Here is a 72,089-nt window from a genome sequence, read left to right as displayed (position 1 = left end):
TCATCTCACACCGGTCAGAATGGCTGTCATAAAAAAATCTAGAAACAGTAATTGCTGGAGAGAGTGTGGAGGAAAGGGAACACTTTTGCACTGCTGGTGGGAATGTAAATTGATACAGCCACTATGGAAAACAGTATGGAGGTTCCTTAAAAAACTACAAATAGAACTACCATACGACCCAGCAATCTAACTACTGAGCATATTCCCTGAGAAAACCATAATTCAAAAGGAGTCATGTAGCTGGACGGAGGAAGATGGTGGAGGAGTAAGACGCGGAGATCAACTTGCTCCCCACAGATACACCAGAAATTCATCTACACGTGGAACAACTCCTACAGAACACCTACTGAACGCTGACAGAAGACCTCAGACCCCCCAAAAGGCAAGAAACTCCCCACATACCTGGGTAGGGCAAAAGAAAAAAGAATACACAGAGACAAAAGGATAGGGATGGGACCTGCACCAGAGGGAGGGAGCCGTGAAGCAGGAAAGGTTTCCATACACTAGAAGCCCCTTTGCGGGCGGAAACTGCAGGTGGCAGAGGGTGAAAGCTTCGGAGTAGCGGAGGAGAGCACAGCAACAGGGGTGTGGAGGGCAACGGGGAGAGATTCCCGCACAGAGGAGCGGTGCCCTCAGGCACACAGCAGCCCGAGAGGCTTGTCTGCTCGGCTGCCGGGGCAGACGGGGCTGGGAGCTGAGGCTCGGGTATCGGTTTCAGTCGGAGCGCAGGGAGAGGACTGAGGCTGGCTGCAGGAAGAGAGCCTGAAGGTGTTAGAGCACCACGGCTAGCCTGGAGGGAGTCCGGGGGAAAAGTCTGGAGCTGCCAAAGAGGCAAGAGACTCTTTCTTCCCTTTTGTTTCCTGGTGCGCGAGGAGAGGGTATTAAGAGCCCTGCTTAAAGAAGCTCCAGAGATGGGCGTGAGCCGTGGCTAAAGGCGCCGAGCCCAGAGACAGGCGTGGGACTCTGGGGATGCTGCTGCCGCCGCCACAAGGCCTGTGTGCAAGCACAGGTCACTGTCCACCCCTCCTTCTGGGGAGCCTGTGCAGCCTGCCACTGACGGGGTCCCGGGACCCAGGGACGGCTTCCCCGGGAAAGTGCACGGAGCACCTCAGGCTGGTGCAACGTCACGCCGGCCTCTGCTGCCACAGGCCCGCCCTGCACTGCATGCCCCTCCCTCCCCTCGGCCTGAGTGAGCCAGAGCCCCCGAATCAGCGGCTCCTTTAAACCCATCCTGTCGGAGCGAAGAACGCACGCCCTCCAGCGACCTACGCGCAGAGGCGGGGCCGGTCCAAGGCTGAGGCCCGAGAGATGTGAGAGCAGAGAAGAGACAGGGAAATCTCTCTGTGCAGCCCCAGAGGCAGCGGATTAAAGCTCCACGGTCCGCTTGATGTGCCCTGCGTCTGTGGAGTCCATGAATGGACAGCGAATCATCCCAAATTGAGGAGGTGGACTTTGAGGACAAGATTTAAGATTTTTTCCCCTTTTCCTCTTTTTACAGCAAATTATCCCAAATTAAGGAGGTGGACTTTGAGAGCAAGATTTCAGACTTTTTCCCCTTTTCCTCTTTTTACAACGAATTATCCCAAATTGAGGAGCTGGACTTTGAGAGCAAGATTTTCGATTTTTTCCCCATTCTCTTTTTGTGAATGTATATGTGTATGCTCCTGTGTGAGATTTTCTCTGTATAGCTTTGCTTCCACCATAGGTCCCAGGGTTCTATCCGTCCGTATTTTTTTCAATAATTGCTTTTTTAATTTTAATAACGCTACTATATTTTATACTTTATTCTATTTTACTTTATCTTCTCTCTTTCTTTTTTTCCTACCTTCCCTTCCTCCATCCCTCCCTCCGCCCCTTTCTTTCTTTCTTTCCTTCCTCCCTCCCTCCTTTCTTTCTTTCTTTCTTTCTGTCCTTCCTTCCTCCCTCCCTCCCTCCCTTCCTCCTTTCACTCTTTCTTTTTCTTTCCTTCCTCCCTCACTCCCTCCTTTCTGTCTTTCTCTCTTTCTTTCCTTCCTCCCTCCCTCCTTTCTTTCTTTCTTTTTTCTTTCCTCCCTCCCTCCCTTCTTTCTTCCTTTCACTCTTTCTTTTTCTTTCCTTCCTCCCTGCCTTGCTCCTTTCTTTCTTTCTTTCTTTCTGTCCTTCGTCCCTCCCTCCCTCTTTTCTTTATTTCTTCCTTCCTTCCTTCCTGCCTTTCTTTCCTTCTTCCTTTCTTTCTCTATCTCTTTCTTTCTTCTACTAAATCTTTCTTTCTAATTTTTATCCATTTTAATCTGAGCCGGGTAGATGAAAGGCTCTTGGTGCTGCAGCCAGGAGTCAGTGCTGTGCCTCTGAAGTGGGAGAGCCAACTTCAGGACATGGGTCCACAAGAGACCTCCCAGCTCCACATAATATCTAGCGGTGAAAATCTCCCAGAGATCTCAATCTCAACACCAGCACTCAGCTTCAGTCAACGACCAGCAAGCTACAGTGCTGGTCACCCTATGCCAAGCAACTAGCAAGACAGGAACACAACACCACCCATTAGCAGAGAGGCTGCCTAAAAACATAATAAGGCCACAGGCACCCCAAAACACACCACCAGACCTGGACCTGTCCACCAGAAAGACAAGATCGAGCCTCAACCACCAGAACAAAAGCACTAATCCCCCCCACCAGGAAGCCTACACAACCTACTGAAACAACCTTAGCCACTGGGGACAGACACCAAAAACAACGGGAATTACGAGTTTGCAGCCTGCAAAAAGGAGACCCCAAACACAGTAAGATAAGCAAAATGAGAAGACAGAAAAACACACAGCAGGTGAAGGAGCAAGATAAAAACCTACCAGACCTAACAAATGACGACGTAATAGGCAGTCTACATGAAACGGAATTCAGAATAATGATAGTAAAGATGATCCAAGATTCTATTTCCAAGATCCAAAATCTTGGAAATAGAATAGACAAAATGCAAGAAACAGTTAAAAAGGACGTAGAGGAAAAAAGATGAATCAAGCATCAATTAAAAACACAATAAATGAAATGAAAAATACTCCAGTGGAATCAATAGCAGAATAACTGAGGCAGAAGAACGGATAAGTGAGGTGGAAGATAAAATAGTGGAAATAACTGATGCAGAGCAAAATAAAGAAAAAAGAATGAAAAGAACAGAGGACAGTCTCAGAGACCTCTGGGACAACATTAAACGCACCAACATTCGAATTATAGGGGTTCCAGAAGAAGAAGAGAAAAAGAAAGGGACTGAGAAAATATTTGAAGAGATTATAGTTGAAAACTTCCCTAATATGGGAAAGGAAATAGTTAATCAAGTCCAGGAGGCACATACAGAATAAATCCAAGGAGAAATACGCCAAGACACATGTTAATCAAACTGTCAAAAATTAAACACAGAGAAATCATATTAAAAGCAGCAAGGGAAAAAAAAACAAATAACACACAAGGGAATACCCATCAGATTAACAGCTGATCTCACAGCAGAAACTCTACAAGCCAGAAGGGAGTGGTAGAACATAATTAAAGTGATGAAGGAGAAAAACCTGCAACCAAGATTACTGTACAAAGTAAGGATCTCATTCATTTTGATGGAGAAATTAAAACGTTTACAGACAAGCAAAAGCTGAGAGAGTTCAGCACCACCAAACCAGCTTTACAACAAATTCTAAAAGAACTTCTCTAGGCAAGAAACCCAACAGAAGGAAAATACCTACAATAACGAATGCAAAACAATTAAGGAAATGGGAATAGGAACATACATATCAATAATTACCTTAGATGTAAATGGACTAAATGCTCCCACCAAAAGACACAGATTGGCTCAATGGATACAAAAAAAAGACCTATATACATGCTGTCTACAAGAGACCCACTTCTGACCTAGAGACACATAGAGATTGAAAGTAAGGGGATGGAAAAAAATATTCCATGCAAATGGATATCAAAAGAAAGCTGGAGCAGCAAATCTTATATCAGGCAAAATAGACTTTAAAATAAAGACTATTAGAAGAGACAAAGAAGGACACTACATAATGATAAACGGTTCGATCCAAGAAGAAGATATAACAATTGTAAATATTTATGTACCCAACATAGGAGCACCTCAATACATAAGGCAAATACTAACAGCCATAAAAGGGGAAATTGACAGTCACACAGTCATAGTAGGGGACTTTAACACCCCACTTTCACCAATGGACAGATCATCCAAAATGAAAATAAATAAGGAAACACAAGCTTTAAATGATACATTAAACAAGATGGACTTAATTGATATTTATAGGACATTCCATCCAAAAACAACAGAATACACATTTTTCTCAAGTGCTCATGGAACATTCTCCAGGATAGATCATATCTTTGGGTCACAAATCAAGCCTTGGTAAATTTAAGAAAATTGAAATTGTATCAAGTATCTTTTCTGACCACAATGCTATGAGACTAGACATCAATTACAGGAAAAGATCTGTAAAAAATACAAACACATGGAGGTTAAACAATACACTACGCAATAACGAAGTGATCACTGAAGAAATCAAAGAGGAAATTAAAAAATACCTAGAAACAAATGACAATGGAGACACGATGACTCAAAACCTATGGGACGCAGCAAAAGCAGTTTTAAGGGGAAAGTTTATAGCAATACAATCCTACCTTAAGAAACAGGAAACATCTCGAGTAAACAACCTGATCCTGCACCTAAATGAATTAGAGAAAGAAGAACAAAAAAACCCCAAAGTTAGCAGAAGGAAAGAAATCATAAAGATCAGATCAGAAATAAATGAAAAAGAAATGAAGGAAACGATAGCAAAGATCAATAAAACTAAAAGCTGGTACTTTGGCAAGATAAACAAAATTGATAAACCATTAGCCAGACTCATCAAGAAAAAAAGGGAGAAGACTCAAATCAATAGAATTAGAAATGAAAAAGGAGAAGTAACAACTGACACTGCAGAAATACAAGGGATCATGAGAGATTACTACAAGCAACTCTATGCCAGTAAAATTGACAACCTGGAAGAAATGGACAAATTCTTAGCAATGCACAACCTGCCAAGACTGAATAAGGAAGAAATAGAAAATATGAATAGACCAATCACAAGCATTGAAATTGAAACTGTGATTAAAAATCTTCCAACAAACAAAAGACCAGGACCAGATGACTTCACAGGCGAATTCTATCAAGCATTTAGAGAAGAGCTAACACCTATCCTTCTCAAACTCGTCCAAAATATAGCAGAGAGAGGAGCACTCCCAAACTCATTCTATGAGGCCACCATCACCTTTATACCAAAACCAGACAAGGATGTCACAAAGAAAGAAAACTACAGGCCAATATCACGGATGAACATAGATGCGAAAATCCTCAACAGAATACTAGCAAACAGAATCCAACAGCACATTAAAAGGATCATACACCATAATCAAGTGTGTTTTATTCCAGGAATGCAAGGATTCTTCAGTATACGCAAATCAATCAATGTGATACACCATATTAACAAATTGAAGGAGAAAAACCATATGATAATCTCAATAGATGCAGAGAAAGCTTTCGACAAAATTCAACACCCATTTATAATAAATTCCCTGCAGAAAGTAGGCATAGAGGGAACTTTCCTCAACATAATAAAGGCCATATATGACAAACCCACAGCTAACATCGTCCTCAATGGTGAGAAGCTGAAACCATTTCCACTAAGATCAGGAAAAAAACAAGGCTGCCTACTCTCACCACGCTTATTCAACTTAGTTTTGGATGTTTTAGCCACAGCAATCAGAGAAGAAAAGGAAATAAAAGGAATCCAAATCAGAAAAGAAGAAGTAAAGCTGTCACTGTTTGCAGATGACATGAGACTATACATAGAGATTCCTAAAGATGCTACCAGAAAGCTACTAGAGCTAATCAATGAATTTGGTAAAGTAGCAGGATACAAAATTAATGCACAGAAATCTCTGGCATTCCTGTACACTAATGATGAAAAATCTGAAAGTGAAATCAAGAAAACACTCCCATTTACCTTTGCAACAAAAAGAATAAAATATCTAGGAATAAACCTACCTAAGGAGTCAAAAGACCTGTATGCAGAAAATTATAAGACACTGATGAAAGAAATTAAAGATGACACAAATAGATGGAGAGATATACCATGCTCCTGGATTGGAAGAATCAATATTGTGAAAATGACTCTACTACCCAAAGCAAACTACAGATTCAATGCAATCCCTATGAAACTACAAGTGGCATTTTTCACAGAGCTAGAACAAAAAATTTCAAAATTTGTTTGGAAAAACAAAAGACCCCGAATAGCCAAAGCAATCTTGAGAACGAAAAATGGAGTTGGAGGAATCAGGCTCCCTGACTTCAGACTATACTACAAAGCTACAGTAATCAAGAGAGTGTGGTACTGGCACAAAAACAGAAAGATAGATCAATGGAACAGGATAGAAAGCCCAGAGATAAACCCACGCACATATGGTCACCTATTCTTTGATAAAGGAGGCAGGAATGTACAGTGGAGAAAGGACAGCCTCTTCAGAAAGTGTTGCTGGGAAAACTGGACAGGGACATGTAAAAGTATGAGACTAGATCATTCCCTAACACCATACACAAAATTAAGCTCAAAATGGCTTAAAGCCCTAAATGTAAAAAAAAAAAAAAAAAAAAAAAAAAGGACCTAAATGTAAGGCCAGAAACTATCAAACTCTTAGAGGAAAACATAGGCAGAACACTCTATGACATAAATCACAGCAAGATCCTTTTGGGCTCACCTCCTAGAGAAATGGAAATAAAAACAAAGATAAACAAATGGGACCTAATGAAACTTCACAGCTTTTGCACAGCAAAGGAAACAATAAACAAGACCAAAAGACAACCCTCAGAATGGGAGAAAATATTTGCAAGTGAAGCAACTGACAAAGGATTAATCTCCAAAATTTATAAACAGCTCATGCAGCTCAATAGCTAAAAAACAAACAACCCAATCCAAAAATGGGCTGAATACTTAAATGGGCATTTCTCCAAAGAAGATATACAGACTGTTAACAAACACATGAAAGAATGCTCAACATCATTAATCATTAGAGAAATGCAAATCAAAACTACAATGAGATATCATCTCACACCAGTCAGAATGGCCATCATCAAGAAATCTAGAAACAATAAATGCTGGAGGTGGTGTGGAGAAAAGTGAACACTCTTGCACTGCTGGTGGGAATGTGAATTGGTACAGCCACTATGGAGAACAGTATGGAGGTTCCTTAGAAAACTAAAAATAGAACTACCATATGACCCAGCAATCCCACTACTAGGCATATACCCTGAGAAAACCATAATTCAAAAAGAGACATGTACCAAAATGTTCATTGCAGCTCTATTCACAATAGCCCAGAGATGGAAACAACCCAAGTGTCCATCATCGGATGAATGGATAAAGAAGATGTGGCACATATATACAATGGAATATTACTCAGCCATAAAAAGAAACGAAACTGAGCTATTTGTAATGAGGTGGATAGACCTAGAGTCTGTCATACAGAGTGAAGTAAGTCAGAAAGAGAAAGACAAATACCGTATGCTAACACATATATATGGAATTTAAGATAAAAATTGTCATGAAGAACCTAGGCGTAAAACAGGAATAAAGACACAGACCTACTTGAGAATGGACTTGAGGATTCGGGGTGGGGGAAGGGTAAGCTGTGACAAAACGAAAGAGAGGCATGGACATATATACACTACCAAACGTAAGGTAGATAGATAGTGGGAAGCAGCCGCATAGCACAGGGAGATCAGCTCGGTGCTTTGTGACCGCCTGGAGGGGTGGGATAGGGAGGGTGGGAGGGAGGGAGATGCAAGAGGGAAGGGATGTGGGAACAGATGTATATGTGTGCCTGATTCACTTTGTTATAAAGCAGAAATTAAAAAAATAAAAGTCATGTACCAAAATGTTCATTGCAGCTCTATTTACAATAGCCAGGAGATGGAAGCAACCTAAGTGTCCATCATTGGATGAATGGATAAAGAAGATGTGGCACATATATACAATGGAATATTACTCGGCCATAAAAAGGAAACAAAATTGAGTTATTTGTAGTGAGATGGATGGACCTAGAGTCTGTCATACAGAGTGAAGTAAGTCAGAAAGAGAAAAACAAATACCATATGCTAACACATATATATGGAATCTAAGGGGAAAAAAAAGGTCATGAAAAACCTAGGGGTAAGATGGGAATAAAGACACAGACCTACTAGAGAATGGACTTGAGGATATGGGGAGGGAGAAGGGTAAGCTGTGACAAAGTGAGAGAGTGGCATGGACATATATACACTACCAAACGTAAAATAGATAGCTAGTGGGCAGAAGCCGCATGGCACAGGAAGATCAGCTCAGTGCTTTGTTACCACCTAGAGGGGTGGGATATGGAGGGTGGGAGGGAGGGAGATTCAAGAGGGAAGAGATATGGGAACATATGTATATGTATAACTGATTCAGTTTGCTATAAAGCAGAAACTAACACACCATTGTAAAGCAATTATACTCCAATAAAGATGTTAAAAAAAGAGAAAAGAATAGAACTCTGTGTCATGCCATCAGTCCCCTCACTACATATATATATATACATATATATATTTATAATATATATAAACAAACAAAAGAACACAAGATAAAATAAAAACAGTGGCATTTATCTACTAGTCTACATTCTTTTTATTTAATTAAAACTTTATCAATTTGTTCAATGTCCTCTTTTCTATATCTTACACTAAAAGATATCTTTATACACTATCACATCAAATGTTTTCTTGACATTTAGAGATATTATAGCCAAGGGGATTCTCTGATTTATTATCAGTCTAATGACCTTATTTTTCAATGAGTTTGGTAAGGTATGTGGCTTTGGTTTCTAAACTCATGTCAGCTTTGAGTGATTATCTCTGTCTTTGCTACTACACAAGAGCCATCCATTTGAAAATATTTTTCTGGGATTGATGTCAAGTTCACTCATTTATAGTTTCTCTTCTTCCTTGTCCTTTCTTTTGGTATTAATCTTATTCTCTAGGATTCTTCTAAGATCATGTATATCAAATAAACAATCTCACCTCTAAATCATTGTAGTGTTCAGGGATCTAAAAAAATTCATCAAGCTAGGAATGTTAACATTATTTAGAGCTGTAAGAAATTTCATTTCTTTAATTCCTTCATATTAAAATTTTTCCTTTTCCTGCCAATAATGATCACTGATGGATACATAAAAAGAACTGAGTAGCTAGAACATTTCTGCTTCCTAATTCATTCATTCATCTAATACATATTTATTTAATACCTAGTATGTGCTATGCACTCTTTTAAATGCTGAAGGTACTTCAGTGAACCAAATAAGCCTTCCTGCCTAATATGATAATTTATTCACATTAAATTCACATTAAATTCCACCTCAATCAGCATCTCTATATTGTTTCATTTTTTCATCGCAAAAATAAAAATATTTTATTTTGGTTTTTCAAAATGTTTAGCCATGTGGAGTTTTGCCTTTATCAGACCCTTCTATGGGTTTGCTCTACTTTCTTGTATTTGTGCTTGTTTGTGTGTCTCTCCACCCATCCCTTGTACATGCATTTTAAATATATTGGCTCCTGTGCAAGCTATCCTGGTCTCTTTCTTCCTAATCAACATAATTTGCTTCTGCTCCTAATGAATCTCCTGTAATCTTTTGAGGAACATTAAATGAAAATTTCCATGACTAGGTTTCTGTCTTTGCTCTTTCTCTTGGAAAGCATTTTGTTTAAGTTACAGTTGAGTCCAAGGCCAAGTACATGTTTTGGCTCTTCTAGGTATTTTACAATGTGGTTCTCATACAATATGAGTGTAGTAAGTTGATATTTTAAAAGAGCATTCTGCTTTATACTTATAAGAAAAAGAAAGAGTAAGGCAGGAATTGTAAAGTATATAATGAACAAAGCATATAGATCTAACCCCTTCTCAGTAACAATCCAGAAAACAGGATTTTATATAATGACAGCTGCTCTTACAAATGAAATCAGTGGGAAAAACTCATTAGGAAAATTTGATGGAATATTTAGATCTTATGTGGCTAGGTTGTGCACATTTACAATCCACATGCAAATGGTCACCATAAAATGTTTTTAGCTGACTATTGTATGAATAAAGGATTACAGTGGGTAGTTGAGCTATCTAATTGGACAGATTCTAAGGAAGACATGTAAGACAATGAACAGAAAAGCAGAACTTTAGTTATTAGAGAAGAGGTTGTTGCAAATGTAATCATGAAAGGCAATTTAGGAGATAGGGATCATGAAATAGTAGGAAAACAGATTTTAAGCAAATAATAAAGAAGAGTACAGGGAGGAAAAAAAATAAGCCAAATAACTCATTTTAAAATAGTCTTTGTTGAGAAACATAACATGGATTGTAAATCTAGCAGGGAATGTCTGGCTACGTATATTCTCTTATAGCTAGCTATATGTAAAATGTGATGGGAAAAGTTTAAAAGACATAATTTATAATAAAACAATGCCAAAATTGGATGCTGAAAAGATCATTTTAGTGAATATAAAATAATGATGAAAAGGTAGACTAAAATCTCCTTTTAGAGAAATATTTACAATCTATACACATAATCATTTTTATGGTGTGTTACATAAAGCCTGGTGTGAGAATGAACTAATATTTTAAAAATATTTGCTCAGATTAGGGAGAGGATGACACTGAAGAAGCTGGGTATCCACAAGAAAAAATGAAATTAAAACTCAACTTATACTATACATAACAGTAAATAGCATATGGTTTAAAGATTTACATTCAAAAAAGAAAAGTCAAATAGTTTTAGGGAAAAAAGCTGGGTATGTTTATGGTCTCAAGATAGGGAAGAATGTATTAAATATGACATAAAAATACTTATATTTGACTACTTTTTAAAAATAGCTGTCATTTACAAAACCACTGTTAAAAGACTCACTAAAAATGAGTCATAGACTGAGAAAATGCATTTCAATGAAATATAATGAAGGAAGGATTAGTATCTAGTATATATAAAGGACTTATAAATCAGTAAAGAAACAAAAAGAATTCAGTAGAAAAATGGTCAAGTTTAAGTAGGTATTTCACAGAAGAGGAAATCTAAATAGTCAATTAATATATGAAAATATACTCAGCCTCATTAATAATCAAGAAAACATAATTTAAACTGTATTGAGATATTGTTACAAACCAAGCAATTTGGAAAAAGTTTCTGGCAAAAAGAAATCAGGCAAGAATGCAAAAATATTGCAATTTTCCGGCATGGCTATCAGACATATATGTGCACTATTTAGAACAAATTTGCAACACCTGGTAAATTTGAAGGTGCTCTCACCATTCAACCCAGCATTTCTATTTCTAAATATATTCTATGTAGCACTACTTGTAGTTTTGTAGTGGTACATTATCTGAAATGACAAATGCCTACATTAGGAAAATACACTGTATTATATTCATACTGTGGAACTATAAGAGAAGTTATGATGACAAACTAGAGCTGCATATACACACGTGGCTAAAACATTAAAATGTAAGTTTCAGCAAAAATAAATGATATATAGAGTATCATGATATTAATATAAATGTTTCTCTTGTTTATTGCACATTTGGGTCTTGCTTATTAACTTAATTGATACTCTTTCTTTTAATGAGTAAGTTAATCTCATTCATGTATACTGATGTGAGTGATATGATTAGTTTCAATTTTGTTATATTATTTTTGCTATATTTATTTATTCAGGTTTTCTCTTTTTCTCTTTAGGGTAGCTAAAGATTTGTCACTTCCGTTTACCTTTTTAACAAAACTATCTCTTAGTTTCATAGATATCTCTACATATATTTTGTATTCTGTATTTCATTTATTTCTTCTTTGATCTTTGCTATTTCCTTCCTTCTATTAACTTTTGCCTTAGTTTTTTTTTTTTTTTTTTCTACTTCCTTGAGGTGAAATCTTAGATTGCTTAATCTGAGATATTTCCTTTTTCTTAATGTAACTTTGGTATGTTGTGTTTCCATTTTCATTTGTTTCAAAGTATTTTTTTTTTACTTCACTTTTGATTTCTTCTTTGACCCGCTAATTGGGAACCAGAGGCCACTGGGGTTTCCTGGGTTTACGTGAGCCAGTAAGCACTGGAATGTGCAGGAAGTCTGGGTTCATGGGAGCTCGCAGGGCACTGTGTGTCACGGGAGCCATTCAGCACCAGTGTGAACTTGGAGTCTGGATTTGAAGGAGCTCACCATGAGCCTGGGTTCCCAGGAGTCCCCTGGGTCAAGGGAGCCAGCCAACTCTGAGGTGGGCTTGGAGCCTGGGTTTGCTGGAGGGTTTGCTGGAGTCTAACTGGAGCCAGTGCCACCTGTGGCCACTGGAACCAGCTGGTGCTGAGGTGTACTGAAAGCTTGAGTTCATGGGAGGCCCCAGAAGCCTCGTGCCACAGAAGCTGCCTGAGGTTGCAGGAGCCTCCTGGGGCTGCAATAGCTGCATGTGGCTAATAGAGCCAGCAGGCACCTGGATGAGTTGGGGACCTAAGTTTTCAGGAGCCTTCTGGGAGCCTGGAACCACAGGAGTCACCCAGGGCTATGAAAGCCAGCCAATGCTGGGGTGAGCTGTGAGCCTGGGTTTGCTGGAGTCCACTTGGAGCTTGCTGTGATGGGTGCCACCTGAGACCATGGGAAGCAGCTGGTGCTGGCATGGACTGAGAGCCTGGGTTCATGGAAGCATTCAAGGAGCCTGGTGCCACAGAAGCTGCCTGGAGCCAAGCACCTGGGTGAGCATGGGACTTGGGTTCACAGGAGCCTGCCAGGAGCCTGGTGCTGGGGGTTCCTCCTGGGGTCGTTGAAGTTGGCAGGCACTAGGTTTGGTTGATGGCCTAGGTTCATGGGAGCTTGCTGAAACCAACTAAGGCCATGATATTTGGCCTAGTGCTGAGGCAGGAAACCACTGGGATCTACAGTGAAGTCAGGTGCTCACTTCACTCTTCTCCCATGGGGAAAGTGCCTCTCTCCACATTGGTACACCTAGTCTTGGGTGAGGGATGATAGAGGCAATGTGAGTATACCTTTCTTATTTTCCTCAATGTATCTTTTCTTATTTCTGTGCTTCACCCATGTACTATAATCTCTCACCTGAAATCCTTGGATCTTGTGAAATAATTTTTGTACATGGATGGGAGTTCAAGTTGATGTTTCTGAGAGGGGATGGGAGCTAGAAATTTCTATACCATCGTTTTGCTGATGTCATTCCTATAAAATGCATAAAACAAGGAAACAATTACATATTTTAACTGATACATAAGTATTAATAGTATAAGAACATGTCTCGGAATGATAAACAATGAATAAGGGATAGTAGTTACCATTGGTGAGGGAGAGATGGAATAGGCCAGTGAAGATTGCACAGCCTGCTTCAGTGTATTTGTAATACATATTTACTAAAAACACATGTGAAGAAAATATAGCAAAATATTCAGAGTTGATAAAGCTGGGTAGTGGGTAAGTAGTTTTTTTTTTATTTAAATTAATCTCTATACTTTATGTGTAATTGAAGTATATTAAATAAGAAGGATTAAGTTATATCAGTTAAGATCTTCTGGAGCTTGGATCTTTAAACAATTGTTAATTTATAAGGACACAAAAGAGTAGGGTATTATATATGGTTCTGAGCGAAGCTAGCACTATTTGTTACATTACAGACTTCTCCCTAAATCATTCATTGTAGCAATTGGTCTGCTAGAAATCTTACTATTAAAAACTTAGAAATAATAGATAAGACATATTTACAGGTTTTAAATTGCTTACTGCAAAAACAAACCTTCTCAGAAAAGTTGAAAAACTGTAACATATATAGGAAAGTTTGAGATTGGTTGGATTATAAATTTTTACAGATTTTAAGGTGCAGAATTTGTTGTCAGTGTTGTTGGATAAGTAATGTTTGGGTCCTTTTTGAAATCCGCCTTTAGTTTCCTGTGACTACTTGGAAATTTTTTTTGTCGTTTTGCTCTATTTTTAAATAAGATACCAGAATCCAAATGAAATAACGGCCCCTGCTATAATTTTTATTTTGTTGTTCCTAATATGAAGCAAAATTCTCATACTTGTGAGCTCATTATTCAATTGATTCCTCAAAGATAAGCCTTTTCTTCTTTTTGTTAAGATAAACGTTTTGCTATTGTTGCAAGTGAATGTCCTTGGATATAAACAACTAACATTATACACACATAAATGCACATGGTCATGTGCACAACTAACTTTCTCTTAATACAGAAAGAAAAATGAATAGTATTACTATTTTAGCATAAATTGTTATTCAATGGAAATGGTCAGAAATAAAGTAAACAGAAATAGCAAAAAATATTTTCTTAACTTTTCCAACAAAGAAACTTCTGGTCATTTTTCCCCCAGGATCTGAATGTCTTTGTATGATGCTGTCCTCTGTGGATCAATGCTAGAAAAGAGTTGACAAACCCTTTTTAATTGTTTACTATAGTATATGAGTCAACCTTTCTTTCCAGTGGATGTCAGTATCACTATTTTTTTAAGGTAAATCACCATTACAAGAGAGGTAATGATTTATGGTGTTACTGCACAGGTGTTGTTGAAACAAATAGCAAATAAGAACTTCATATTTATTTTGAATGTGAGATGGAGGACAGATTTAGAGGGACTTGGAGAAGTTGGGACTTATGTAACTCTTTTTTATTACTACCAAAAATTATTGGCAGCTTAGTAATAATGATGTCCACTTTGTTCTATTTTTAGCATAGTTTGGTTGGTAACTCATTATAATGTTAAATAAGGCTTTTTCTTGTCATTTGTGTTTTTACTTAATGAAAGAGAAAAAAATGACAAATTTCCTTGGTGTTCTTTGGAATTATGGATCAACAAGTGAGAATAAAATAGAAATTGATTTACCATGAGCCTTGTATAAAGCTATACTTGATTTTGAAACTAAACTTGAAGTCAATATTGAACTGTCCCTGCCTTGATGCTTCAGGACACATATAACCTACACAGAACAGTTTGGCATATGGATATATATGATGTAGCACCTTTACTGACTCTTTCACTTAGCTCTCCAACAAGACTACAAGTGCCTTGTGAATAGGAATAAATGCTATATATTTCTTTTCTATTCTCACATTGTTTACTTCAAAATTCTGCACAAATTACATGCTCAATAAACACACATTGAGTTATTTATGATCTTGTCCATCCTTTTTCCCTGTCACTCTGGTTCTTCTTTTCCAAATATGAGTAAATGATTAAAAACCCATTCTTTTTTATTTCTAAGTTTCTGTGTAATTTCCTACACAGAATTTTAAGTAATTTTATTTATTTATTTTCAAGTAAATTAGAGAAAGTTTCAGATATAGAGAATCTTTTGGCAACTAGTTGGAATGCAACTTATTTATGATACAATAGAGCAGGACTCAATAGTCACAAATAACCACACATATCAACCATCTTCACATAAGCTGACATCTGGACAACAAGCTCTTTCCTGGTCTTGTCAGCCTCCTGGGAAGTGAGTGTGTCATCTCTGTGATCTGTAAATATAACCATTTCTTGCTAACTGCCATGCCAAGCACTTTGTGCATGCTCAGGCAAACAGCTTTCAAACTGAAGTGAAGAACTGGGGAGGAAGAAAGGAAAATATTGGAAAATGATTAATCTCTTGAAATTAGTCAGTCAATTAGGTGAAGGAGTTTGTTTATGAAAACTTGGAAAGCTGTATGTTTTCTGAACCTTTCCTTAATCAACTTCACTCTCCCAATTCCACAGTACAACTTCAGGTCAACATTTCTTTTCCTCTTTGTCATGTAGAAAAGTAACAATTTTGAAGACTATATTTCCAAAATTCAGTATTTTGAGCAAATATTGCTTGATTTATTGACCAAAATTCTTGGGTTTGCCTTGCATGTTTTATTACTTTTCCAGAACAGCTGGTAGATAAATGGTTTCATTCATGTATTTATACTTTATTCAATGGGCATTTTGCATAAAACACACTCAAATTATATGTTGAATGCATGAATTATTTTATGACCATTCTGTACTAGACATTTTCCCTAGATTTTGTCATTTTATCCTCTTCTATTCACACACACACACACACACGAACAAAATGCCATTTTAAAAGTTAATTGCAGGGCTTCCCTGGTGGCGCAGTGGTTGAGAGTCCGCCTGCCGATGCAGGGGACATGGGTTCGTGCCCCGGTCTGGGAACATCCCACATGCCGTGGAGCGTCTAGGCCCGTGAGCCATGGCCGCTGAGCCTGTGCGTCCGGAGCCAAAAAAAGTTAATTGCAATTTCCAAGCTCTGACTTTAAACATCCCAAACTTTTAATGTGACCCTGCAAGTATATTGTGTTCTTCAACTTCCTCAAGGCATACTTAATAGACGAACTTTCTTTTTCTTTATAGAATTCTACTTATGCAAATTGATTTATAATACATAACAGAAAAATAAATACAAAATAGTTGAAAATTTAAGTCATATCTAAATAACAGAATAAAATTTAGATTTTCTATCGGCAAGGGATTTTGATAAGGCAGAGTGTGACATGTAAGGAATCTGTAAAACAGATGATGTGGTTAAAAGGTGAGATAAGAGGTGTATTGTAAGTTTATATCCAGTTCAGAAAGATTGTTATACAAATGAACATGCTTTTTATTTATTTATTTTTCAAACATGCTTTTTAGAAAAAGAAAGATTGCCAATAACTTTGGTAAGAATTTTATAATTTTGCTAACATTATTTTATAAAAATTCAATAAAGTGTTTGAATATGTATATAAAATAATAAGTTTATATTTATTTGAATGCTTACTCTCTGGGCCAGGTTCCATTCTAAGAACTTTACGTACATTAACTCATGTAATGCTCCCAACGAGTCTGTGAGGTAAAATACTTTTATTATCCCCATTTTATATATGAAAAAGTGATACCATCAAAGAGATAAATAATTTGCTCAAAATTATGTAGCTAGTAAGTAATAGAACTGGGATTTATGCCAGGGAGTCTGGCTTCAGAATCTGTGCTCTTAACCACTTTGCTTAACCATCTACCATAATAACTAAACCATTTCTTATAGCTACATCAAATTCTTTCTGTATAGCAAAGCACTTTAAAAATATTTGGTAGAAATACTTTTTAAAAATATGTATTTTTTAATTAGTAAACTTCATTTTTTAGAGTAGTTCTAGATTCATAGCAAAACTGAGCAAAAAGTACAGAAAGTACTCATTTACCCACAGACAACCTGCCCCACTATCAACAACCCACATTAGTGGTAAAGTTGTAAAGCTGGTGAAACTACATTGACACAAGAGTAGCCAAAGTCTATAGTTTATTGGTGTTTACAACCTATGGATTTTGACAAATATATGACATATATCCACTATGAGACTATTATGCTGTATGGTTTTGCTGCCCTTAAAATTCTTCTTTGCTTTGCCTATCCATCTCTCCCTCTTCTTATACCCAAGCAATCACAGATATTTTTACTGTCTCCATATTTTTGCCTTTTCCAGAATACCATACAGTTGGAATCATACAGTTTGTAGCCTCTTCATTGTCTTCTTTCATTTATTAAGATGAATTTAAAGTTCCTCGATGTCTTTTCATGGCTTGATAGCTCATTTCTTTTTGCCAATGAATAATATTCCATTATCTGGATGTAGCACAGTTTATTTCATTTGTCCACTCACCTACTGAAGGACACATTGGTTACTTCCAGGTTTTGCCAATTATGAATAAAGTTTCTATAAACATCCATGTGCAGGTTTTTGTGTGACTATAAGTGTTCACTTCATTTGAATAAATACCAAGGAGTGTGATTGCTGGATCATTTGTTGAGAGTATGATTAGTTTTGTAAACTCCTGCCAAAATGTCTTCCAAAGTGGCTTTACCACTTTGCATTCCCACCAGGAATGAATGAACGTTACTGTTGTTCCACATCCTCATCAACGATGGTGTAAAAGTTTTGGATTTTTGCAACTATGATAAGTATGTAGTAGTATCTCATTGTTACTTTAATTTTCAATATCCTACTGACATATGATGTTGAACATTTTTTCATATGCTCACTTGCCATCCATATGTCTTCTTTGGAGAGGTGACTGTTCAGATCTTTGACCCATTTTTTAATCATGTTTATTTTCTTATTATTGAGTTTTAAGGTTTCTTTGTATATTTGAGATGAGTCCCCTATCAGATGTATCCTTTGCAAATATTTTCTCTCAGTCTGTGAATTTTCTTCTCATTCTCTTGACATTGTTTTTGACAGAGAAGAAGTTTTTAATTTTAATGAAGTCCAGCTTATCAACTGTTTCTTTCATACATGGGGCGTTTGGTGTTGTACCTAAAAAGTCATCACCATACCTAAGGTCGTCTAGATTTTTTTCCTATGTTTTCTTGGAGTTTTATAGTTTCATATTTTACATTTACGTCTATGATCCACTCTGAGTTAATTTCTGTGAAGGGTGTAAAGTCTGTCTCTAGATTCTTTTTTTTTTTTTTTTTGCATGTGAATGTCTAGTTGCCCCAGCACAATTTGTTGAAAAAAGTATCTTCGCTCCACTGTATTGCCTTTGCTCCTTTGTCAACAGTAAGTTGACTGTATTTATGTGGCTCTCTATTTTGTTTCAGTGATCTATTTATTTATTCTTTCTCCAATATCACACTGTCTTAATTACTAAAGCTTTATAGTAAATCTTGAAGTTGGGTAGTGTCTGTCCTCTAACTTCATTCTTATCTTTCAATACTTAGTTGGTTATTCTGGTCTTTCACTTCTCCTTTTAAATGTTATAATCAGTTTGTCAATATCCACAAAATGGTTTTGATTGGTTTTGACTGGGATCGTACTGAATCTATAAATCAAATTGGGAAGAAGTGGCATCTTGACAATAGTGTTTTCCTATCCATGAACATAGAATGTCTCACCATTTATTTAGTTCTTTGATTTCTTTCATCAGAGTTTTGTAGTTTTCCTCATATAAATCTTATACATTTTATTAGAGTTTTCATATTTGGGGTTCTAATGTAAATGAATGTGTTTTTAACTTCAAATTCCACTTGTTAATTGCTGGTATGTAGGAAAGTGATTGACTTTTGTATACTAATCTTCTAACCTGCTACCTTGGTATAGAGTTGGCCCTCCATATCTGTGGATTCCACAACTGCAGATTCAACCATAGGTGAAATATATATATATATATATATATATATATATATATATATGTGTGTGTGTGTGTGTGTGTGTGTGTGTGTGTGTGTGTGTGTGTGTGTGTTTAATTCCAGAAGTTCCATAAAGCAAAATTTGAATTTGCCATGCACCAGCATCTATTTACATAGCATTTACATTGTATTAGGTATTATAAGTAATCTAGAGATGATTTAAAGTACACAAGAGGATGTCCATAGGTTACATGCAAATGCTACACCATTTTCTAAAAGGGACTTGCACATCCACAGATATTGGTATTCATAAGGATTCCTGAAACCAATCCACCATGGATACTGAGGGATGATTGTAATTGCTTATTAGTTCTAGGAGTTTTTTCTGTCAATTCTTTCAGATTTTGTACATAGGCAATCATGTTATCTGCAAACCAAGCCAGTTTTATTTCTTGCTTCCCAATGTATATACCTGTTTTTTTCATCTTCTTGTCTTGTTGCATTAGTTAGTACTTCCAGTACCATGTCAAAGAACAGTGATGAGAGAGGACATCTATACCTAGTTCCTGAATTTATTAGGAAAGCATTGAGTTTCTCACTGTTAAGTATGATGCTAGCATTAGGAATTTTTGTTGTTGTTGTTGATCTTTTGTTTTTTTTTACCAAATTGAGGAATTTCCCTCTTATTCCTAGTTTGTTGAGAGGTTTTTCTTTTCTTTAATCATGAATGAGTGCTGGGTGTTTTAAATGCTTTTTGGCATTGATATGATCATGTGCTTTTCTTCTTTAACCGGTTGATGTAGTGGATTATTTCAATTGGTTTTGGAATGCTTAACCAAACTTGCATAATTGGGATAAATCCCACTCCATCATGGTGTTTACTTTTTTTATACATTATTGTTGGAATTGATTTACTAAATTTTTGAGGATTTTTTTCATTAGTGTTCATTCTAGATATTGGTCTGTAGTTTTATTTTTATTTATTTATTTATTTTTGTATTGTCTTTAGTTTGAGTATTAGACTACTGTTGGACTTAAAGATTTTGAGTGTATGCCCTCTGATTTGATTTTCTATAAGAGATTATAGAGAATTTGTATAATTTTTTCCTTAAATGTTTGGTAGAATTTAGTAGTGAACGCATCTGGGCCTAGTGTTCTCTTTTGAAAGGTATTTTTTTTTTTTATTTTTTTTTTATTCAAACAGAAAGTCAGAAAAATTATAATAATCCTCATCAGTTCACACAGTACCATGTAATTATTTTTTTTTCATCATGATCTTTTGTTAGTACTTTTATGAATCCATCAGTTTTCCATTAGAGTTCTGAAAATGCTTATTCATTCAGTTCAGCAGTATAGTCAGTTACCAGAAACCTGTACTTGTCAGAGTCTTTTCCATGAATTCCTTGAAGATGAAACCCTTTCATAGGAACATTTTGTAAAAGCATCAGAGTACACCCAGAACTCTCTGTAAATGACAAAAAACAAAGAAATGACTGCGGTTAAAGATTTGATGAAAGTCCATAATAATGCAATTGACAAGGAAATTTAGTTATTTCTGAGATATACACTTTAAAGTAATAATGAGAATTATGACTTATTATACCAAAACATATAAGATTTTTAGAAATTTCATGTAATGTCTGAAACATTTATATTAACATATTTCCATACAAATAACCCAAAGAAAGTTTAGTATTAGTTGTTTTTTTGTTTGTTTGTTTGTTTATACTGCAGGTTCTTATTAGTCATCAATTTTATAAACATCAGTGTACACATGTCAATCCCAATCGCCCAATTCAGCACACCACCATCCCCACCCCACTGTGGTTTTGCCCCTTTGGGGTCCATACATTTGTTCTCTACATCTGTGTCTCAACTTCTGCCCTGCAAACTGGTTCATCTGTACCATTTTTCTAGGTTCCACATACATGCGTTAATATATGATATTTGTTTTTCTCTTTCTGACTTACTTCACTCTGTATGACAGTCTCTAGATCCATCCATGTCTCAAGAAATGACTCAATTTCATTCCTTTTTATGGTTGAGTAATATTCCATTGTACATATGTACCACAACTCCTTTATCCATTCATCTGTTGATGGGCATTTAGGTTGTTTCCATGACCTGGCTATTGTAAATAGTGCTGCAATGAACATTGGGGTGCATGTGTCTTTTTGAATTATGGTTTTCTCTGTATACATGCCCAGTAGTGGGATTGCTGGATCATATGGTAATTCTACTTTTAGTTTTTTAAGGAACCTCCATACTGTTCTCCATAGTGACTGTATCAATTTACATTCCCACCAACAGTGCAAGAGAGTTCCCTTTTCTCCACAGCCTCTCCAGCATTTGTTATTTGTACATTTTCTGATGATGCCCATTCTAATTGGTGTGAGGCGATACCTCATTGTAGTTTTGATTTGCATTTCTCTAATGATTAGTGATGTTGAGCCGCTTTCCATGTGCTTCTTGGCCATCTGTATGTCTTCTTTGGAGAAATGTCTATTTAGGTCTTCTGCCCATGTTTGGATTGGGTTGTTTGTTTCTTTAATATTGAGCTGCATGAGCTGTTTATATATTTTGAGATAAATCCTTTGTCCGTTGATTCATTTGCAAATATTTTCTCCCATTCTGAGGGTTGTCTTTTCGTCTTGTTTATGGTTTCCTTTGCTGTGCAAAAGCTCTGAAGTTTCATTAGGTCCCATTTGTTTATTTTTGTTTGTATTTCCATTACTCTGGAGGTGGATCAAAAAAGATCTTGCTATGATTTATGTCAAAGAGTGTTCTTCCTATGTTTTCCTCTAAGAGTTTTATAGTGTCCGGTCTTACATTTAGGTCTCAAATCCATTTAGAGTTTATTTTTTTTGTTTGGTGTTAGGGAGTGTTCTAATTTCATTCTTTTACATGTAGCTGTCCAGTTTTCCCAACACCACTTACTGAAGAGACTGTCTTTTCTCCATTGTATATCTTTGCCTTCTTTGTCATAGATTAGTTGACAATAGCTGCATGGGTTTATCTCCAGGCTTTCTATATTTTTCCATTAATCTATGTTTCTGTTTCTGTGCCAGTACGATATTGTCCTGATTACTGTAGATTTGTAGAATAGTCTGAAGTCAGGGAGTCTGGTTCCTCCAGCTCCGTTTTTTTTCCCTCAAGCCTTCTTTGGCTAATCGGGGTCTTTTGTGTCTCCATACAAATTTTAAGATGATTTGTTCTAGTTCCATAAAAAAGTGCCATTGGTAATTTGATAGGGATTGCATTGAATCTGTAGATTGCTTTGGGTAGTATAGTCATTTTCACAAAATGACTCCCTCTGTTGGTATCATCTTTAATTTTTTTCATAAGTGTCTTATAGTTTTCCACAAACAGGTCTTTTGTCTCCCTAGGTAGGTTTATTCTTAGTTATTTTATTCTTTTTGTTGCAATGGTAAGTGGGAGAGTTTCCATAATTTCTCTTTCAGATTTTTCATCATTAGTATATAGGAATGCAAGAGATTTCTGTGCATTAATTTTGTATCCTGAAACTTTACCAAATTCATTGATTAGCTCTGGTAGTTTTCTGGTGGCATTTTAAGGATTCTTTATGTAGAGTATCATGTCATCTGCAAACACTGACAGTTTTACTTCTTCTTTTCCAATTTGTATTCCTTTTATTTCTTTTTCTTCTCTGATTGCCGTGGCTAGGACTTCCAAAACTATGTTGAATAATAGTGGTGATAGTGGACATCCTCGTCTCGTTCCTGATCTTAGAGGAAATATTTTCAGTTTTTCACCATGGAGAATGATGTTTGCTGTGGGTTTGTTTTATATGGCCTTTATTATGTTGAACTAGGTTCCCTCTATGCCCAGTTTCTGGAGAGTTTTTATCATAAATGGGTGTTGAATTTTGTCAAAAGCTTTTTCTGTATCTATTGAGATGATCATACAGTTTTTATTCTTCAATTTGTTAATATGGTGTATCACATTGATTGATTTGCATATATTGAAAAATCCTTGCATCTCTGGGATAAATCCCACTTGATTGTGGTGTATGATCCTTTTAATGTGCTGTTGGATTCTGTTTCCTAGTATTTTGTTGAGGATTTTTGCATCTATATTCATCAGTGATATTGGCCTGTAATTTTCTTTTTTTGTAGTATCTTTGTCTGGTTTTGGTATTAGGGGGATGGTGGCCTCATAGAATGAGTTTGGGATTCTTCATTCCTCTGCAAATTTTTGGAAGAGTTTAAGAAGGATGGGTGTTAGCTGTTCTCTAAAAGTTTGATGGGATTCACCTGTGAAGCCGTCTGGTCCTGGACTTTTGTTTTCTTGGAAGATTTTTAATCACAGTTTCAATTTCATTACTTTTGATTGGTCTGTTCATATTTTCTATTTCTTCCTGGTTCAGTCTTGGAACGTCATACCTTTCTAAGAATTTGTCCATTTCTTCTATGTTGTCCATTTTATTGGCATAAAGTTGCTTGTAGTAGTCTCTTAGGATGCTTTGTATTTCTGTAGTGTCTGTTGCAACTTCTCCTTTTTCATTTCTAACTTTATAGATTTGAGTCCTCTCCCTCTTTTTCTTGATGAGTCTGGCTAATGGTTTATCAATTTTGTTTATCTTCTCAAAGAACCAGCTTTTAGTTTAATTGATCTTTGCTATTGTTTTCTTTGCTTCTATTTCATTTATTTCTGCTCTGATTTTTATGATTTCTTTCCTTCTGCTAACTTTGGGTTTTGTTTGTTCTTCTTTCTCTAGTTCCTTTAGGTGTAAGGTTAGATTGTTTACTTGAGATTTTTCTTGTTTCTTGATGTACGCTTGTATAGCTATAAACTTCCCTGTTAGAACTGCTTTTGCAGTCCTAATTTCTGATATTAGTAATTTGGGTCTCCTCTCTTTTTCTTAGTTAGCTTGAATAGAGGTGTATCAACTTTACTGATATTTCAAAGAACCAGCTTTGGGTTTGTTGATTTTCTCTATTGATTTACTGCTTTTAATTTCATTTATTTCTACTCTAGTTATGAATTGTTGTTTCTTTCTCTCTACTTTGGATTTAATTTGCTCTTATTTTCCTAGTTTGCTAAGGTTGAAGCTTAGGTTATTGCTTTAGGTACTTTTTGTTTTCTAATATATGCATTCAATGCTATAAGATTCCCTCTAAGCATTTCTTCTGATGCATTCTACAATTTTTTGTAAGTTGTGTTTTCACTTTCATTTAGTTCAAGATATGTTTTTTCAATTTCTCTTGAAATTTCTTTTTTGACACTTTTATAACTGTGTTTTTTGTGGTTTTCCAACCTCCTTTCTGTTGTTGATTTCTAGTTCAATCCCTCTGTGGTCTGAGAACAGACATTATATGTGTTCTATTTTTTTAATTTCTTAAGGTGTGTTTTATTACCCATGATGTTTTCTATCTTGATGAATGGTTCATGTGAGCTTGAGAATAATGTATATTTTGCTGTTGTTGGATGAAATAATCTATAGTTGTCAACTACATGTTGTTGTTTGCTGGTACTATGAGTTCAACTCTGTCTTACTGAAGTTCTTCCTGCTGGTTATGTCCATTTCTGATAAAAGCGAGATCAAGTCTCTACCTATAACAATGGATATATCAATTTCTTCTTGCAGTTCTGTTGGTTTTTTTCTCTCATATTTTGATGCTCTGTTGTTAGGCACATATATTAAGGATAGTTATGTCATTTTGGGATACTGACTCCTTTATTATTTATGTTGTCCCTCTTTATCCCTAATATTTTTTCTTGCTCCAAAGTCTACTCTGTCTGAAATTAATATAGCTACTCCTGCTTTCTTTTGGTTAGTGTTAGCATAGTATACCTCTCTCCGTTCCTTTACTCTTAGTGTATATGTGTTTATATTTAAAGTGGATTTCTTGCAGACAACATATAATTAGGTCTTGTTTTTTGATCCACTCTGACAGTCTCTGTCTTCTACTTGGTGTATTTAGACCGTTGATGACTGATATAGCTGGATTAATATCTAGAATATTTGTTACTGTTTTCTATTTGTTGCACTTTTTCTTTGCTCCTGCTTTTGTCTTCCAGAAGTTTTCTGCTTTTTGTTGTTTTACTTGGGCATTTTATATGATTTCACTTTTTCTCCTTTCTTGGTATATCAAGTTATTTTTTTTTGTTACTTTTTATTAATGGTTTCTCTAGAGTTTTCAGTATACATTTACAACTAGTATAAGTCCACTTTTAAACAACACTATACCACTTCACAGGTAGTGCAACTACCTTAATAATAACAAAAGAGTCTTAATTTTTCAATCCTGTCCCTTTTATCATTGCTGTCATTCATTTCCTTTATACATAAACATATATATATATATATATATATATATATATATATATATATATATATATATATTCAAATACATTTGTAGCTCTTACTAACTGTTATCTGTTAGATTAATTTTAAAAAGAAAAATGAAAACTATTTGATTTATTTCAATTATGCTTTGTCCAGTGATTTTTCCTTTCTTCGTAATCTAGATCCAAGTTTCTGAACTATATTATTTTACTTCTCTGAAGATCTCCTTTGATTAGTTCTTGCAATATATGTCTATTGATAACAAATTCTCTCTATTTTTGTTTGTTTGAGTCATTCTTTGTTTCTCTAGCCCTTAGTTTATTAATCATAGATTTTTTTTAATTTTCTGGTATGATAATTCCAACATTCCTGTCATATATGACTCTGATCTTGATGGTTGTTCTGTGGCTTCAATTTTTTTTTTGTATGCCTTGTAATTTGTTTTTTGAATGGTAGACATAATGTACAGGGAAAAAGAAACTACAGTAAATAGACCTTTAGTAATGCAGTGCAAAATTTTTTATCCACATTGAGCCTCCAGTGATTTATCAATTACAGTTTGTTTTTTCCTACCCTGGTACAGGTCCTTTCAGAGATTTCTGCTTGTGGGTTTCTGTTCAGGTAAGTTGCAATTCCCCGTATCTACCTGTCTGTATCTACAATTTGGGGGCAGAAGTTTGCTTTGTAACTTCACTTTCCTGACAGACCTAAGAAGAGTTGTTGATTTTTCAATTTGTTCAACATTTTATTTGTTAGGAGACAGTTAATACATTCAAGATCTTTACAAGCCATCCAGAAGTCTTACTTTTTTAAAATACTATTTTAGATGATAGTAGTCTTAGTTGTATTCTCAAAGTAACTCTCAGTATGATATTTAAGAAATTCAAGGAACATAAATGAAGAAGTCAACATTCCTTATTCAATTTAAATTTTTTTCTTTTCCATGATTGAAGCTCTATGCTTAGAATTACATATTGTGATAATTGAATAGGACTTCTTTTTGTTAATATGTTCCATTAATTTTACCATAATAGTCATAATATATATAGATTTATTAGCAACAAATAACATGAAGATGGAAAATCATTAATGATAAAACTTTCTAGACTTTGCTTTTATAATAGTATACAAATCCTGTACAATAACAGCACGGCATTGTTTTCTGGCACACCATGCAAGTATTCCCCATTCTACTTTGCAATTTTATATGTCCACATAGGCAAACATAAAGAAGTGTTTGCCTAAGTGTCCATCGACAGATGAATGGATAAAGAAGATGTGGCACATATATAAAATGGAATATCATTCAGCCATGAAAAGAAACAAAATTGAGTTATTTGTAGTGAGGTGGATTGACATAGAGTCTGTCATACAGAGTGATGTAAGTCAGAAAGAGAAAAACAAATACCATATGCTAATGCATATATATGGAATCTAAATAAAATAAAATGGTTCTGATGAATCTAGGGGCAGGGCAGACGTAGAGATTGGGCTTGAGGACACAGGGAGGGGGAAGTGTAAGCTGGGACGAAGTGAGAGAGTAGCATTGACATATATACACTATAAAATGTAAAATAGATAGCTAGTGGGAAGCAGCTGCATCACACTGGGAGATCAGCTCAGTGCTGTGTGACCACCCAGAGGGGTGGGATAGGGAGTGTGGGAGGGAGGTGCAAGAGGAGGGGGATATGGTGATATATGTATACATATAGCTGATTCCTTTGTTATACAGCAGAAACTAACACACCACTGTAAAGCAATTATACTCCAATAAAGATGTTAAAAAAATAAAGAAGTGTTTGCATATAAATAGGTTTGGGAACAATATGGTGAAACTATTTTTAATCAAATCCTAAACATAGAATATAATATAACATAATGGAATGAATGAATGTAGATTATGTAACCAGAATAACATAGGTTCAAATCTTAGATTCAGCCTTCTTCTAGCTTTGTAACTGCAGGCAAGTTATATGGATTTTCTGTTTCTCAGTTTTTAAAATCAAGATATTTTGTTTATTTCTGTCTTTCTTTGAGTTCCCACAAAGTAGTCCTTGAGACAATATCTGGGGTACAGGTATTTATTTAGAAGATGATTCCAGGAAGCACAAGAGAGAGTAGAGAAAGTGAGAGAAGGAAGGAAGTCAATAGGGGCATGTTGATGTGCAGATTGCTAATGTGGACAACTGATGCCCAGTCCTGCTGGTCAGCCTCTGAGATACTGTGCAGAACATGCCTCTGAAATGTCTTGCTGAAGGACAAAAATGCTGGGGTCTTCATTCACTTATTCCCATCTTTCATTGCTGAGGATTTTTTCTGTGAGAATTAAATCCCCTGTCCTTGGAGCTGCCCTGCCTTCATGCTGAGCAAGCTCCTGCCCTGCAGGAGAAAGCTCTCAGGCAGAGAAGAAGAGGTCTGCATGTGTTTGAAGAAGGAAGTTGATACTATCAGTGCAGGAGAGCTTAAAGATGTGCAGAGTGTATACAGAATGAGGCTACACTATTTAATATTGTATATAGAAAAACCTAAGATCATCTATCACATAACAGATATTACATAAATGTAGCTATTATTTATTTTTATTTTTAATTAATTCAGAAAATAACTGGGAAAGTATAATACCTACCTCAAAAATCATTTATGAAATTGAATATCATGGAATCTTTCAAATAGCACTATTTTCCTTGCAAGCACAGTAAGCTTCCTTTGCTGAAGAGAAGATGGCAGCTATATACCTAGGGATAAAAGTAAAAAAGAACATCTTTACTCCATTCTTGTATAATCAGATTAGACTGTGCTGACTTTTTGCCAGTATGGGACAGTTTTTACCACATTACCAGCAATGCCCACTGTACATCATAGGTAGATTTAGAGTTTAAAATGACACTGGAAACATATCCTGTCTTAATTTGATCCTACTTAGGTCCAATATGAGACCTAAAGAAGAAATCTAAGCTGATAGTAACATTAACATTACTTTCATGAGCATAAGAAACTACAGCTAAATTCTCAGTCTCTTTGACGGTATAATATACTTCAATCAGGATTTTAGATTTGATTCTTTTATCTATTTTAAGTGAATTAGGCACTCAGTTGACATCAGTAGAAATTGAAGTTCTCTGTAACTGTTCCAGATATCACGAATTCTTCCACGTAAACTTTACAAAGGTATCCTATAACCCTAATCTGAATAGATCGCTTCTGGCAGTGGCGCTACATTGCCCTTCACTAGTCCTTTCTAATCAGTAAGCGTCTGTTTTTTTTAGAACCGATGACTAGGAAAAGATACACTGCCACTATTTAAGGCCTAAGTGAATCTTGGTGATATATATATATATATATATATATATATATATATATATATATATAACATGGAAGTTAAAATGGGCCAGATCTATTCAAACTCTTTAATGCTACCCTGTTCTAACTGCTTTGAATTTGAACATAGATATAAAGTAATGGCTTCCATATTACCATGGGTGACTTTGATGACTTGATTAGGAAATAAAAATTTTCTGACTATCAAAGCCCTCTGTTACCAATACTAGGAATCTAATTACTTTATCTTCTTTGTGGATTTCTGTTTTAACCATCAGTGCTTACATTATGAAACAAAATTATTTATTAATTTGTGCTCTAAAGGTCCACTTCATAAAACTCCTGGATGACGAGGACATCTAGAACCTGTGCTTGGATCATGGAGTCATTGTGTTCATTGTGTTTACATGTTTACTACATTACTTCCCAGTAACATAATTACTTACGAGATTCTGGACATATTTGTTTGTTTAATAAAAGGTTCCCATTTAATAAATGATGAGACTATCATACTGCACTGTTGGAATAACTGTCTACAATCAGTGATTTGATAAAATTACAAAGTAATTTCTATATATGTTTTAATATATTATAGGAGAGGAGCTAATTATTTGCACCCAAGACCTGATACTGTATTTTCAAATAATATATTATTTTTCTAGATTTTAGAGTTCTTTTGTAAATGTTTTAAGAACTGAAAGTCCAACAATTATGTTGCAAGATTATTGGCTAGAATGAATCTGGGTGGTACATTATACTCGAATACACTTTTGTTTGTTTTTAACACATTTATTTTTCATTATAACATATATAAAGAAACTGCATAAAATATTCGGATAGCTTAACATTTTATTACAAAGTGAACATCTTGTAACCACCACTCAGGTCAATAAATAGAGCACCTTCTTGATCACAAAGTTTTCTCTCTCCCTTAGAGATAAACGTTACCATAGTTTTTTTTGTGAAAATCACTTGTTTTCTTTATAGTTTTGCTACCTACTCACATTTTCCTGAATACTATAGTTATTATCACCTGTCTTTGTACTTTATAAACTTTTGAATATATGCGTTCTCTTGAGTCTGACCTCTTTTTTATAATATCATGTTTATAAGATTAGTTCTTATTGGGTGTGATTGTAGTTCCTTCATTTTCATTGCTTCATAGTGTGGTGCTTCTACGAATATATCATAATTCTATGACTGTACACTTTTTGATGAATATTTGGCTTCTTTCCTGTTGGGGCTATTATGAAGAGTGCTATATACTGGTGGACATGTGTATGCATTTCCTCATATATAATGAGGAATGGAATTGCTAGGTCATAAGGTATGAGTGTCTTCAGTTTTATAAGGTATACACAAACTATTCTCAAAAGTGGTTTTAGGAACTTACACCCTAACCAGCATAATACAAAGTTCCACATCTTAAAGTGGTAGCTTTCAATGTTTCACCATTAAGAATGACATTTTTCTAGCTTTTAAAAAAGATATTCCTTGAGTCTTATGACCTGTCCAGAAGTGATCATTATAAAAGAATAGCTAACATTAATTATGGAATAATAACCACTAACCGGAGTACTTACTATGAATAAGGTAATACCATTCTAAGCATACTACCTGTACTATGTTAAACTTCACAAAACCTCTTTAAGATAGGTATGATTGTTTTTTAATTTTTAGTTGATTTCATTGCAGTATGGTTGATTTACAATGTTGTGTTAGTTTCTGGTGTATAGCAAAGTGATTCAGTTTACATGTATATATATAGTAGTTTGCATTTGCTAATCTCAAACTCCCAACCCATCCCTCCCCACCGGCCCTGCCACCTCGGTACCACAAGTCTCTTCTCTATGTTTGAGAGTTTGTTTCTATTTTGTAGATTGTTCATTTGTGTCATATTTTAGATTCCACATATAAGTGATATCATATGGCATTTGTCTTTGTCTGACGTCATTTAGTATGATTAAAAAAAAAGATATTCCTTATTGGATTAAAGAAATTCCCTTCTGTTAATAATGTCCTAAATGTTTTAATCTAAAATGGATTTAAGCATCCAAAATAACCATTAGTAAATTTAGATATTTTAAATTTTATCACTATTGGATGTGCAGTGGTTTCTCAGTGTGATGTTAATTTGTATTTTTTTGATTAATGTGGTTGAACAACTTTTCATATGGTTATTGTCCATTTTGATTTTCTTCTTGTGAAGTTCCATTCAAATCTACTGAACATTTTTTTAATCAGCATTGTTTATTCTGTGTTTTTTCTAATAGGTAGACGTTTACTATATATTCTGAGAACTTGTTTACTATTGGTTACATGCACTGTGACTGTCTACTACCACTCTATGGCTTATATTTTAATGCTTTTTTTGATGTCCTTTGATGAATATGTTTTAAAATTTAATATATTTTAATTTATCAAATGTTCCTTTTCTGTTCTAAAGATATTCTCTAACATTGTACTTTAAAAATCTTTGTTGTTTTGTCTTACAAATGTAGGTATTTAATCTACTTGGAATTGATATTTGGGTATGGTGAATGGTGTCCAATTATTTTTTCACATATATATTGTTCCAGAACCATTGGTTTAATAAAAAAAATGATAAATAGATAAATATGTCTTATCATATCATCAGTGCAACCTCTGGTTATAAATCAAGTGTCTTTCCCTAAGTGTGTGAAAACACCTTTCTTGGCTTTCTATTCTGTTAATCTATCAGGCTTAACAATTGCCTCACCATCTTAATTATTAAAACTTTACAATAGTCGTTATTGCAAGTTTATATAGTATTGGAATCTGATAGAGCTATTTTTCCCACCATATTATTTTTAACATTACCCTGACTCTTCTTGGCCCTTAGAATTTCTATGCAAATTTTAGAATCAGCTTATCAAGTTTAACACAAGAAATCCGTTGGAAATTTGACTGTGATCGCATTTAATCCATAAACCAATTTTGTATGGTTAATCTTTTTTAAGATACTAGGTCTCCTAATTTTTGAACATTGTGTATCTCATTTATTTAGGTATCCTTTAATGTCTCACAATGAAGTTTTCTGATTTTTCTAATTTTCCATTGGCTATTTTCTACTTATTTGATATTTTTGGTATGTTTGACATAAAATGGTATCCTTTCAAATTTCTAATTTTAGCTTGCATATAGAAAGACAAATATTTTTTGCTTGTATATAGAAAGGCATAATATTTTATTGATCTTATATCCAGTACACAACAGAAATCTAGTTTTCATGTTAATAGTTTATTCACAGATTTATTTGGATTTCCAAAATACAAAACTCCATCTTCTGTAAATAATAATAGTATTTATTTTTAGTAATTTTCCTTTTATTTATTTATATATGTAATCATTTATCTATTTATTTATAGCTTACTGTATTGCCTAAAACATATGGTACACTGTTAAATATAAATTGTTATAGCAGTGTTCTTGACTTCTGCTGCTGCTGTTAACTCCAGATTTAAAAAAACAATGAACACCTTTAAAACCATTAACAGCTCATGCAGCTCAGTATCAATAAAAAACAACCCAATCCAAAAATGGGCAGAAGACCTAAATAGACATTTCTCCAAAGAAGATACACAGACTGCCAACAAACACATGAAAGAAAGCTCAACATCATTAATCATTAGAGAAATGCAAATCAGAACTACAATGAGATATCATCTCACACCAGTCAGAATGGCCAACATCAAAAAATCTAGAAACAATAAATGGTGGAGAGGGTGTGGAGAAAAGGGAACCCTCTTGCACTGTTGGTGGGAATGTAAATTCATACAGCCACTATGCAGAACAGTATGGAGGTTCACTAAAAAACTAAAAATAGAACTACCATACGACCCAGGAATCCCACTACTAGGATATACCCTGAGAAAACCATAATTCAAAAAGAGCCATGTACCACAATGTTTATTGCAGCTCTATTTACAATAGCCAGGACATGGAAACAACCTAAGTGCCCATTGACAGATGAATGGATAAAGAAGATGTGGCACATATATACAATGGAATATTACTCAGCCATAAAAAGAAACAAAATTGAGTTATTTGTAGTGAGGTGGATGGACCTAGAGTCTGTCATACAGAGTGAAGTAAGTCAGAAAGAGAAAAACAAATACTGTATGCTAACACATATACATGGAATCTAAAACAAAAATGGTTCTGAAGAACTTAGGGGCAGGACAGGATTAAAGATGCAGACATTGAGAATGGACTTGAGGACATGGGGAGGGGGAAGGGTAAGCTGTGAGAAAGTGAGAGAGTGGCATGGATATATATACACTACCAAATGTAAAATACATAGCTAGTGGAAAGCAGCCACATAGCATAGGGAGATCAGCTTAGTGCTCTGTGACCACCTAGAGGGGTGGGATAGGGAGGGTGGGAGGGAGATGCAAGAGGGAGGAGATCTGGGGATATATGTATATATATAGCTGATTCACTTTGTTGTACAGCAGAAACTAACACACCATTGTAAAGCAATTATACTCCAATAAAGATGTTAAAAAAATTAAAATTGACTTGGAATGCAGTGATTCACAAAGTAAATAAGTTACTGAAACAGTCTATGTTTGAAAGCATCAAGTATATGACTTATTTCATTACTTATGGACTCTTTACTAATTCAGAAGTGTTTTTACTATTAACTTTATTTTGACTGTTTTGAATTAGCCTTTTCTCAGTTTTACTGTGTATGCCATATTTGCTTAATTTTAGATAGCTGATCCTTTTCAAAAAGAATCTGGCTTCTTCATATTTGTACATTTCCATGAAGTCCACTTAGTGGTCTCTGTAGATATCTTTGGAGGCAAACAGGAATATAGCTACATAGTAACCTCAGGCTGCCCTGGGCTTCCTTAGCCATACAGAATGATTCAGTGTTATGGGGGAAGCTGAAAATATGTAGCCATTAAGGACAGGGTTTACAAATTCCTTCAGGATGAAATGGTGGTAGTCACAAATTATTTTCTGGTCTGGGTACCAATCCAACACTAATAGGTGCAGGAAAAGAAAATGTTACTGTATAAGGATTTAATTTCAGGGAGGATGATAGTACTTTTAGAAAGGCATATATATTTAAAAATTGATTTGAATATATATGCAAATTATTTTACAAAGTTGCTCATCTTCTCCCTATCAGAACAATTTTAAAGCAGTGGAGCTTTCTAACCCATACTTATGTTGGGAAACTGAAGATTATATAACATGTACCAAAGACATCATGTTCACAGATGTAGGCTTAATCTTGGGGAAGATATATATATATATATATATATATATATATATATATATATATATATATATATATATATTTTTTTTTTTTTTTGTGGATACTGTTCCTCACTTGCTAAAGGGTGGTAATTATCTCCCCATCCCCTAAGTGATCCAAATCTTTTCTTCATAGATAAGGGAAAGTGTAACAGTTTAGAGAAGTTCAAGGAGTTAAAAGCACTGTGACTGACACCTCAGGTTACAACTTAACACAAAATCTGAGTTTAATTATACACTGTGTTTGTTGTCAAACATACTGGCAGATAAGAGAGAATGAATGACCTGGAAGGCAAGATTACGTATGCTATCATGGTTGGTGGTAAGAACAACAACTATTACAGCTAAAGTTTTTATTTATTTATTTATTTATTTATTTATTTTTAATATAAAGGGAAACGTGTTTCTCAAAATTAAAGAAAAAAAGATTGCCAATACTATATAGTTTAGAAATATATATTAAGAAAAAGAAACACTAGATTCCATTTTAAATAGCTAATAAACTTTTATTTAAATAGATGAAGAAAATTGCCAAATAGTTTGCTTAATTTGCAGCAAATCTAACCATTTGTCTCAGTTCTTGTCATTCCTAAAATTAGATAAACGACATGCTTGCTTTTTTTTTTAAATCTAGCAATAGTTGCTGTTGTTAAACAATTCACTTTACAAGTGACTACAGATACCTATTGAGGCTGAAACCTACATCATCACCATTCCTAAGTAACTCTATACTATTTATTTTTCTGGGGGAATTATATAGAATAGTATGTTTCCTTCTGTAACTGGTAAGACACAAATATTTCTTTCAATAATGGTCTTTCCTTTTTTTTTTTTTTTTTTGCGGTATGCAGGCCTCTCACTGTTGTGGCCTCTCCCATTGCAGAGCACAGGCTCCGGACATGCAGGCTTAGCGGCCATGGCTCACGGGCCCAGCTGTGCCGTGGCATGTGGTATCTTCCCGGACCCCGGGCACGAACCCGTGTCCCCTGCATCGGCAGGCGGACTCGCAACCACTGTGCCACCAGGGAATCTCCCAAATTTTCATTTTTATGCTCTTACAGTTCTGAGTTAATAAATACTGAAGCTGTATAAAAAAATTAGAAAATATTGGAGACTATCTCTACCCTTATAACTGGTTCAATTATTTTAATTACTTTAACTGGAAAACTCTGATAATTCTTCCTCTCCCCAAACACACAAACACATAAAAACAAGCACATACACACACACAGACACACAAGTGTGGGAAAGTTTGCTTATTTAGCCTAAATTATCAAATCGATATTTGTGTAATTTGGTGTTCGTTTGCACCCTGCAAGCCTGCAAGCCCTGTACTTGCCCAGCCTCAAGAATGAAGAAGAGCCTGGAGTCAGCCCTGACAGAGACATCAATGGTTTAATGGATAGGGAAATTTTACACATCTGAAGCAATGTCCTGGAGCAACACCAGCGCCACTGCCACCATGTGTGGCAGACGGCAGGCAGTGCATGGGGTGGAGGGTGGGGGGCAGATTACCAGTTATAGTGGATTATAGGTTGGTTCATTGGTTACCAGGGAAACCGACAAATGAACAAGCACCTCACCGCCCTTTGATAAGCTATGGTAATAGAAATGTTCTGGCCTGAAGGTTAGAACAACCACTAGCTGGGGCCTGGGGCAAGTATGTAGGCATTTACTGATTAGGCTCTGTAATTGAGAGGGAATGTCAGTCTTGTGAGTAGGGTGTAGGTGAATCAGGGACTGGTCAAGCAAGGGATGTACAGAGAGCAAGAGAACAGCCATGTTGGGTGGATTGAGCGTATCTTTGGACACGACCATAAAAGAGTAAGATCAACGTAAATTTGTGAGTTCTGATTTGGCAGAGGCTAATTTCATTTGAGTCTCTCCCTTCTTTCTGGATTTTATCCTTCATTCATAACAATAGAAAACAAACCATTTCATGGTCGGAAGAGATCAGAATGTGTGTTTTCTACAACTCGATTTACAAATAGGTACTGCCCACCTTCTATTATCTCAGCTCTGTGGTAGATGTAGCTATTTGAGAAAAGCAGATAGAAAAGAGGGAGCCGTATTTGAAGAAAAGTGAGTTTTTCTGGCATACAGTAGTTAACCTTGCCAACATAATGCACATTTTTTTCTTGGAGATTATGTTGTGTTGTGAGGGTGGGGTGTTGTTAAGGCCATAGGAGAGTGATAAGGCATGATGATTACTACAGAGATATTTATTGAGGGTTTGAAAATGGAATTTTCCATTCTAATGGAGAACTGTACATATATGGGTTTTAAGATAGTAATCACTTGTGTCCAAAGCTATGAACAACTTTAGGGACATTAAAGCAGATTGCCAAAATAATTTCAAAAGAATACTAAACAGTTGAACCTTGATCAGCAATAGTTGATCAAGTGCATGTTTTAACTACAAGTTCACCAACATTGACTAAGTTTTTAAGTTTTACAATTTGATAGGTGAAAATGTTGTCTCATTAAATTTGCATTTTCTTGGCTAGTTACCTTGGACATTATATGTTTGTTATCCAGTCGTTATTTCTTTTTATTTTTTTAATAGTTGCCTGTTGATATATTTCTTCTGCAAACTACTTTTGTACTGATTTCTGTGATCTCTTTATATAAAAATTAAAAAATGTAACCATTGATCTGGCACAACTGGTGTGAATAATTTCCAGTTTCTAGTTGCCTTTAGATTTTCATTCCATTAAGAGAAATATAGGTGGAAAATGTTAATCCAGACAAAGTTATTGAGCTTTAATTTTTATTTATTCCATTATATTTTAAGAATTTTTTAAAGTTCATCAATTTTATTCATTATAAAATCATACCCATTCATTAAATAAAATTTGAAATATCCAAAAAAAAATACAAAACTAAAAAAATAAAAAAAAAAATTACACATCATCTCACTTTTCAGGGAGCCTCATATCTACTATAAATATTTTGTTGAATTTCCTTTCAGTATCCTTTATGTCCTCCATGGGAAGGTTTTATGTTGCTGTTATTGTTTCCTTATTAGCAAAATGCATACTGCTTCATTTTATGATAAGATATGATATCATAATATTATATAATAATCTCTCCTGTCATGTTACATTTCATCATGTCATGCAATTTATCTTTTTTTTTTTTTTGGCTGTGCTACGCAGCCTGCGGGATCTTAGTTCCCCAAGCAGGGTTTGAATCTGGGCCCCCAGCAGTGGAAGCGTGGAGTCCTAACCACTGGACTGCCAGGGAATTCCCTTATTTATTAAATAAACATTTATTTACCATCATTACCTATCAGTCACTCTTCTAGGCACTGGGAAAGCAATGAACAAAATCCCTGCTTACATGGAGAAAACATTGTAGTGGTAGTGGGGTGGGGGACAATAATGCAAATAAGCATAAAATATGTCAGGTATTTTTAAATGCTATGAAGAAAAATAAGTTCTGTTAAGTAAGAGGAATAAAGAGTTCTAGAATGGAGTAAGATTTGCAATTTTATATAGAAGGGTGAGGAAAAGTCTTTTTTATTTGGTGACATTTTAGCTGAGACCTGATTGAATGAGTAGAATGAACCATGCATATACCTGGGTAAAGACAGTTCCAGACAAAGAGACAGAGCAGGACCAGAGGAACTGACATGGGAATGTGCTTGATATTTCTGATAATATTGAAGTGATATTGTGGTGGGAGTGACATGAGAGAGGGGAAGAGGAACAAAAGATTCAATCAGTGATGTAAGGTTGTGGTAAAGACTTTGAGCTTCACTGAGTGTGAGATGGACCGCTATTGGACATTGAGAGCAGGGAAATTACATGATCTGACTTATTTTTGTAAGGAATAATCCTGCCAGCTGTGTGAAGAATAGAGTGTAGGAAGAAAAAGGTGAGATCAGGGAGCTCAATTAAGAGTCTGCTGAAGTAATCTGATTGAGAGATGATGGTGGTTTGGACTGGCTTGTTGGCAATAGAGGTGATAATGTCATAGACTTTGAATATACCTTCAAGGTTTAGCTATCACAATTTCCTGACTGGATGTGAGATGTGATAAAAATAAAGGAGTCAAGAACAATTCCAAGGTTTCTAGCCTAAAAACTGCAAGAAAGGTGATGCCATTTACTGAGATGGAGAAGATACAAGGAGGAGTAGACTTGGGGGTTGAGGAGATAAATGTTTAGCTATTATGAAATATTTGTAATTATATTTTTAAAACCATTTTTCTTTATTAAAGACATTCTACATTTTAGTTATAAACTACTTAGAAAAAAATAATAAGAAGAAAACAATAATCACCTATAATTTTATAACCAAAGAAAATTACTCAGTGTTTTGATGTAATTGTATAGTCTTTACACACACACACACACACACACACACATACATAGTATGAACACATACATGTACACACAGTATATACTGTACATACTGTATATAACATTTTTCCTACTCAAATGGGATGATTTTTTATAACGGGATTGTTTTGGATACTTTCATTTACCATTTGTTGATAAATGTTTCCCTATCCGGAAATTTGGAAAAAAAATAATCACTTCTACTGTGTTCTAGTACTTTTATGGATTATTATTCTTGTTTTTATTTTTAACTTTATTTCATCTTTAATTTATTTTATTGAATGATATAAGTTGATAAGTTTTTTTTTCAATTATCTTAATTTGCTAACCTCGGGAAATATTTTCTAGGCTAATATCTCTAGACCAGTGTTTCTAGATCAGGGGTTCGAAAATTATAACTTGCAGGCCATATTTGGGCCGCCACTTGTTTTTGTATGGCCTATAAGTTAAAAGGGTTTTTATAGATGAACACATTTACAGTTGATTTGACTATTGAGAAAACCAAATTTGAACCCTAATTTAGCAAAGTGTAACCCCCCAAATTCTTCTCATTAGAAGTGTATCACAAAAATACTATTTTATTATCATTATCATCACTATATTTTGAATTTTTTCAATTTTAAAATGTGTAGAAATTTGATTTTTCTTGTTGTATAGGTGCCTGCATAATATCCTTGATGTTACTTCTTATCCCACAATGGCAAAAATTATTATCTGGTCCTTTACAGAAAAAGTTTGCTGACTCTTGTTCTAGATCTTTGTAAGTGTGCATAGGAATCACCTGGAAGCTATGAGAAAAATGTAGATTTCTGTTGTTCACCCCACCTTCATCACTGCTATATCAGTTTTGATTCAGTAAGCCAAGGGCAAGTCCCAGGAACCTCAATTTTAACAAACACCCCAGGTGGTTCTGAGATGCTCTGGAGCAAATTTTGAGAAACACAGAATGCCAACTTGCACTTAGCAAGTTTCAATACTGAATTTTTAACTACATGTGGGCCAGTACTTCACCACCAACGTTCTGGTAAATATCAGTTCATTATAAAAATCTCACTGGAGTGAATTGCCACAAGGACTAAACCTGCCTATGGCTCTTTCCACCCGTCATCATTTGTCCTATCACCTTTCCTTGGAACACAGCATTGCTTGGGAATCAAAGCATTGTTTTTGGTGTAGGAGGTCTGTGGTTCTGAATTTGAACCCATATGACAGAGGATACATCATTATTCCTGGGTTTCATGCATTTGTTCTTACCTCTCTTTTTATCCCCTCTTTATTATTGTTTATGCATATATTTATGTATGTATGCACATATTCATTCATCTATCCATCCATCAGTGCATCCAATTTCCCTATGAACAACAAGATTTTAACTTTACTAGAATTAGTACTGCCTCCCTGCCCCATCACCAAGCAAACCTTGAATTTTTGATACAAATGATCTACCATTTGTGTCATAGTAAATTTATAAATTTACCAGTGCATGTTGGAAAGCGTAAATCTTGGGACAGCTAACTGAGTTCAAACACTAAAACATAGGGAGCTTAAAAAAATCAAAACACTATAGCACATTTCAGAGTCATTGTTGTTGGAAGTTAGAAATTATTGCTGGAATATCTTAATGAGAATTCCAGGAAGTCCTGAGATTTTAAGTAATGTATGTGAGATTAAGAAAAGAAGAAATAATTTATCTCTTGAGAGAATTTTAAACATTAAATCCTGACTTTTCTTAATGAAGTTTCCATGGGGCACTACAAGTTCGTATTTCTAAAGGCCAAATCTTTCCTCTTTTCTCCACCTTCTCTATATTTCTGTTGCTCCTTTGGGCCTCAGCTGATGGGTCACCAGAGAAATGTGGCTCCTCTCTCTGAGTAGTTGTGAAAGATTTCCATGATGTTTTTTTTGCCCTTTTGTATCCAATCTTTACTTTTAAATATTTTTGTGGGAACTCTATCCCTGAGAACAATGTATTCACTAGTATTAATTCATTTTTTTTTTGTATTTCAAAATATGTGTTCTCAATTTATCTGAAATTTCCCTTTTACTGATGAATTCCTAATACTGACTAAAATCATTTAATATAGTGTTCTTAGTTATTCAATGAGCCCTAATTCTGATTTTAGAGACAGATTCTATATTGTTTCAAATACTTGATAATATTTTCTATTTTACCCAGAAACTTGAAAAGTTCTACCAAACAGTACTCTAAAAAAGTATGCTCCAAGACCAATTAAAACACATTTCTCACAGCCCTAAATTCTTGGCCCCAGATTAGAGATAAAATTTCAAGCATGCAATTACTTATATCAGAAATCCAGCTTAAATGATCTGTATGGTGAAACTTGCTGTTGAGGAAAGATTGTGACACCATTTTCTGGTTTATATATTATCTTAAAAATAGACTATATTGAGGAAATACATTTGTCTTTGAGCAATAAAATAGATTACATAACTGCATCACTCACAATCTAAAGATGAAAAACAGTTAAAATGACCAATTGATCTAAGAAAATCATTCTCCTTAAAGTGAAACTTTTTCTCTTGGAGACTAAAGTAAGAGACATACTTAGTTCATATTTTTTTTTCATTCTTTCACAGTTTGTTTCACTTACATCAAAATATAATAGAAGTTTCAGAAAACTGTATCTTCCTATATATTACTCTTTGACGGAGAGAGTTCACATTATTGTGGTGTGTCTCCACATAACAACTAAATGCTGCATAGAGATAATAGTCATTGCCTATGCTGCCTGTTCAGAAACGTTGGACAGTTTCTCTTAGCATTATCTCATGTTATGCTTGGAATGTTGCTTTCATATCTCAAAATTTGTCCCACATTAGCAATATGTATTACTCAGTCTTTGGTAATCAGATGCTCCAGCCCATGTATACATTATGAAACCACAATTCCAAACAGACCCCACAGCTTTGTTGTTGTTTTAATTAACATCGTTCTAATATTTACATTATTTTAAAAAGAATATCTTCAGCTAGATACATTCATCCATATATAAACAGTAGATGTTTTCCACTATCTACTGTGGCTTGACATGCAAGTTCTGAAACTTTATCTCAAAAAAATGGTACAACATCACATACATGCACATCTAACAGAAGTGTTTGAGGTGATGTTTTGACAAACTATGTAAACCAGAAATACTTTATATAAACTTGAGTGTTCTACGAAGGACGAAGCTGAGATTAGGTGATGGGGGTAAGAGAATAGAGAGGAGAAGACCAGCACCTATAATTATTTAAGAAATTCACTTAGAAATGAAATATTCCAAAGTTTACTGTTACTGTAGTAGTCAAATAAGTGTTAAGAATACCCATACACAGTGAACGAAAACAATTCATGAAGCTTCACCCTAAAGTAGATATCAAACTAGGTAGAATTTTACTGTCTTTATAGTATTTATTTAGGTTTATAACATTTAAATTACTCTGTTTCTCTATGTTCCTTCTTTTAATTATTCAACAAATCCCCCTTTTTAAAAAATTCCTCAGTGAACAGGGAAATGCATTCTTCATCTTGACTTGCATTGTTTTGTTACCATTCTTGCCATAATGTAATAAAGCTGTCCTTCATCACAAAAAAGTAAGGTATTTATTCCTTTATTTAGGGACATTAACGTATAATATTTTTTTTTTTTTTGTACAATGAAACCAATTAGGTATATATGCTGGGCTTCCTGAAACTCTGAAAAAGAGCTTGCAAATTCCTCTCTGCATTTGTTCTTTACAGGAATTTAGTCTGCCTCAAATACTGAGTGGCGACTTAAGGAAGAGTTGCTTGCCATTCTGTGTAAATTAGTTTAAAATTACTTTTTAAATGCCCCCCAAATATTGATTTTAGAAGTCCTTGATTTTTCAGAAGCATAATTTACCCTTTTGGAAGTTTCAAATCAATCTCAAAAAATGTAAAATTTTTTATTATACATTATAGAAGTCTTATTATACAAAAGATGACAACATCTGGTGTTTTCCTTACTATTAGTTCTAAAACAAAGAAACTAATTTACTCTGATGACTGAGACAGTGATGCCATACAATATCAGCACTCATCCTTTTTCTTGCAGTCTCTTTAAAGCACTAAATATTTTTTGAAATTAAATAAACTATGAAGGCCTCAAATTTTGATGAGAAATTTAGTGAGAACATTGATCTTTTATTTGTTCCAAATGGGAGACCTTTTAAAACTGACTCTGACTTTTGAGGGTGAAAGTACTTGGAGTTGGTTTTTAAAAGTTTCATAGGGTAGAAACTAGCACAACATTGTAAAGCAGCTATACTCCAATAATAATAATAATAATAAAAAGTTTCATGAGAATTACATCCTCAGTATTTGTATGTTGAGTTAGGCCGCTGTCTTTTCAGATATCCAGTGGTAGCTAGATTACTTCTAACTACTGACCATGATCCCCTGGAGCCAAGTGGGATACATTAGCTTTCTTAAGGCTCCAGGAGACCATTTGTTAGGTTATAATTCATGGGAAGTAAATAACACCCTGAAATATGTAAGAATTAATTCATTTCACATGCACAAGCAGTAGTGTCTCAGGGATGATCATCATTGCTTGGTTTAATATAGGAGCAAGATCTTGTGGAATAGTCTTGGTCTTGAAGCACCATCCCAATAATTTATTTAAAAAGTGTTACTCTACAAATAGACTTTTATCTAAGTTATGCCAATTATTAGAAGTGCTGTCTAAGGTAGGCCCATCAATCAAGTGTTGAACTTTGAGAAAAAAGAGAGCATAAGTGTAAAAGCACTGATAACACCTTAACAATATAAGCATGAGTCTGTGTCATCAGTAACACTATTAAAAGCACCAATCTATGTAACCAATCTGTTCTTAATTATTTCTTCATAGGATGAGATTTAATAAAAATGGCTTATTCTGTAATAACTCATTTCTCTTGTAAATACTGAAAAGATAATTGGAAAGCAAACAAGTGGAGAGATATAATCCATAGGTTATGAACTCATTAATTCTGCAAGTAATCATGAAATGCTAATTATATTCCAAGTATTGTCATAGGTGCTGGGAACACCTGTATCATCTATAATCAGTCATTTATTGATACATTTCTAACTATTCCCTTAAATTAGGCTATTTATTTATAGGTAAGATGGTATTCACTCCATACCTAAATATTCCCTTAAAGAAAAAAGTAATTCTTACTTTTTTCACTCTGCTAAAAATATCACTTACACATGTAACATCTTATTTTTCCCCTTAACTATAGATTCAACCAGAAAAGCACCAGGATGCTTGAAACTTCCTATACAGAAAATCCTCCCCTAATAACCTTTTCTATGATGCTTGCAATCACACACACACAAAAATGTTCTTAATTTTCTTCTCCCTGGGCACATTTGAAACTTGTACAAGTAACTATCTTGAAAAGCTGAAAAAAAGAGTATGAAAAACAAAAAAAACAAAACCTTAGTACTAAACACTCCACTATTAAGTTGATCATTGATAGTATAGTTTTACTAATCATCTAGAAAGTGAATAATAACCTATTTTAATGCTTTGTCACTGATTTAAGCTGTTCAAATGTTTTGCTCCCCCTTGGAAGCCTTAATTATTAGAAGTGTATTAAATGTAGCTAAAAATGAAAAGTACAAGATTGAAAAACTACCCAAGTGTTTGTGTTTAAATAGAGATTACCTTTCCTTTATATTTTCCCCCTGCTTATATTTATATTTTCCACCTGAATTTAGAGTTCTTTTGACTGATTTGCAGGGTCCTAACATGTATGTTTTATATGTACTTAGCCACATTTTAATTAATCATTTTCTTTATACTGACTAGCTTTTTGAAATTAGTAATAATTTAAATTCTTAAATAATTTCCCAAAATGTATTAAATGCTTATACTTGTGGATTTTTACCTTCTAGAAATCTTTCATGATTTATTCTGAATCAAAGCATTTGTAAAGGTCTTAACACTGACACTTCAGGCTTACAAATTTAAATGAATACTGGCAATGGGGGAAAAGGAATAGAGAATACATATGGTAAATAATTACCAATGTAAGTATTTTAAATTTTATTTGAAGTTGCTTCATTTTCATATATCTTAATGATCACAATGATGTAAAGCAAGTCGACTCATAAAATATGAAAAATTATATCCTGTTAGTTTTTTTTCTTTTGTATATAAATGAAGAATATATCATTAACACTTTTCAAATTTTAGATACATGTATATCAATATGATGTGTATTTTAATTTTTCTAGTAGATTTAAGCTTTTACATGCTCTAGATATTTTTTTATCAAGCTCCTACAACTCATACTGTTTTTAAGCAAGGATGTTCATCACAGCACTGCTTACAAATGTAGAAACATTGAAAAGCATGTAAATCTCATTCACTAATGAACTACTTAATACTGAACTACTTAAGATAAGTTATAGTACATCCACTCAATGGAATACTATGCAGTCACTAATTGATGATACAGATTGGTATTTATTGATATGAAAAGATGACTATGTTTTAACTTAAAATAAAAAAAAATCAGTACATATAGTATGTTTTCTTTTTTTTTGCTGTTTGTAAAACAGTGTGTGTATACATAGGGGAAAAAGCATGAAAGGATATGCACACACTTAAAATATTAATGCACACACAAAATATTAATAGTGGTTATCTCTGAACTCTGGGAATTTTAATTCCTTCTTTATAAGTTTCTGCATTGTTGTACATTTTTTTACAAGAAGCATGTATTATGTTTATAATCAATAAAAACAGTAATTTCCATTTGAAAATATTTGATAATGAATATACAAGTCATTTGTAGATAAACAATTACATAGAAACAGGTTATTCTCATTATTTTATGGGCAAATAGCCAACAAAAGTGTTAATAAAATTATATATTTATATTGTATTATGTATGAAACCAAAGATTTCTATATAAATAATAACCAACTGAGAATAGAGTTAAAACATTTTCTTACTGTTGGATCTGTGGCATGAGTGAATCCTATTTTTTAAAAGTAATTATTTCAATTTTACATAAATTAGGTATTTATCTCTCTAATCCCAAAATGGATTTGAACTGGCATATATTAAAAGAAAGGCAATCCAAAGGAAATATGAAAGCAAGTGTAATATGGATGGAAGGTAGACGGATATGGAGAAGAGGGAACTAAAAGTGAAACACATAAAGTCCATAGTATAGAAATTACAGGCTAAATAATGTAACTGCAGTATAGAACAGAACATTTTGTTGCAACTTCCAAGCAGCTAGAAAAAAAGAGAACCATACTGGATTAAGAGCTCTCATATGATAGATGGAGGCATGTGACTTAATCAAGAGAGATGACCTTTTCGTTAACTTTGAAACATCTGTGAATATTACCTTATTGATATATTCAACAATTTATAAGAGATAATGACAAGTTTAATAGAAGATGTTCTTCAAAGTAGTTTTCAACATAATTACAGGATTGTTTACCTTCTATATTGACACAACAGAGGCTGAAGTGAATCCTAAAGTTATTTATAGACAAAGGCAATTCAGTGTTGTTATTCACCTTTCTTGTTGATTAAACATGATCCATGTATACCTACTAAGGAATTTAGAAAAATGAGTGATAAGAATGTTACTTAGGGCTTCCCTGGTGGCGCAGTGGTTGAGAGTCTGCCTGCCGATGCAGGGGACACGGGTTCGTGCCCCGGTCTGGGAAGATCCCACATGCCACGGAGCGCCTGGGCCCGTGAGCCGTGGCCTCTGAGTCTGCGCGTCCGGAGCCTGTGCTCCACAATGGGAGAGGCCACAAAAGTGAGAGGCCTGCGTACCGCAAAAAAAAAAAAAAAAAAAAAAAAAAAAAAAAAATGCTCCTTAGACTGTCTTCAAATATCAAAGCTCTCAGAAAAGGTTTTTAAGATGAAACTTAGAATTTAAATAATCAATGTTTAAAGTGTTAGTTTTCTAAGGTATTGATTGAGGAAATAGCAATATGTTTCTTTCTCTGGGCATGAAGTTAATAACGAAAACTCTCAAAACTTAGTCAAAGTCACTATCAAGTCTGTGGTATGCCCACAATATATTAAAAAGAAAAAAAGTATATATATATAAATAAAAGGAAGAAAGAAAGCTCACATCTTTTAAAAGGAATATTCATTTTAAATAATAATTTAAAGTGAACTTATACACAAACATTAACTGGATCACATACGCTTTCCCCTGCTGTACTGATTTCTCAAAAAGCAAGTTAGAAATTTTCACTGTGATAGACTCAGAAGTAAGGACCATCTCGAGAATACTTTCATAGGAGAAATTAAATTTAGTAGTATTAGTGAAATAAGGAAGGAAATATACTCCATTACCTCATCTTGACTGGTTTAGCAAAAAAGCATGTGGAGGAATAAACTTTATTCTACATATTCCTAAGGCTGTTATATCGAAAAATAGTACAAAATGACAGTTTTACAATTAGAAATTATGTCCTTCACTAAAATGAACAAGGTTTTCTAGTTTCACTTTTTTTCAAAAGAAAGTATTCACTTAAAAAAAAAACTGTGAATTCACATAAAATAACCTCTTATCACAAAGTAGCCCAAACTAAGTAGGCACCAGCTTAAGGCTGAGACAAATTGAGCATTCTTATTCTCACCACCTGCGCCTGGCCTGGCCCAGCGTGACATGCAGAGGCTTGGAGCCCACTATGCGACCATTCATCTCATCTACTGCTTTGGTAGCCTCTTCAAAAGAGGAGAAGCAGACAACACCAAACCCTTTGCCTTGCCCCACTTCCACCATCACTTTGGCCCGGCTAATGGATCCAAAGGAAGAAAATTCCTCCTTCAGTTTTTCATCATCGATGGTCTCGTCTAGGTTCTTGATATAGATAGGCACCCCTGGAGGCCGACTTTTTTCTTTTAATCTCAGCCGCTCAAATCTTCGCCTTAACTCAGCCAGGCGTTCAATTTTCTTCTGTGCTCGCCCTACATAGAGGACTTTCCCATCGATGGACTTTCCATGCAGGTCTAACACAGCCTTTTGGGCAGCCTCGTGTGTTTCGTATCTCACAAATCCAAAGCCTTTCGATTTCCCACTGGCATCTCTTATTACCTTAACACTCTCAGTTGGCCCGTACTCACTGAAAAGTTCCTTCAGTTTGTCGTCATCCATGTCATCTCCAAAGTTTTTAACGAAAACATTGGTGAAAGTCGCTCTATCCCTAGTTCTAACTTCAGCTGCCCGCTCTTCCGGAAATTTGAATCGGCCAACGTACACCTGGCGGTTGTTGAGCCGCACTCCATTCATGTGCCAGATGGCCCTATTGGCAGCGGCCAGGCTGTCAAAGTGCACATAGGCATAACCCTTAGAGCCGTTGTCATCGCATACAACCTTGCAGGAGAGAATGCTCCCAAAAGCAGAAAACAGATAAAAAAGGGCCCTATTGTCTATGGATTTGTCCAGGTTTTTGATGAATATATTTCCAACTCCAGACTTTCTTAAGCGGTCATCTGGCTGAGACCACATTAGGCGGAAAGGTTTGCCGTTAATCAAATCAAAATTCATGGTGTTCAAGGCCCACTCAGCATCCGCAGGAAAGCGGAAGTTAACATAGCCATAGCCCAGGGGGCTGCGGGTCACCGGGTCACGGCAGATTCGGGTGAATCGAAGAGGGCCAGCAGGCCTGAACTTTTTATATAACATGTCCTCGGTGACATCTGGGTCCAAGTCACCCACATACAGGGCAGCCTTGAGGTACTTCTTTTTCTTGCCAGCAGGATTGGGCTCCCCACTCCCCATCTCTCTGAGCACAGGGAGGAGGCTTTCTTGGGAGAGAAAAAGAGGTTGCTTTCTCTAAGCTATGGGCCAAGCAGCTGTTCACAAACAGAAAAAAAAAGCCAAGGCGAAGGAAGCTAAAAGCAGACTCAGAATCACTGTTGAGGCTGAGAAAATGAAGTTCAGAAACAGCTGGTCAGCAGGCTCAGAACAAACGCATCAGACAAAAAAGCACCCCAAAAACGAATCCGTTCTCCCTAAGGTGGCTTAGAATTTCCACCCATTCAGATCTAAAATCAGTTTCAAAAGCCAGTAGTAGGAAAGAAATGTCCCTTTCCCCGTTAAATTGTAAGAAATCATCAAGCAGCTGGCTGGCTCCCCACATCTAGCCTTGCCGACAGAGGCCTCACGACCCGTTTTCTGCATAAATATAGGCCTCAAGCTCGTGTGGGCTTAAAATGATATCAACAAGGGCAGGGGCCGAACGTGTATTCCTCCGCCGGCTGCCTGGCCGGTCTCAGGCGGGCTCGCGCTCACTAAGGCCGCGCTACACACACTCAGCGTCAGCGAAAGGGCAGACTGGACACTTGGTGCGCTGCGGCCGGGCAGGCAGGCTGCAGGCGGCGGATCGTACAGAGAGACAGACAGACAGACACACGCGCGGGGGACCGGAGACCGCCCAGATACCCAAGATGCCCACTGGGTACGGACCGAGTGACGCGCGGAGATTTCGGCAGCCTGAGACTCGCGGCGGGTCCGGAGGGACTGACTGGCAGACGCGCACTGGGTCAGCTCAGACGCGAGGAGGTTCCGGACAGATGCGGGGCGGAGTCAGGAGAGAAGGGCAGATGCGCGGCGGGCGGGCAGAGCGCAGACCGATGGACAGGGATTGCGCCCTGCAGGACACACCGACACAGGGACTAAAAGCTTCTAGCTGTGGTAGGGCGAGCGGGCGGGGCGCAAGGAAACCCGGAACCGTGCTAAGTAACTTCCCGCTTGCTCTGTGCCAAGATGTTAAAAAAAAAAAAAAAAAAAAAAAAAGAAAGAAAATAAAAGAAAAAGAGAAAAGAACGAACGAAAGAAAAAGATTTATATGGTTTCTAGATTTTTCATTTCTTATTTTTGAAATTTTATTTATTATTTTAAAATATTACCTTTAGGCTACTGACCCCAAAATCAAAGGAGGTGACGACCTAGGAGGAAGGGACTCTCATATTTTTTTTAAACGAATTCCCTAAATCGTTTCTGCTTAGGAAATAGCATATAGGTTGCATACTTTCCTGAGTGCATTGGAAAGTCAGTTGACAGCTGTACTGGACTCCCAGTCCAGTGCTAAATGATCACAGGGTCAAATAAAACACAGGCCCATGTTGTAGTTGGCCTTTATTTTTACTCCATTGAACTTCAACATAATGGTAGCATTATCCCCAGGTAATAGGCAGAGTTCTTTTCGCTGCTCTAGTAATACTAAGGTTTTAATGATTGGAGAGCCATAAAATGGCTTTTAATGATACTTAGTGCCAGAAAACGTTGAAGATGTGCTGCCTCCATAATCACAAATTGCAAAATCTTAGTTAAAGAGTAAAAGTTGCAGAATCAATGCAAAATATATAATGTTTGAAGATGAAATAAACACGTAAAGATATAGGCACTTTACACAATTGCTAATTTCAACTTGAATTGTCAACTTTAAACCATTGCAGGGAACAATACTATAAGATTAGACACAACTCAGAGGTTTCCCAAGATCTCTCTTTAGAGTTTGTGGTAAACTGTTTTGAAGAGGAATGTTACCCCGTCTTTGGAAAATCATCAGTGTCTGTAACACATAACTCAACCAGCCCCTTCCACAAGCCCTCCCCTCAAAAAGAAAATCCGAACAAAACATATGTCAGCACTGTTAGGCTGGAAAAGATCCTGGCAAAAAAAGGAATGCAAGAGAAGGACATCACCCCAAAGGGTGTTGTCTTAAAGTCTTAGAATAACAGGCTAAATTCATGTGTTACTTCATTTTCTACGGTGTCTATTAGACGGTATAGTTGACTAGAGATGACAATTTACCCTCATTATTTACTCAATTATTTTGTAATTTTCTCCTCAAGGGTTCTTGCTTAGCTAAGACATGGAGACTATGTGAGAAAAAGCAAATACAAATTAAAAAATGTTATGGAGATAGACTAATAAAAACTGGCCTTAAAATATCACCACATTGACCAATATGTAGAAACACTTGTGAACACATGCTTACTTTATTGTACTTTGAACATAACCTTTATAAACATCTTTCCTCATAAACTTAATTGACAGTGGGCCAGAACTTTTGTTTTTATTTTTCTGATATTAAAATATTACTTTACTGAAAATGCAATATTAAAATAACAACATAAATCCAAGAGAATAATTACCACAATATTATCACTAAATCAAATTAATATTTTATTTATGTAACCACCTAAATGCTGTCCATATTCCAATTCATTTGTATATATTTTCTCTAATATTATAGATGGAATTGGGTTGTTAAAAATAATTATTTTCGGGAATTCCCTGGTGGTGTAGTGGTTAAGAATGCACCTGCCAATGCAGGGAACATGGGTTCAAGCCCTGGTCCGGGAAGATCCCACGTGCCATGGAGCAACTAGGCCCGTGTGCCATAACTACTGAGCCTGCATACCACACCTACTGAAGCCCGCGTGCCTAGAGCCTGTGCTCCGGGACAAGAGAAGCCACCGCAACGAGAAGCCCACACTCTGCAACGAAGAGTAGCGCCCACTCGCCGCAACTAGAGAAAGCCTGCATGCTGCAATGAAGACCCAACTCAGCTAAAAGTAAATAAATTGGAAATACTTATAAAAATAATAATTATTATTTTCAGAATAACCACCACGCTACACTTGCCAGCCATTTTGGGGTCATTGCAGTATAAACATTCTAAACTATAGTGAACATTTTATCAGATCAAAAATCAGAAATTTAGAACTGCTGTGAAATAAATAAATTTTAGTAGAGTTCCCTCTGCTAAGCAGTTTATGGGAAAAAGGGAAACATTTTCATCTATAATTTGTTTAATCATTTTAATATTTACATTGAGAATTGTCTCTGGAATAAAAATCAGATGTGGAACACTTCTCTGTAATTTTTATTATATATTCAAGGTAAGTTTATAGTCTATGTAAATCTGATTCATATATTAAATCCATTAAAAATCCCCACCCAGATTCCTAAGGCAGTTGGTTGAAGCATATCTGAGTCTTTCTAAATCTGAGAAACATTTTGCATGAGGAAAGAATCCTGGACAACTGGTATTCTAAGTGCAACCTATCACACATTGTGATTTAGAGTTGGTAGAAATTTGTCAGCATGAGCGGAAGAAGAGGAGAGTTGGAAATTTATGTTTTTCAGCCTTGTCTTAACAGGCACTTGATCCTGTTTCCAATTAAAAGTCTGAGTTGTGCAAGGTTCTGGGACTTCACAGTGAAAGTAAACTTGCTGCTCTCTTGAATGAAGTCTGGGATGGTTGAACAAAGTAAAATCTTTACTACCTAGAACTTGGCTCATGTTTTTTAGACAAAAAGAGGAAAATTGCCAGAAAAACAATTTGGCATTAAACATGTAGTAGTAAGTTTTGGAGCCAGTAGCAATTCTTTGTCTCTATTTCCAAAATTTTATCCTGCTCCATGAGTATTTATGCTCTGGATGATAATCCTGAAGGCATTTTGATAAGATTTATTATCAAAGAAAGATTAAATTGTGTTTGTTAGAATGTACTTACTGAAATGAGAAAGTAACCAAAAGTGGAAAAAGTTTCAACAGAATATACAATGGAACGGGATTTATGCTAAATTGTCAAAAAACCAGAATATCTCATTTTTCAACATTTAACAAAAATTTCAGTATTTTAAATTATAAAACTATAGTTTAGATATTTATTCAAAGGCTGTAGCTATAATTCATACATTTATAACCCTAGGTGGTTTGTTGGAAATTAAGAAAGATTCTTTTACAAAATTTTAACATTTTTTTCTTTTTTCATTTCTCTCATTAACTGAATCCTTGTTGAATTAAAAAGTCATGCATTCAACTGTGGATAAATCTGAGTATTAAAAACATATAAAAATAATATACAACTTCATATATATTTTGGTTTAGTTAGGTGTCTCCTTAGGGTTCTCTTTTAATTAGATCCTATTAGTTTAAAATGAACCCATGGAATATTACAATGTAAATTTATGCAATTGCTATGCATTCAAAATCCAGTCTATTTAGAGTTTTACATATGATGTAGAGGCAAAGTATTTTATCTTATTATGCATTAAAATAGGGTAGGAATATTACCCAATTGACAGATAGTCTCAGACAAATCTCTCCTTACTAAGGTTTGTTTACTGAACATATGTCTCATACAGGGAAAACACACACACACACACACACACCACATTCTTTGATTAAAAATCCTGAGCTATAGTCATTTCACTTGACCTAGAACAATAAATAAAATAATAATTGTTTTAAAATGCAAACTTTATGCTTTATTTCTATTTTCATTTTTTAATGGTGGGAAAATATGCATCAAATTTACCATCCTAATGATTTTTAAGTGAACAATTCTGTGGCTTTAAATACACTCACATTGTCATCACATTGTCATGCAAGCGACATCACTATCTCCAGAACTCTTCATCTTGCCAAACTGAAACTCTGTACCCATTAATCTATGCTTTTCAATGACACAAAATATGTTAAGCCATTGCTTTATTGTTGGGCATTAAAGCTGCTTTTAGTTATTTTATTGTCACAACACACAATGCTATAATAAACATCCTTATTCACATACTTTTATATATTATTACTCACTTCTATTAACTAGATTCTCAGAAGTGGGTATCATACACTTAGATGGTATGTGAATTATTAAATGTTAATATATACTATCAGAATTATGTAAAAAATGATGACACAATTTACTTATTTTACCAACAACATAAAAAATTAGAGGAAATGGCTAACTCCTAGCAAAATAGGAATTACCAAATTTGATCCAAAGGAAAAGTGGAAGAATAATTGCCATATAACAGATTAGAGAAAGATTACACATATGCTATTTAAAAACAAAAAACAGGCACAGGTGATTTCACAATTGAGTAGTATCATATAATCTTTAAGAAAATACATGTAGTGCTAATGCTATTCATACTATTCTCAACCATAAAAAGCTCCTTAAGTCACTTTTATAAAATTGTCTCCAAGAGAGACTTCTCATAAGCCTAGCTAATGTTTTCAAACCAGAAAAAAGTTATAGATTGATGGTCAGTCCATTTGCTGATAGAACTTGGATATATATTGTCTCAGTTATGTGTATGTGTGGGTGTAGGCAGATTGCAGGAGCAGGGTTAAGTGTTACATAATGTGGATTTAGAAGGGAATATGTGATGGGAAGAAAATTAAAGACTTCTGGTTTAAAATGTCAAAACGAAATAAAACATATTCCAGATACTGATTATGATATCTTGCACTTTTTTCCTTTCCTTCTGGACAAACTGTTCAGAAAATGTAAAACATGGAGAGCAGTTATTCACAGATAAGGAAAACTGAACATTTAAATAAACAGATGATTGAGGAAAATACTCTGCTTATCTTTCCTAACCTAAAACTTCAAATGTAAAATAATATATTATTGTTTAATCTTTATCAATGGGAGGATCATAGAGTTTCTTTCTTTTAAAATACTTCCCGTCCCCAAATCCCTGTGTTGTGGCTATAGGCGCACTAAGTACTCATATAATCCCTGTGAAAGCTATTGGGACTCCTTCTGTATACTGCTTGTTCATCCATATTCATCTTCATAATAGGTAACAGGAACTGTATGCCCATTTTGCTTTGAAATCAGTCATTATCTTCATGCTTTGATACATACAGCAGAGTTATATTAAGTGGACATTAGATTTACAAGGTGAAATACCTATATTTTCCATTTCGTCTTTAATCTCCTTTGCCATGATTTCAAATACAGTCTTTTTTTGCATCATGGCTTAATTAATTAATTAATTAATTAATTTTTATTAATTTTTATTGGAGCATAGTTGCTTTACAATGTTGTGTCAGTTTCTGCTGTACAGCAAAGTGAATCAGATATATATATATATATATATATATATATATATATATATATATATATATATATATATATATATATCTCCACTCTTTTTTAGATTTCCTTCCTATTTAGGTTACCACAGAGCATTGAGTAGAGTTCCCTGCGCTATACAGTAGCTTCTCATTAGTTATCTACTTTATATATAGTAGTGTATAAATGTCAATTCCAATCTCCCAATTCATCCCACCCCCCACCCCCTTGTCAACCATAAGTTTCTTCTATACATCTGTGACTCTATTTCTGCTTTGCAAATAAGTTCATCTGTATCATTTTTTCTAGATTCCACATATAAGAGATTTTATACGATATTTATTTTTCTCTTTCTGACTTACTTCACTCTGTATGATAATCTCTAGGTCCATCCATATCTCTGCAAATGGCACTATTTTTTTCCTTTTGTGGCTGAGTAATATTCCATTGCATATATGTACCACATCTTCTTTATCCATTCCTCTGTCAATGGACATTTAGGTTGCTTCCATGTCCTGGCTATAGTAAATAGTGCTGCAATGAACATCAGGGTGAATGCATCCTTTTGAATTATGGTCTTCTCTGGATATATATCTAGGAGTGGGATTGCTGGGTCATATGGTGGCTCTATTTTTAGTTTCTTAAGGAACATCCTTACTGTTTTCTATAGTGGCTGTACCAATTTACATTCCCACCAACAGCATAGGAGGGTTCCCTTTTCTCCACACCCTCTCCAGCATTTATTGTTCGTAGACTTTTTGATGATGGCCATTCTGATTGGTGTGAGGTGATACCTCTTGGTAGTTTTGATTTACATTTCTCTGATAATTAATGATGTTGATCATCTTTTCAGGTGTTTGTTTGGCCATCTGTATGTCTTCTTTGGAGAAATGTCTATCAAATACACTCTTAAAAATAAGATTATTTCATTATAGAATTTTCTTTCCATATATTCCTCTTTTTGAGTGAGGTGGAATAACAAATATTAATACCTTTATAAAACAAGTTATGAATATTTCCATCATTATTTTATTAAAATTATACATTTAATTCTTTATTGTGTCCTTTAAATTTAATTTCTGTGCAATATCAGAGAGTCTAAATGACAAGTTAGTATCTGACAGCCTAAAAACTTGCAGAAACTCCAAGGTTAAAATAAACTAATTCATCTGATCTGGAGAGAAAATACACATTCTAATTACTTTGATTTTCCTCAATAAAGAGTCATCAGTAATGCTTACTTTTTGATTTACAGTGTAACAAAATTAATTATTCATTGGCTTGGAGCAACACCTAAGCTCTAGCACATTTCCATTAGAAATACAGTCCTCTTTTAAATATTTACATTTAGATAGAGGGGATAAACCTACCACAAAATTTCAAAGGATATAAGGGGTCCTGGAGTTCTTACTGTTAACTACAGAATCCTTCTTGTGACTCTAATTATTCTTATTTATTTTAAAAATATATTTAAGTCTTAATGCTAGACTTTGACTGATGAAACATTCTTGAAACTGATTTACTACTAAGACTAAAAATCATTCATTTATAATGAGGGGACATTTCTCTTGGTTAATTTATTTACCTATTTGTGGATCCGATAATATTGAACTGACCTTTAGAATGTTTGGATACATTATTCATCAACTTAAGTGAGCTCTGCGCTTCAATTCTATGCATTTTTTGTTTGCTTCAATTCTCCCCCTTCCCTGCCCACCAAGACATTTATTTTTATTCGCATAACTGTTTCAAGAAGTTATCCAATTTTCAAGACATTTGATGTATGATGGTATCTAGATACATTTTAAGGTCTGTTTGTGGTTTAGCCATTTGCTTAAGTAAAATGTAGTTTTTGAGGTTCCCCTAGGTGCCAGACACTTTGGCACTGGGGATAGAATGTTGAACGAGATACACACAGTCCCTACTATACATTAGAGTTTTTACGTTCTGGAGGGGGGATATCATAGACAAATAAAAATAAACAAAACAAATAAATCAATTCCAATTTGTGACAAAATCCATGTGGGAAATACTAAACTGGGTGTTGTGATAGCAGTTAATAGTGGAATGCAGACTAGCACAGCCTATCTTAAAATAAAAATGACTTTCATTATCATTTTCAAATAAGCATTTATTTTACAAACTTATAAGATGTTTAAATGAAATTTATGCTGATAGATGTAATGAGAAATTATTACACTGAATGAGGTCTATTGGTACCAGATAATAAGTCATTTCAGCTTCCCAGAATAACAGCTGACTGAGAAAGGATGTGGTCATATTGAAACCAGTGTATGTTTAGGATTGATTATGCTTTTAGTATAGTTTACTAGCCATGGAAAATACAGGTCAAGCATTAAATAGGCTACATCTATTAGACTTTTCCACAAACCCTTAGAAGGGCTGCAGAGAAAGTAAAAGAAAATAAAAAAATTATATGAATAATTGCCACAAGGAAATAGGAATTAAAATGTTTAAAATTACTTTATGATGTCTACTTATTCATTTTTATAGATGCTCTTTTTGAACATTTTTTCTGTATATTTTGTATGACCCCTTCCTTCTCTCCCTCCTCCTTTCCCTCTCCCTCTTCCTCATTTTGTTAGTCATGCTGAAGTGGTGATTCCTGATTTAGGACATAAAGAGAAAGGTACTCATTATGTGTCTTTGTATTACTGAATCATTACATCTACTCTAATTGTAAGTACTGTACAATTGCTACATGTGGAAACATAACTGGAGATGTAAAAAACAAAAAGTAAAACAAACAAAACAAAAGAAGAAGCCTCTGGAATATTCACTTTTGAACTTAATTGTTTCTACTTAGGCAACCTCAGAAAGGTCTAAAAAGAAAATAACATCTAGCATTTATTACTTATTCGTTTTCCATTTCTTTACACTTATTATTCCCTTCTCCTCTCTGCCTTTAAAAACACTTTTTCAAGGCCCAGCTTAATTAATTTTTTTTTCAAGATTGCCTACTCCATTTTTGGCCCATTTAGATATCTTTCTTCTCCTTTTTTAACTATTTTCCAATCTCTTTTATCTTTTGACCATGTTATCTCTTATATATGGGTCCTTGGACTTCTTATCTGGATGAAGTATATGATCCTGGGGAATGACTTTTAAATTTTATATTGAAAAAAATTACTTTTCTCTTCTTGTTCATTTGAATTAAATTGAAATGACTGAGACTGAACTGAATTGAAAAGTTTTATACAGGGTCAACACATATTTAGGGTGTGTGCCCTCTTACAGCCAAGAGAAACAAGACTAATCAATCATGCCACTGAGCCTGGACTTGGTTTCATCATATTTGTAAGCAAAGTGCTACAGGCAGCTACTACTAGTCATCAGATTTGACATGCAAAATAAGCCTTTATGGGATCCCAGACACTTTGAATGTGTTATTATTTCTTCCTTTAGTGTAGAATAAAAAAATAACTATATTTTAAAAGAAGTTATAATTTTCCAAATCTTGCTACAGTACGGTTATGAAGCAGGAAGAGTAACTATTCTCTTCTGACCCACAAGAAAGTTTTGGCCCTGATATAATAGCAAGGATCAAGGATCATTATAAAGCCTGAATGTATACTCATCTTGAAGAAACATTATTTTCAACTCTGAGTATTTTAACCTCGTCTAAGTATGTTTTTGGATTCACCTATTTGTTTGCTAGAAGCTGTTGTCATACAACTGTGAACTTGAAAATTTATATTGTATACTACACATATTGCTTTTCATATTATGTGATACCTTTATACCAGGAGACTTTAGATCTAGAAAAGAGAGATTATTTGCAAAACAGACTGAAATGCTGAACTTAATAAAGGTGTAAGGTTAATTTTTGAGGACTGAGAGAGGAAGGAAGACAAACCAGCAATATAACATAACTTCTTCTGCTCTAAGGGACATGTATCCTTTTGGTTGGCAATATAAAGGCAATGAATGGCAACACTTTTTGCTTTCTGTAAAGAAAACATAAACCCACTTTTTCTGTAATGACAGGATGTGGGTAAACTAATATTAATGGAAACTCATGTCTGAAAAATTGAAAATTAAATAATTTTACTTTTATTTCTATCAACTCATACTATTTACTCCAACATTGAATGGTATTCCAAAGTAGGTTTCTAATAAACAAATATTTTTGGGGCTTTTAAGGAAATTATGAAGTGGGGAAAGTTGGTTTTAGTGGCTAACTATAATTTATATTATCCCACTCTCACAAATGATATCAGACATTTTCCCAAGACCTATCTTCATTGTTCCCCTGACACTCAGGGACTTGACAAAAACATAAATCTTTCCACCTTAGTGAAATCTGATTGTTACCTTGGCAATCAATCTATCATGGAACAAGATAGCAGCTAGTTACCTTAATTTTTAGAATAGTTTTAGACTCACAGAAGAATTGTGTGGAAAATGCAGAGTACTCACATACACTCTAGCTCACTCCAAACACAGTCTCCCCCATCAATATACTGCATCAATGTGGTACATTTGTAACAATTTATGAACCAACATTGACACATCATTATCACCCAAAGTCCATAGCTTACATTAGGGTTCACCCTTGGTGGTGTACATTCTATGGGTTTGGCAAATATGTAATATTACTAATCTGCCATTACAATTTCATTCAAAATAGTTTTATTGTCCTAAAAATCCTCTGTGTTTTGCTTATATATCTTGTCCTCTTCCCTATACCCTGACAATCACTGGTCTTTCTACTGTCTCCTTACTTTTGCCTTTACCAGAATGTCATATAGACAGAATCATAGAGGATGTAGCCTTTTCAGACAGTCTTCTTTTACTTAGTAATATATATTTAAGTTTCTTCCATGTCTTTCCATGCCTTGAAAGCTCATTTCTTTTATAGTGCTGACAGTAATATTCCATTGTCTAGCTGTACTACAGTTTATTTATCCAAATACCTACTGAAGGACATCTTGGTTGTTCCAAGTTTTACAAATTATGAATAAAGCTGCTATATCTTTGTGTAGGTTTTTGTGTGGACATAAATTTTCACTTCATTTGGATATATGTCAAGGAGAACAGTTGTTGGATTCTATGCTAACAATATGTTTCATTTTGTAAGAAACTGCCAAATTGTCTTCCAAAATTGCTTTACCATTTTGCATTCTGGTCAGAAATGAATGATAGTTCCTGTTGCTCCACATCCTTGTCAGCATTTGTATTTGTCCATGTTTTGAATTTTCATCATTCTAATAGGTATATAGCAGTATCTCATTATTATTTTAATTTTCAATTCTCAAATGACATATGCTGATTACCTTTTTATGCATATTTTCCATCTGTATATCATCGTTGCTGAGATGCCTATTCAGATTTTTCACCCATTTTTTCCAAAAAAAATTTTATTGTGGAAAGTACACTTAATATGTGATCTACTATCTTAACAAACTTTTAAGCTTATAGTATATTATTATTGACTGCAATGTTATACAGCAGATCTCTAGAGCATATTCTTCTTGCTTGACTGAAATTTTATGCCTGTTGATAAGTAACTCCCCATTTCCCTCTCTCCCTGGCCTCTGGAAACCATTATTCTACTCCTTAATTCTATGAATTGAACTATTTTAGCTACTTCATAAAAGTGGAATAATGCAGTATTTATCTTTCTACAATTGGCTTATTTCACTTAGCATAATGTCCTCAAAGTTCATTCATGTCGTCACTCGTCACATATTGCAAATTTCCTTCTTTTTCTTAAAGTTTGAGTAGTATGCCATTGTATGCATATACTACATTTTCTTTATTCATCTGTTGATGGACTAGGTTTTTATACATATTGGTTGTTGTGAATAGTGCTGCAGTGAACATGGGAGTGTTATCTCTTCCAGATGAGAGAAAATATTTGAAAATCATATATCTAATAAGGGGTTAATCTCCAAAATATTTAAAGAACTCCTACAACAGAATAGTAAAAACCAAACTAATGACCTGATTTAAAATGCACAAAGGACTTGAATAGATATTTCTCTAAAATAAAACATACAAATCGCTAACAGGTATATGAAAAAATGCTCAACATTGCTAATCTTTAGGGAAATGCAAATCAAAACCATAATGAGATATAGCCTCACACTTGTCAGGAGGGCTCTTATCAAAAAACAAAGCACAAGTGTTGGAACTAATGTGGAGAAATTTGGAACACTTACATGCTGTTGGTGGGAATGCAAAATGTAAAACTCTGAAGGTTCTTCAAAAAATTTAAAAAAAGAACTACCATATGATCCACCAATTCCACTTCTGAGTATTTAGAAGTGAAATACCTGGATAAATTAATTGAAAAATAATTGATTTTTTTTCCATTTTTAACTGGGTTATTTATTTTATTTGTTGAGTTTTAAGAATTCTTTGTACATTTGAGATAATAGTCCTTTATCAGACATATCTTTTATAAATATTTTCTCCCAGTCTGTGGCTTGTCTTCTCATTCTTTTCACAGTGTCTTTTGTAGAGAAGACTTTTTAGAAACATTTTAATGAATTCCAACTTAATCATTATTTTCTTAAAAGAATCAGATCTTTGTCATTGCCAATCTCAAGGCTATTTAAATTTTCTCCTATGTTTTCTATAGGAATTTTATAGTTTTGCATTTTCCATTCATTTCTATGGTCCATTATGAATTAATTTTTGTGAAGGGTGTAAGTTCTGTGTCTAGCACCATTTGTTGAAAAGACTATCCTTGCCTGTGCTCTTTTGTCAAAGATCAGTTGACTATATCTGGATCTATGACTGAGCTCTCTATTCTGTTTCATTGATCTATTTGTCTAATCTTTTGCCAGTATGACACTGTCTTAATTACTATAGCTTTAATGTAAGTTTTGAAGTTGGGGGAGTGTCAGTTTTCTGACTTTGTTCATCTCCTTCAATATTGTGCTGGTATACTGTGTCTTTTGCCTCTCCATACAAACTCTAGAATCTGTTTGCCTATATGCACAAAATAACTTGCTGGAATTTTAGGATTGTGCTGAATCTATATATTAAGTTGGGAAGAACTGACATCTTACAATATTTTTTCCTATTCATGAACAGGGAATATCTCTCCGTTTATTTAGTTCTTTGATTACTTTCATCAGAGTTTTGTAGGTTTCCTCATCTGGATCTTGCACAGAGTTTGTCAGATATATACCTAAGTATTTCATTCACTTGGTGATAATGTAAATATTACTGTGTTTTTTTAATCTTGAATTCTAATTGTCTATTTCTTGTATATAAGAAAGCAATTGACTTTTGTGTACTAATTTTGTATCCTGAAACCTTGCTTAATCACTAACTAGATCCAGGATTTTTTTTCCTTTTTTTTTTTGACAATTCTTTCAGATTTTCTACACTGACAGTCATGTCATCTATGAACATAGTTTAATTTATTCTTTCCCAATTTATGTACATTATATATTTTTTTCTTATTGCATTAGCTAGGGCTTTTGGTATGATAATGAATAGTAGAGCAGTGTTATGGGACATTCTTTCCTTCTTCCCAGCATTAGTGGGGAAGAACAGTTTCTCATCAGTAAGTATGATGTTATCTGTTGGTTTTTGTAAATGTTCTTTACCAGGTTGAGGAAGTTCTCTTCTAAGTTTGTTGAGTGATTTTATCATGAATAGTTTTAGATTTTATCCAGTGCCTTTTCTGTATCTATTGATATAATCATGCGATTTTTCTTCTTTAGTCAGTTGATGTGATGGGTTACATTAATTGATTTTCAAATGTTGAACCAGGGTTACATATTTGGAATTGTATAATTCTCTTCATACAATGTTGGATTTAATTCATTAATGTTTTGTTGTGGGTTTTGCTTTTATGATCATGAATGACATTGGTTTGTAGTTTTCCTTTGTTACAATGCCTTTACCTAGTTTTGGTATTAGGATAATGCTGGCCTTATACTATGAGTATGACATGCTTCCTCTGTTTTTATTTTCTGAAAGTAATTGCAGAAATTGGGATAATTTCTTCTTTAAACATTTGGTAGAATTCACCAGTGAACCCATCTGCGACTGGTGCTCTCTGTTTTGGAAAGTTATTAATTATTGAGTCAACATTTTAAATAGATATAGGCCTATTCAAATTGTCTGTTTCTTCTTGAAATAGTTTTGACAGATTGTGTTTGTCAAGGAGTTGGTCCATTTCATCTAAGTTATCAAATTTGTGAGCATGGAGTTGTTCATAATATTTTTATTATCCTTTTAATATTCATGGTACCTGTAGTAATGTACCTTCTTTCATTTCTGATGTTAGTAAATTGTGTCTTCTCTGCTTTTTTGTCTATTGATTTCCTGTTTTCAATCATTGATTTCAACTCTAATCTCTATTATTTGTTTTATTCTGCTTACTTTGGATTTAAGTTTCTCCTTTTTTCTAGTTTCTTAACATAGAAGATTAGATTATTGATTTTATAACTTTCTTCTTTCTAATATATGTATTCAATGCTGTATATTTCCTTTTAAACATTGCTTCCACTGCATTTCAAATTTTTATGTTATATTTGCATTTTAATTTCTCCTGAGTCTTCTTCGACTAGCTTGTCATTTAGGTGTTGTTTAATCTCTAAGTATTTTGTGGTTTTCTAGATATCTTTTTGTTTTTTTATTTCTAGTTGAGTCCCATTGTAGTGTGTGCATACATTGTATGATTTCTACACTTTTTGATTTGATAAGGTATGTTTTGTGGCCTAAAATATGATCTATCTTGGTAACTGTTCAATGTGAGTTGAGGAGAATGTGTATTCTGCTGTTGCTGGGTGAGGTATTCTATAAATGTCAATTAGATTCAATTGATTGATCATATTGTTGAGTTCAACTATGTCTTTACTGATGTTCTTCATGCTGGTACTGTCCATTACTGACAAAGGGATATTTAACTTCCAATATAATAATGAATTTGTCTATTTCTCATTTCAGTTCCATCACTTTTTTTCTCAAGTATTTTGATACTTGGTTTTTAGGTACATACACATTAAAGATTGCTATGTCTTCATGGATAATTGACCCCTTTATCATTGTCAATTGCTCTTTTATTCCTGATAGTTTCCCTTGTCCTGAAGTTGAATTTGTCTGAAATTAATATAGCTACTATTACTTCCTTGTGGTTAGTGTTAACATGTTATATCTTTCTCTATCTCTTTACTTTTAATCTATATGTGCCTTTATATTCAAAGTTGGTTTCTTGTAGACGATTTACAGTTGGGTCTTGGGTTTCAATACACTCTATCTCTGTCTTTTAATTGACGTATTTAGATCATTGATATTTAAAGTGATTATTGATATAGTTAATTCTTATCTATCACATTTGTTACTGTTTTCTAACCATTGTTTTTGTTGTTTCTACTTTTGTCTTCCACTTTTTTTTCTGCCTTCTCTCTCTTTTTTTTTAATTTATTTGGCTGCACTGGGTCTTAGTTGTGGCACATGGGATCATTATTGCCACGTCTGCAGGATCTTCATTGTGGCATGTGGGGTCTTTAGTTGTGGCATGCGGGATCTTTAAGTTGCAGCATGCAGATGCTTAGTTGTGGCATATGGGATCTGGTTCCCTGACCAGGGACTGAACATGGACCCGTGCATTGGGAGCATGGAGTCTTAACCACTGGACCACCAGGGAAGTCCCATGCCTTCTCTTGCTTTATTTAAGCATTTTATATGATTTTATTTTCTTTCCTTTTTAGCATATAACTTATAATTCTTATTTTAAAACTTTATTTAGTGATTGCCCTGTGGATTGCAATATGCATTTACAACAAAGCCATGTTCACTTTCAAATAACAACATACTGCATCACAAGTAGTGTAAATACATCATGACAAAGTATTCATAATTCTTCCCTCTCATTTCTTCTATCATTGTAGTCATTATTTCACTTATCCATAAGTTATAATCATCATATATGTTGTTGCTATTATTATTTTGAACAAAACGTTATCTGCTAGATCAGTAAGAATGAAAAATAAAAATTTGTTTTACCTTTATTTATTCCTTCCTTAATACTCTTCTTTTCATGTATGTAGGTCTGAGTTTCTGACCTACAGAATTTGACTTCTCTCTGAAGAACTTCTTTTAACCTTTTTTACAAGGTGGATCAACGGGAGACAACTTCTCTCCATTTTTGTTTTTCTGAGAAATTCTTTATTTCTCCTTCACTTTTGGAGAATAATTTTACAGGATACACACTTCTAGGTTGTATTTTTCTTTTCAACAGTTTAAATATTTCACTGCACTCTTTCCCTGTTTTCATAGTTTCTGAAGAGAAGTCCAATGTAATTCATCTATTGTTTTTCTCTAGGTAAGGTGTTTTTTTCCCCCTCTTGCTTCTTTCAAGTTTTTTTTCCATTGTCTTTGATTTTCTGCAGTTTGAATAAGATATAACTAGGTATAGATTTCTTAGTGTTTGTACTTCTTGATGTTCTCTGAGCTTCCTGGGTCTGTGGTTTTGTGTCTCACATTAATCCTGAAAAATTTTAAGTCATTACTGCTTCAGATATGCTTTTTTCTTTTTCTTCTCTTTCTGATATTATCATTACACATGTGTTACAGCTTTTGTAATTTCCCCACACTTCTTGGAAATTCTATTCTATTTTTGTTGTTGTTTTGCATTCCAGTTTGTGAAGTTTGTATTGACATATCTTCTAGTTCATTGATTCTTTGTCTATTAATGAGCCCATCAAAACATTTCTGTTACAGTGTTTTTGATTTCTAGAACTTCTTTTTATTGTTTCTTAGAATTTCCATCTCTCTGCTTACATTATGCCTTTGTTCTTACATGTTGTCTACTTCTCACATTAGAGTCCTTAGCATATTGATCATAGATAGTCCTTTTAAATTTCTTATCAGATAATTCCAAAGTCCATGTCATATCTGAGTCTGATGCTTGTTCTGTCTCTTTGAAATGTGGTAAATATATTTTTTTAACCTTTCAGTATACCTTGTAATTTTTTTTTTTCAGAAAGGCAGACATGATGTACTGGGTAAATGTAACTGTGGTACATAAGTTTTTATTGATGTATTCTTAGGTGTTGGGGGAAGGGAATTATTTTATTGTCCTATTATTAGGCTTCAGCCTTTTAGTTAGCCTGTTTCCCTGGAACGTGGCCTTTGTAAGTGCTTTTCATCTTTCTCCATCCCTTAAGTGATAGAAAGCTAGAGAAGGCTGAATTTGGGTATATCCCTTCCCCCAAGTTGGTTAGTTTCTGGTTAAACCTTGTTAATTAGTCTCTGATAAAATAGTTTCTCTTGAGGCTAGGCCTTGCTAAAAAATACTGAATGTTCTGAGTGCATTTCCAAATGGCTACATTCCCCTACACCTGCTGGAAACACCAAGATATTTTTGTCTAATCTTCACTGAAAACCTAGTATATCTCTTAGAATAAAACTTTTAAAAAAATGTGGAAACATCTCTAAGACTGCCTCTCCAACCTGGAGTTTTTAACTCTCAAATTTGTCCACACTGAACTTCCAGCAATTTCTCAATTACATTTTAGATTTTCCTATCTTGGACTAGATAACGTGGAGGTTTCAGCTCATGGGCTTCTTCTATTATAAGCTGTTATCCTCTGTTTCTGCATGTCTTCCTGTACAATTCTGGGGGCAATAGTTTTGTCCTGTGATCTTTGTTCTCAGATAGAAAAATGAAAAGTTATGTTTTTTTAGTTTGATCAGCTTTTTTCTTCTTGTGTGGACGGGAGTGATGACTTCCAAGTTCACTATGTGCTGGACAGGAAATTGCATGTTCCCTTTATAAACTTTTCAAGTGGGAGAATTCTGTTGGAAATTTTTGTCTATCTGCTCACATATTAGTAATTCTGATAATAGGAATTTCTGGTATCTATGAGTGTAAGCTTATATGATGGTTGTTCTTGGGAGAAATCATTAATCCTTGTATCTTCAGGCAGAATAAAATATTATTTAAGAGAAAAACTAACAATAAAAAACAAACAGATAAAAACAAATATCAAACTGGTAAATTTTAGTTATTTACCTGACTGCTTGCCTTTTCTCATATTGACAGCTACCAGAGACCACCCACCCCCCAAAAAAATTCCCATATGTCAAAACCTAAACTCCAATGTGATGATATTTTGAGGTGGGCCCTGTGGGAAGTGGATTAGTGCCTTTACAAAAGAGACCCCAGGGTACTCCCTTGCCCCTTCTGCCATATGAAAACACAGCAAAAAGATGGCCATCTATGAATGAAAAAGCAACATCTCACCAAACACTGAATCTTTTGGTGTTTTAATCTCGGTCTTCCAGCCTCTAGAACTGTAAGAAATAAATATTTGTTTTTGAAGTCACCTAGTCTATGAACTTCTATTATAGAAGCCTGAATGGATTAGGGCAATATCCATAACATTTTGTTGTTGCTGTTGTTGTAGGAAAACTGGTCTATCAGTTAAGATTATTTCAGCTACAAATAATAAAATACCAGACTAAAATGGGATTAAACTCTAGAATTTTATTACTCTCATGTAGGAATACCAGAGATAGGTGGTTCAAGAATACTGAGATGTCATCTTCACATGCCTATAATGGAAACTACAGGAATCTCACTCTCATAGCCTATATTTGAAGCAGGATGGGACAAGGCAGGACACTCTTCTAGTTTATCACTCTTAATCGTGAAAGAAAAGCTTTCTCAGAAACAAAACCCCTGCCCAGGAGATTTCCTTTAGATCCCATTGGCCCTAATTAATTTCCAAGTTCAAACTCTAGTGTAGAACCAAATACAAACATTAGGATAATATGAACATACCGGGATGCTTATATCTGTTTCTGAATGAGAAAATAAGAATAGTGTATATAACGTTGTTTTTAAAATAAAATGGCTTATTCAGAGGATAGTAGTTCATTTCTACTGGTAATTTAGTGTTTCAATATTGAATTTCATCTTTTGATATGCATATTATTAACCCATTCTCACAACTTTAAATTTTGCTTGTATAATTTGTTTAATTTTTAGTTGTCACCAATTATTTGCAAGATTTCTGTGATATGTAGAGAACTGTCTTAACCTTCTGATTTTCGTTGAATTAATGTCTCAGTTTAAACTGGCATGTCTTGTGAAATGTATAACTACAGAAGAATATGTGAGAAACAAAATAAAATACAAATATAACAATCTGTTTTTATTCAATCTAGCTATAATATATTTTGTTGCAATAAAAGTATAGCTCTGACTTTCATGGAATTATTTAATTCCTTTCAGATATCATTCAGGATAATAAAGTACTTGAAATCATATGTTGAAGCTAAAGAACATATTTCCTCTTTTAATTCACTAAATTGATTCAAGTTATATTATTGCAAATTAAAACTTTGAGATACAAATATATACATTTTAGAATAGCTAAAATCCAAAATTTGACAATATCTAATGCTGATGATGATGTGGAGCAAGAATAAATCTCATTCATTGCTAGGGGAGATGCTGTTCAGTTTTCTCAGCACCACTTATTGAAGAGATTGTCTTTTCTGTTTTGTATATTCTTTCCTGTTTTCTCATAGATTAATTGACCATAAGTGTGTGTGTTTATTTCTGGGCTCTCTATTTTGTTCCATTGATTGATGTGTCTGTTTTTGTGACAGTACCATACTCTTTTGACCTCTGTAGCATTGTAGTGTAGTTTGAAGTCAGGGAGTGTGATTCCTCCAGCTCTGTTTTCCTTTTTCAAGAACATTTTTGCTATTCAGGGTGTTTTGTGTTTCCATACAAATTTTAAGATTATTTATGCTAGTTTTCTGAAAAATGCCAAGGAGGTTTTGAGAGGGATTTCATTGACTCTGTAGATTTCCTTGGGTAGTAGGATCATATTAACAATACTAATTCCTCCAATTCATGAATATGGTATATCTTTCCATCTGTTTGTGTCATCTTTAATTTATTTCATCAGTGTCTTAAAGTTTTTGGAGCACAGGTCTTTTGCCTCCTAAGGTAGGTTTATTCCTAGGTATTTTATTCTTTTTGATACGATGGAAAATCAGACTGTTTCCTTAATTTCTCCTTTTGCTATTTTGTTGTTAAGTATATAGAAATGCAACAGATTTATGTATCTTATTTTTGTACTCTGCAACTTTACTGAATTCATTGATGAGCTCCAGTAGTTTTCTGGTAGTGTCTTTAGGATTTTCCATGTATAATATCATGTCATCTGCAAACAGTGACTGTTTTAATTTTTCCTTTCTAATTTGATTTTTTTCATTTGTTTTACTTGTCTTATTGGTGTGCCTATGAATTCCAATACTATGTTGAATAAAAGTGGTGAGAGTGGGCATGCTTGTCTTATTCCTGATCTTAGAGGAAATGCTTTCAGATTTTCACCATTGCATATGATGTTAGCTGTGGGTTTGTCATACACAGACTTTATTATGTTGAGGTATATTCTCTTTATGCTCACTTTTTGGAGAATTTTTATCATAAATGAATGTGGAATTTTGTCAAAAACTTTTTCTGCATCTATTTAGATGATCATGTGGTTTTTCTTCTTCAATTTGTTGGTGTGGTGTATCACACTGATTGATTTGCGGATATTGAAAGATCCTTGCAACCATGGCATAAATTCCACTTGATCATGGTGTGTAATCCTTTTAATGTACTCATGTATTTGATTTTCGAATATTTAGTTGAGGATTTTTGCACCTATGTTCATCAGTGATATTGACTTGTAATGATATGACCAATAAGGGGTTAATATCCAACATATATAAACAGCTCATACAATTCAACATCAAAAAATGAAAATGCAAGAAACCCAATTAAAAAATGGGCAGAGGGTACTTCCCTGGTGGTCCAGTGGTTAGGATTACATGCTTCCAATGCAGGGGGCACGGGTTCAATCCCTAGTCAGGGAACTAAGATCCCATGTGCCACACAGTGTGGCCAAAAACAAAAAATAATTTAAAAAATGGGCAAAAGACCTGAATAAACCTTTTCCCAAAGAGGACATGCAGATGGAGAACAGGTACATGAAAATATGCTCAACATCACTAATTATCAGGGAAATGAAAATCAAAACCACAATGAGATATCACCTTACACCTGTCAGAATGGCTATCATCAAAAAGAACACAAATAACAAAAGTTGCCAACAATGTGGAGAAAAAGGAACCCTCCTATGATGTTGGTGGGATTGTAAATTGGTGCAGCCACTGTGGAAAACAGTATGGAGGTTTCTCAAATAACTAAAAATAGAACTACCATATGACTCAGCAATTCCACTGTTGGATATATATCCAAAAACAGCAAAAACACTAATTTGAAAAGAAACATACATCCCAATATTCATAGCAGCATTTTTTACAATTGCGAAGATATGGAAGCAACCTAAGTGTCCATCAACAGATGAATGCATAAAGAAGATGTGGTATATATATACAATGGACTACTACTCAGTCATGAAAAAGAATGAAATTTTGCCATTTGCAACAACATGGATAGAGTTGGAGGGTATTATGCTAAAAGAAAGAAGTCAGAGAAAGACAAATACTGTATGATATCACTTATATGTGGAATCTAAAAAATACAAAACATTAGTGAATATAACAAAAAAAGAAGCAGACTCACAGATATAGAAGACAAAGTAGTGGTTACCAGTTCTGGGGAGGGGCAATATAGGGGTGAGTGAGTGGGAGGTGTAAACTACTGGATGTAAGATAGACTCGAGGATGTATTGTATAAAAAATTAAATAATGAAATTAAAAATTGTAAAATGTAAAGTTAAAACAGTTTTAAAAGAATACAAAGGAGGATATCTTCTGGCACATGACTTATTGAAAAGTTCTTTATTTGGCACCAAAAGCACCATACATAAAAGAAAAAAATCCACAGAGTGTAATACATCATTTAAAATGTTTGCCCTAAAAATTACCCTGCTAGCTGATGAAAAGACAAGTTACACAGTGTGAGAAAGTATTTTCAATATACATATGAGACAAGGAACTGTATCTTGAATATATAAAGTATTCTAAAACTCAACAGTTAAAAAAATAAGTAGGAAAAAACAATCCAATTAGCAAATGGCAAAATATTTGAAGAGACACTTCACAGAAGAGGATATACAGATGGCAGATAAACACACAAAAGAAAAGTTCACTATCACGAGCCATCAGGGAAATGCAAATTAATAGCACAATAAGATATCAACACACACCTATTAAAAAAGTGAAACAAATCATGGTGAATATATGAAATGCTGGTGTGGATGAAGAGAAACTTTCTTTTATATATTGCAGGAGGGAATGTAAATGAGACAGACACACTAGAAAATAGTGTTGCAGTTTCTTAAAAAATTAAACCTACACTTATGATATGACCTAGCAACCACATTTCTATCTCATATCCCAGAGAAATTAGAAATTTATATTCACATAAAAATATGTACATTATTGTTCTCTTCAGCTTTATTTGTATTAGCATCACATTGGAAATAATCAAAGTGCTCCACAACGAGTGAATGGTGGTACTTTCATACCATTATATACTACTTGGCAATAAAAAGGAACTAATGATTGGTACATGCAGCAACTTTGATGAATCTCGAGTGTAACTATGCTGAGGTAAAAAAGATTAATCTGAAAAGGTCACACACTGTATGTTTCCATTTATGTAACATTATCAAAGTGACAAAATTAAAGTGATAAAGAATAAGTTAATCATCACCAGCTGGTAGAGAAACTTTGGGGAATGGAGGTGAGTATGACTACAAAAAGAATAGAATGAGAGATATTTTCATGATAATGGTATAGTTCTGTATTTTTATTTTGGTGGTTGTTACATGAATGTGAACATGGGACAAAATGGCATAGAACTATACACACACATGTTGTACCATGTAAATTTCCTGGTTTTGATAAATTTATTATGTAAGATGTAACCAGTGGGGGAAACTAGATGAAAGGTACAGAGGATCTCTCTCTATGCTGTTTGTAACTTCCTGTGACTCTATCATTATTTCAAAAGAAAATATAAAATACATTCTAGTGAAGAAGGATTTATTAAAGTTACATAAGGGTGGCTAAAATTAAAAAAAAAACTCATCAAAGTGTTTCATCCTTTTAACAGAAAAGATGGAGAAAAAATTATTATCTTGGCAAAGAAAAAATGTTTGATAAATTTGAACTCACTTTTTCTGAATTAAAAATATTTGCAAAATAGAGGTGGAAAGGAAAGCTTTCAGTGTGATAAAAGGCATCTACAAAAACTTACAAAGAAAATTATATTCAATCATCCAACCTGAAATTTGAATGGGAAATGAAAGTACACAATTTCCATTTCTATTTAGCATTGTACTAGAAGTACTAAAAAAAATCAATGGAATAAGTATAGAAAAGGAGAAGGAAAATCTTTATAGTTGTAAATGTATTTTTAAAAGTACCCACACACAGAATATCATTAATAATTAGGGAATATATCATGTCTTTTGCATACAAGGTCAACATAAAAACTGAACTTTGCTTCTATACAACAATCACAAAGTAGTAGAAAATGAAGTTTAAGAAATGATGTTAATTACATTATCAAAAATATCAAATATCAATAAGATTAAATCTAATGCAGATGTGTTAGACATTCAATGGAAACAATAAAATGCTTTGCAGAGAGAGTAGACATAAATAGAGGGATAAATTTTACTCAAAGATTGGAAGATTCAAAATCGTAAAGATGTAGATTCTCTCAAAATGTTTCTACAGGTTTAAGATTCGAGATATAAATCAAAATACCA

General features: G+C 34.4%; 1 protein-coding gene across 1 annotated transcript; it reads right to left on the bottom strand.

Moving 5' to 3' along the window:
- Positions 1-47,099: 47,099 nt before the first annotated feature.
- On the bottom strand, positions 47,100-48,248 carry LOC307069443 (polyadenylate-binding protein 5; the record flags this gene model as incomplete). The annotated part of the gene is made up of 1 exon (XM_079727799.1): positions 47,100-48,248. One exon carries the CDS (start codon positions 48,246-48,248, stop codon positions 47,100-47,102), a length of 1,149 nt encoding a protein of 382 aa, XP_079583925.1.
- Between the last annotated feature and the right edge of the window lie 23,841 nt (positions 48,249-72,089).

This window comes from Hyperoodon ampullatus (genome assembly GCF_949752795.1).
Source record: "Hyperoodon ampullatus genome assembly, chromosome: X".
Classification (NCBI taxonomy): domain Eukaryota; kingdom Metazoa; phylum Chordata; class Mammalia; order Artiodactyla; family Ziphiidae; genus Hyperoodon; species Hyperoodon ampullatus.
Note: the sequence above shows the minus strand (reverse complement) of the source record. Positions and strands in the feature narration are given on the sequence as shown.